At 40.8% G+C, this 72,089-nt stretch overlaps 1 pseudogene; it reads right to left on the minus strand.

The window, feature by feature from the left end:
* Positions 1-17,710: 17,710 nt before the first annotated feature.
* Positions 17,711-55,277, minus strand: LOC138986870 (small ribosomal subunit protein uS12-like; annotated as a pseudogene).
* Between the last annotated feature and the right edge of the window lie 16,812 nt (positions 55,278-72,089).

Here is a 72,089-nt window from a genome sequence, read left to right on the forward strand (position 1 = left end):
CAGTGATTTTGTAGCCTAAGAAAATAAACTCTGTCAGTGTTTCCTTTGTTTCCCCATCTATTTGCCATGAACTGATGGGATGGGATGCCATGATCTTCTTTTTTTGAATGTTGAACTTTAAGCCAGCTTTTTCACTCTCCCCTTTCACTTTCATCAAAATGCTCCTTAGTTTCTCTTAACTTTATGCCAAAAGGGTGATATCATCTGCATATTTGAGGTTATTGATATTTCTCCTGGCAATCTTAATTCCAGCTTGTGCTTCATCCATCCCAGCATTTCACATGATGTACTCTGCATATAAGTTAAACAAGCAGTGTGACAATATACAGCCTTGACAGACTCCTTTCCCAATTTGGAGCTAGTCCATTGTTCCATGTCCAGTTCTAACTCTTGCTTCTTGACCTGCATACAGACAAGAGGCAGGTCAGGTGGTCTGGTATTCCCATCTCTTAAAGAATTGTAAATAGTATCTTGTAATCCACAAAGTCAAAGGCTTTGGCATAGTCAAGAAAGCAGAAGTAGATGTTTTTCTGGTGTTCCCTTGATTTTTCTTTGATCCAACAGATGTTGGCAATTTAGTCAGTGGTTCCTCTGCCTTTTTAAAATCTAGCTTGAACCTCTGTACGTTCTCAGTTCATGTACTGTTGAAGCCTAGCTTGGAGAATTTTGAGAATTACTTTGCTGAGTGAGGCCCCAGAGAAGCCTTCTGATGGCTGCAGCTCCAGCGTGCATCTGATTGCAGCCCCATGAGGGACCCTGAGCCAGGTCACCCAGCCAAGTTGCTCCCAGATTACTGACCCTCAGAAATTCTGCAAGATTTGGAGTATCCAGGAGTCTCCACAGAGGTGTGAGTCGGCAGTGGCCTGCTGCTGAGTTAGGGGCATTGAATTCAACATTGTGTCCACAAATCCTTTTGAAGGAGGTCTCCATTATCTTCATTACCCCCACCATAGTTTGGCCTTAGGCCAAACAACAGAGAGAGAACACAGCCTCACCCATCAACAGAAAATTATATTAAAGATTTACTGAGCATTGCCACCCATCAGAATAATACTCAGTTTCCCTCGCAATCAATTTCTCTCATCAGGAAGCTTCCATAAGCCTCTTATCCTTATCCATCAGAGGCCAGACAGAAGGAAAACAACAATCACAGAAAACTAACCACACTGATCACATGGATCACAGCCTTGTCTAACTCAATGAAACTATGAGCCACGCCATGTAGGGCCACCCAAGATGGACAGGTCATGGTGGAGAGTTCTGACAAAACATGGTCCACTGGAGAAGCAAATGGCAAACCACTTCAGTATCCTTGCCTTGGGAACCCCATGAACAGTATGAATAGCTCATGTTCCACAACAAACAGTAGCCCCCACTCACCACAACTAGAGAAAACCCAGGCAGCAACAGCAAAAATGGTATTGAAAGCTTTGAAGAATGACCAAAATGGGAGAAGATCTTAAAAAATGCTGGATGCTGAGAGTGATGAAAGCAACAACGAAGTTGTGAGGTATTCTGGCAAAGAAGCTATTAGGCTCTGCCGGCCATTCCCATTCCTTCATTTCTCTTTCATGGCAAAACATGTTGTGTATCACCTGTCAGCTCAGAATCAGCCCATTGCGTATTGACTTATCTCTACTGCACTGACAGCTAATACCTTTTTCTGACTCAACTGTAGGTTCTTTCTGGATTCTTACTTTGTAGTAGGTTTTGCTGTATTCTGCCTGGTGATGGTATTTTACTATTGACCAGAGTCTACCACATAAATGAATCGAGATCAAAGTGATAGGTTTTTTTTTTGGGGGGGGCGGGCAGGAGAGGGGTTTGTTTGTTTTACTCTCTGCAGTGGGTTTCTCTGGATTCTGTGTGATGACAATATTTTATTTTACTATTGACAACAATCTACCAGATGAAGGATCCATGGTAAGGTGATAGCTTTAGAAAAGAAGCAACTGGGAAAGAGCAACTGGCTTTTGCTTCAAAGCTGTTAGTTTTGGTCTGAGAGCCTGAGGTGCTACCTCTTCAAATGAGCTGATCCGTAAGGATACATTTAACTCCATGTCATGTAGCCACACAAAGTTCAGAATCAAATTATGTGGTACATCTTGCTTGTATCCCATGAGAGACCCCACTCTGTCTAAACTGAGACCAAATTCTGGACTAAAAGTTTTGATACCTTTATGTGTATGTCACTTATTGTTCTGCAACAGCCAAGAGACTTAAGTTTCTATTCATTAATCAAAGCAGCCTAGAGGCTATTTCTAGCACACATCTAGATGTCCTGTTGGGTCATAACCTTTACTCTGCTAACTTCAAACCACTTTTCTTACTTCAAAACTTAGAATTTCACCCAGCAACTGATTACCAAGTATTGCCATCCATTTCTATCAGTCAACTTGTTCAGTTTCCATAAAACAATAACCTCTGTACCATAATGGCCCTTATTTGTAGATCCATTTAGGTTTTTTATTATATTTTCCTCCACTGTTAAAAAAAAATAGAAGATGGAAAGAATCGATATGCTAATATTAACAACAATTAATGTAAATATGGTCCAATGCTGTAAAGAGCAATATTGCATAGGAACCTGGAATGTCAGGTCCATGAATCAAGGCAAATTGGAAGTGGTCAAACAAGAGATGGCAAGAGTGAATGTCGACATTCTATGAATCAGCGAACTCAAATGGACTGGAATGGGTGAATTTAATTCAGATGACCATTATATCTACTTCTGCAGACAAAATCCCTCAGAAGAAATGGAGTAGCCATCATGGTCAACAAAAGAGTCCGTAATGCAGTACTTGGATGCAATCTCAAAAGTGACAGAATGATCTCTGTTCGTTTCCAAGGCAAAACATTCAATATCACAGTAATCCAAGTCTATGCCCCAACGAGTAATGCTGAAGAAGCTGAAGTTGAATGGTTCTATGAAGACCTACAAGACCTTTTAGAACTAACACTCAAAAAAGATGTCCTTCTCATTATAGGGGACTGGAATGCAAAAGTAGGAAGTCAAGAAACACCTGGAGTAACAGGAAAATTTGGCCTTGGTATACGGAATGAAGCAGGGCAAAGACTAATAGAGTTTTGCCAAGAAAATGCACTGGTCATAGCAAACACCCTCTTCCAACATAAGAGAAGACTCTACACATGGACATCACCAGATGGGCAACACTGAAATCAGACTGATTATATTCTTTGCAGCCAAAGATGGAAAAACTCTATAAAGACAACAAAAACAAAACCAGGAGCTGACTGTGGCTCAGATCATGAAGTCCTTATTGCCAAATTCAGACTTAAATTGAAGAAAGTAGGGAAAACCACTAGACCATTCAGGTATGACCTAAAACAAATCCCTTATGATTATACAGTGGAAGTGAGAAATAGATTTAAGGGCCTAGATCTGATAGACAGAGTGCCTGATGAACTATGGAATGAGGTTCATGACATTGTACAGGAGAAAGGGATCAAGACCATCCCCATGGAAAAGAAATGCAAAAAAGCAAAATGGCTGCCTGGGGAGTCCTTACAAATAGCTGTGAAAAGAAGAGAAGTGAAAAGCAAAGGAGAAAAGGAAAGATATAAGCATCTGAATGCAGAGTTCCAAAGACTAGCAAGAAAAGATAAGAAAGCCTTCCTCAGCAATCAATGCAAAGAAATAGAGGAAAACAACAGAATGGGAAAGACTAGAGATCTCTTCAAGAAAATTAGAGATACCAAGGGAACATTCTTGGAAAGATAGGCTCGATAAAGGACAGAAATGGTATGGACCTAACAGAAGCAGAAGATGTTAAGAAGAGGTGGCAAGTATACACAGAAGAACTGTACAAAAAAGATCTTCAAGACTCAGATAATCACGATGGTGTGATGACTGACCTAGAGCCAGACATCCTGGAGTGTGAAGTCAAGTGGGCCTTAGAAAGCATCACTACAAACAAAGCTAGTGGAGGTGATGGAATTCCAGTTGAGCTATTTTAAATCCTGAAAGATGATGCTGTGAAAGTACTGCACTCAATATGCCAGCAAATTTGGAAAACTCAGCAGTGGCCACAGGACTGGAAAAGGTCAGTTTTCATTCCAATCCCAAAGAAAGGCAATGCCAAAGAATGCTCAAACTACCACACAGTTGCACGCATCTCACACGCTAGTAAAGTAATGCTCAAAATTCTCCAAGCCAGGCTTCAGCAATATGTGAACCGTGAACTTCCTGATATTCAAGCTGGTTTTAGAAAAGGCAGAGGAACCAGAGATCAAATTGCCAACATCTGCTGGATCATGGAAAAAGCAAGAGAGTTCCAGAAAAACATCTATTTCTGCTTTATTGACTGTGCCAAAGCCTTTGACTGTGTGGGTCACAATAAACTGTGGAAAATTCTGAAAGAGATGGGAATACCAGACCACCTGACCTGCCTCTTGAGAAATCTGTATGCAGGTCAGGAAGCAACAGTTAGAACTGGACATGGAACAACAGACTGGTTCCAAATAGGAAAAGGAGTATGTCAAGGCTGTATATTGTCACCCTGCTTATGTAACTTATATGCAGAATACATCATGAGAAACGCTAGGCTGGAAGAAGCACAAGCAGGAATCAAGATTGCCAGGAGAAATATCAATAACCTCAGATATGCAGATGACACCACCCTTATGGCAGAAAGTGAAGAGGAACTCAAAAGCCTCTTGATGAAAGTGAAAGTGGAGAGTGAAAAAGTTGGCTTAAAGCATTCAGAAAACGAAGATCATGGCATCCGGTCCCATCACTTCATGGGAAATAGATGCGGAAACAGTGGAAACAGTGTTAGACTTTATTTTTTTGGGTTCCAAAATCACTGCAGATGGTGACTGCATGAAATTAAAAGACGCTTGCTCCTTGGAAGGAAAGTTATGACCAACCTAGATAGCATATTGAAAAGCAGAGACATTACTTTGCCAACAAAGGTCTGTCTAGTCAAGGCTATGGTTTTTCCTGTGGTCATGTATGGATGTGAGAGTTGGACTGTGAAGAAGGCTGAGCGCTGAAGAATTTATGCTTTTGAACTGCGGTGTTGGAGAAGACTCTTGAGAGTCCCTTGGACTTCAAGGATATCCAACCAGTCCACTCTTAAGGAGATCAGCTCTGGGATTTCTTTGGAAAGAATGATGCTAAAGCTGAAACTCCAGTACTTTGGCCACCTCATGTGAAGAGTTGACTCATTGGAAAAGACTCTGATGCCGGGAGGGATTGGGGGCAGGAGGAGAAGGGGACGACAGAGGATGAGATGGCTGGATGGCATCACTGACTGGATGGACGTGAGTCTGAGTGAACTCCGGGAGTTGGTGATGGACAGGGAGGCCTGGCGTGCTGCAATTCATGGGGTCTCAAAGAGTTGAACACTACTGAGTGACTGAACTGAACTGAATGTAAATATGGAGAAAGCATGAAATGAAAGAAAGGAGGTGACACTTCAGTCTGGAATGGATGCATATTTCAAGTAAGCTGGTTCATTATGTATTTAATTTTTAAGGAAGAGAAACCATTTTTTTTTAACCTATGAAGTATCTAGGGCAGCTTTATTCAAAGTACCAAAATTTGGAAGCAGTCACAACATCCCTCAACAAGTGAATGGACAAACTCGTTTATCCAGGCAATGAGGTACTGCTCAGCACTAAAAACAAATGAGCTACCAACACATGAAACAACATGGAGGAAACTTAAATGCTCATTACTAAGTGAAAGGAGTCAGTCTGAGAAGACTACATGCTGTATGATTCTAACTATATGACAACAAGGCAAACTATGGAGACAGTAAGGGATCAGTGTTGCCAGAGGGTAGAGGTGGGATGAGAGATGAGTAGATGGAGCACAGGGGATTTTTAGGGCAATGGAAATACTCTGTAATATACCACAATGATGGAAATGTTATCATACATTTGTCTAAACCCATGGAATGCATGACACCAAGAGTGAACCCTGATGTAAACTATGGATTTGGGGTGACTGATGTGTCTCTATAGATTCATCAGATGTAGCAAATCTTTCACTCTATGTTAATAGTGGGGAGGCTATGGGGTGTGGGTGCAGGGGAGAGAAGGAAATCTTTGTACCTTCCCCACTCCACCTCCCCCAGAAAGAAAAATCTATGAAATGCTTGTGAGACACTAATGATTATACATTCAAACTTCCGTGGTTATCCAGTGGTTAAGAATCCGCCTGCCCACGCAGGAGACGTGGGTTCTATCCATGCCCTTGGAAGATCCCACAGGCTGTGTAATCCACACTCTAGAGCCTGTGCTCTGCAACTACTGAGCTCACAAACCATAACTCCTGAAGCATGTGCGCCCTAGGGCCTGTGCTCCACAACAGGAGAAGCCACGGCAATGAGAAGCCCATGCACCACAATGAAGAGTAGCCCCTGCCCACCGCAGGTAGAGAAAGCCCATGCATAGCAACAAAGACCCAGCACGGCAAAAATTAAAATAAGCAAATAAATAACAATTTTAAAAAATGAAGTGTTATAATAGAGGAAATGAGATTTTTAAACTTATAGATTGAGATTCATATTAATAAAATTCCCCATTGATCCCTTATAGTATTTCTTAGACTTATACATCACTTGATAACTTTCTTCAATTTAATCAAGAAAATAAGAACAATTTACTTTTTCGCTTGTCAATTTTTAAAATAACTTATAAAACACTACCAGAGTTATAATCTCCTTCCCACCCCTTGCAAGTCAAGTCCATTTTCCTTCATTAAATTTTATGTTTATTAAATATAACTTCAGTGAAATTAAGAGAAATTGAGTTTGAGATAAGAAATACATCTACAAAATTAATATGTATTGCATATTATTATTTAATCTATATTTTAGATACTCTTATAAAATTTGAGGTTAAAAACCTGAAATATTCTTTCTAAACATAAAGAACTTTAGAATTCTTTCTTTGTTTTCTGAGAAGAGACTCCCCTTGCTTCCTTTCATCCAGTCTACTTTCAATTGCACTCTCAGGGAAGCTGTGGGTAGAAAAGTACCAAATTGCATTTGAATGAAATGTATTTCCTACCCTCACCAAGCATACAACTTATAATATGTGTACAATTCCCATTCTTAAGAGTCACACCTTTGCATGAAGGCTTTCATTATATGTGGACAACAGAAATGAAGTCCATCATGTGTCAATATTAAAACAAAAGTATTGACTTTTTATGGATGTTTTTTCTAACATGTATTGCTGATGTCCCTCCCTCGCAGTTTGCAGAACATAATGACAAACATTATTAACTATTTGATATCATTACCAGGAGTAGTAGTATGCCATTTGGTGCAATACACTTAGGGTCTAACAAACATAGGTACAGGGGTTTACAGATTCATTCATACACACTTACTAACAAAAAATTAACTTTTAAAAATTTCACATCTATTTTTTCTATATTTTTATTTCTTATATTTTCTAATAATACTTTACTTTTTACTACTTTTAAACTAGCTTGTAAAGTAAGACTTAATAGGCTTTAAAATAAGGACCTGAGGACCTCTGCTAGAAATATTATGAGTTTGCAGATCTAATTTTGGCAACTTAGATGCCTCTTGGTATCAGATGTCTTCTGTGAGACTGAAATTACCCAAGGATGACATCTGGAAAAGTGAATGTTATCAGAAGGTGCTTTGGTTTACCAATGGCTTTATGAAAGTGAAGGTGAAAGTGAAAGTTGCTCAGTTGTGTCGGATTCTTTGCAACCCCAGGGACTATACAGTCCATGGGATTCACCAGACCAGAATAATGGAGTGGGTGGCCTTTCCCTTCTCTAGCAAATCTTTCCAACCCAAGGACTGAACCTAGATCTCCAGCATTGCAGGCAGATTCTTTATTAGCTGAGCCACCAGGGAAGCCCATGGCTTTATAAGTGTTCCTAAATGATTAGTAAATTTCCTCTCTTCTTTTGACATGAAATAGTTTAAGAATGCTAAAAATATTCCCCAATTTTATTTTTTAAATGTAAATAATTCCCAAATGGATTACATATAAAGTATTCACACTTTTCAATAGTTATTTAAGGATTTTCATTAAAAAATAAGATATACAGAAACAAATCAAAGAGAAAGAGGGAGAGAGAAGCCCAAGGCTGAGACCTGAGACCGTCCAGCATTCACAGTTAGAGACTCACCCAAGGAGACTGAGGAGGGAGAGAATGTGCAGTCACCAGAGTGCAGGAGAACCTGGAGCCCATGCCTCTGAGAGGCTGGTAAGTTGAAGACAGAGAGTACCAAATGGATTTGGCAAAGACAGGGGTTTTGGTGACTTAGGAAAAACATTATTTTAAAGAGAAAGAGATTGAAATCTTTTAAAGATGTGCTGAGCAGAGAACGGTGTCTGAAAGTGTGGAAAAGTGGTTATGCACAACTCCTGTGAGAAATTTTGCTGTGAGGAGGAACAGAAAATGGAAAAAGTAACTGCGGACTATAACCCTTGAGGAGGCATTCATCCACACTGTGAACTGTTCAATAGCCAGTCTAAAATAGACTGTTTGAGTAACATGGGTAAGCCGATGTTGTCAGTATCTGCCCTGGTGCCTTCCATGTCACCCTAGCCTGACTTCCTGCTACTCTGCCTGAGGGTTTTGTCTTCCACCTGAGTCAGCTCTGCTAAAGCACAAGGCAGCCAGGAGTGCTGGGGAATTTAACGTCTTCCTCTGCTCTCCCCTGGCAGCCTTCAGTCAACAGACAGACAGGAGCTGGTGTGTAAATACCCCTAATCCCTCACTCAGGGAAGCTAACCCTGAGGCTTGTGCTTCACACTGTCTCCTACAATTTCCCAGCAGGATTGTGTTCCAGTAACCCAGCCTGGAACATACCTGATAACACATCCTGTGCGGCCCTCTCTCCCTTTCTTGTCACACTTTCCCACTCCATTACCAGTGTTTCCTGGGATCCCCCTCCCAAATAACCTATTGCATTCAACTTCTCATCCTAGACTTTAGCTTCAGCACACCCAAACTAAGACAACCAAAAATATTCATGTAATGACTTGAAACCATTATACCAATTTTGCACAAGAATGCATGAAACAAGAAACATTAAAAGAAAATATTTCAAAATGATAACAATGATCATTTCTTTATTGTGGAATTATGGGTCATTAAAAAAAAAAATCTCGTTTTTCCTCAAAAACATAAAATGGTTTTCTTTTGGTAAAGAAGTACTGTAATTACAACATACAGATTGATAGAGATTTTGTGAATTTCAGAAGGTGGTCTTAAAAGAACAAAGAAAGGGAAAGAAAGAAAGGGAAGCCCCTCAGTCACGTCCAACTCTTTGTGACCCAATGGACTGTAGCCCGCCAGGCTTCTCTGTCCATGGAATTTCCCAGGCAAGAAAACTGGAGTGGGTTGCCATTTCCTTCTCCAGGGGATCTTCCTGACCCAGGGATCAAACCCGGGTCTCCCGCATTGCAGGCAGACGCTTTACCAACTGAGCCACCAGGGAAGCCCTAAAAGAACAAAAAGTATTACCAAAGAAAATATGTCTGCTGCTAACTTTCTCAGCAACACATAGCAAATGAAGTACCAATATTCATATGAAAAACACACCAATGGCTTTTGTTATAGTTACCATTTATCGAATGTGTAACAATACCCTTTTATCATCTCACAAATCCTTGCAATACTATTGTAAGGCACGTATTATTCTTATCTTTTTACATAAAATATAGTTCAGACAACAGTGAATTCTCCAAAATGGGGGAAGATTTGAACCCAGATATTGGTCCCAAAGCCCATGAACTTCCTGCCACTTTGGGCTGCCTCTCTCTGTACCTTCAGGTATTATTTTAGAGTCACCAACAGAAAGTCAAAGAGTAATCACTGCATCAACATTTCTGATGTGCTTGATGCAATTTAGAACTAGGAGGAGAGATGTGTATAAAGACACTTTGCTGGGGCAAATGGCTTCTTCAGAGCAAGCTGAAGTGTGGTCACCATGGTCATGTTGGATAGAACAATTAGAACACTGTGCCGTCAAACCCTGGAAGCAAGAACAGTACATCACAAGGGTGGAAAAATCAAACTGTACCGCAGAGAGATGGATTTTTTAAACTACGAGGCCAAGAAAGCGCAAGCCTAAAGTATATCTGCCGGGGACCAGCCCCGGCTGATCCAGGGTATTCGAAGGAGAGACGGCATAGGCGAGGATCAGGATACAATAGTTTCAATTAGATATTAATTAGAGATATAAAGAGTAATAGAATAAGGATAGCTCAGTAGGAAAATTCAGTGGAGAAAAGAGGCTGAGTAGCTTGGTTTACGCGGGAGACCAATAAAACTTCAAGACAAGAAGTTTGCACCACTTACGTAGGCCGCAGGCGTCCTTCCGTTCTCCCGAAGGAGAGGAGACACTGAGGCCTCCCCGGTCGGATCTTAGAAGCCCAGGCATAATTAGTAAGCATGGTGGGTTCCGCGCTCCAGATGGAGACTCAGCCAGAGTGGGAGAGAGAGCGACATGGGGAGACCAGTATTTCGAGAAACTGATCCCAATTCTTTATTTTCCAGAGTCTGTTTTTATACACTGAGATGTTATACAAAAGTCACGTGGGGACAGCAGTCCTGACTTTTATTAAAGTCAGGTGCTTCACACAAATGTATACAGAGGTCTTAGGGTGTTACATCATCTTCTGGCCAGGGGGCCTGCTGACAATTTGACCCTCTCCTTGTGACAGCGGTCAGTCAATCAGGACACTTATTTCTCCAGGGCTGATTATTCTCAAAACAGATGCCACCCAAGTAAAGTTACATTCCTACAGGGTGAGGGTGTAGTGGGTTTTAGTTAAGGAAAGAATTTACTTAGCCTAAGGTCTAACGTGATTGATATCAAAGGTTAATTCTATATATTCATTAATGTGTGTAAGGGCAGGGGATATGGAGACTTAGCAACAAACATTGGCTCAACAAATGAAAAACCCTTCACCAACACAATTTCTAATTAGCCCACTATACTTATACTTATAGTTTTCTAACTTCTCTAAAGAACCTGTTTTTAGAGGGTTTAAAGCATCTTGTGCCTCTCACGGTTGGGAGGCTGTGAGCAATCACATGTGGCGGACGAGCCTGTCAGGCAGGCTAGAGAACCTTCAGAGGAGTTTGTAGGTTAAAACACTCTTGTCACACCCAAGAGTTTTTGACTGGAGCTCTAGGTTAACTCCTTCTCCGAAAGAGGTGGTGGGGGACAGCCCCCCGTAAAGTCAGAGGTGTAGGTAAGAGCACAAAGTAGTAAAGTAGGCAGGCTCTGGTTATGGGGGTAGATGCTCGAGGAGTTCCAGGGGGACTCCTGAGGCTCGATCCCGCCTTTGCGTATGTCGAGCCTCCTTCCTCATGACCTTTGTCACGGGCGGAGTACCTCACTCTGGCCCCCAACATATATCTGAGCTTAAAGGACCAAAAATGGCACAGAGTACATAATAACATACTGTGGAATAAATTTTTGGTCACAGTTAGGTTCTTTGGTCACACTTTACACAAGAACAGCTCTTACTTATCTCCTAACTGTATTTGCTTGACTATCTACTAGATGCCAGTCACTCATTACTTTATACAAGGTAAAATGCAGATTAATCTTTAAGAAACAATGGAGAAATAAGCCTGTTATTTCTATTTTTAGCTTATTAAAAACGAGCTAAGAATTATAATTGCTAGATATGCACTGGTTCACAATGCCTGGACCATAGGCTTCTTAAAGCAGGAGAAGGTCCTCTCCCTATGTTGACTCGAATAACCACTCAATGCCCTGTCCATAGGAAGTCTTAGAAAGCACATGCCCAGTGAATGACGAGGATACTCACATCCCACAGAAAGAGGAGGGCGCTGCAATCTCTAAAAACATTTACTGTAACTCAAAAAGTTTCTCTGTCTCTCAGGACCAAAGGGAGAACTATGCTTCCCCACTGCCTGAGATATACAGGGATAATGGCCAATACCGATCAGTGGAGGTGAGCATAAATGACAGGGACAAAGACAGCCAGACTACTTAGATGACAGCCCCAAACTCCCTAGTGTCTGTTCTACTCCTAGGTTGCTCCTGGAGGAATCCTGTTTTGATAAGAGAGGGAAAGAGGTAAGACCAAAGCACATTCTTCTAGGGGCATGAAGGCAGTTACCCAGCAACTGATGCATAGAGAAAAGTATATAAGCAAGAAGTAAAATTCTGGTTTCTTTATCTCTCAAATAAATAAATAAATTTAAGTGAACTAATAAGTGCACATCAGTATAAGAGGAAAATAAGTAACTTCAGAATATTTCCCATATATGAAAACCATCTGAATAAAAAAATAGAAATATTTTTTAAAATATAAATAAAATATATAATGCTGACTGTACTGTTTCTGTCTATAGTTTACAATGCTGACTGTATCCCTCTCTGTCTATAAAAAGGTCTTGTCCACTGATTGTCAAGGGAGGGGGAGTCAGCCTTTGGACAGGAGTCTACCCACCACCCAACACACACACCAGCATCCAAAATAAAACAAATGTTCCTTTCCATCAACCTGGCCTCTTTATTGGCTTTTGAGTGGTGAGCAGATGGAACCCCCCCCCCCTTCACTTTTTGGCTGTCTATGGTCAGCCTTGGAACTATCACAGCACCTGTCGTGGTGAGAGGGGAGTGAATTTTAGTGTTACAATGAAGGCATAATGAGCTAGAAGTCAGAGACCAGACCATCCTCAAAACCATCTTGATTTTAGCTGGTTCAAGTCAGTTTTTGTGGGATCCTGTTTATCTCAGTATCTGTACCCACCTACTTCCTTCCTGTCTCACAAGCATAGATGCACTGTTTCCATAGTGACGAGGACATCTTAGCCTGTCACCTGAGAGCCCAGACCTGGTTCTCTGTGGACCCTGATGCCTAGGTCATTTCCTTTCCTATTTAAATAATATCCAGTTTTCTTCCTTAAATGAAGGGTGCCAGGGGCACCCATTATTTCAGGAGCAACATCAAGCCCCAGACAATAGGGAGCTACCTTATGGGTTAAAAAAACAACAACAAAATAAAACTGATTATATCAATACCTTCCCTTTCAGACCTTCCAGAATAGAAGAGAAATTGGTCTCTTTTTCTTCATCAGGATTATCTCTACAGGTAACAAAGGAAACAGTCATTAAAGGTAAGTTGGGGCCCTTAATATTCCATGAGGCTGGGCTGTGATGAAACAGTCACCAACAAAGCCCATCAACAATTCCCTGGAAGTAATAGTAAAACCTTGGTAATAGAATAAAGTCTAACCTTTTGTTACTCCGTTTGAGCTGAGTCGAGTTTCACTTGCTCACAGGGTGCCTCATGAAGAGACCTCACACCCAGCCCATCAGACAAGACTCCCTGGTGTGAAACGGCTGCGTTGACACCTCAGCCCAGAGGGCCGAGTGCAGGATCATTGCCCCCAGCACTGCAATTCAAGATGGCATTGAGGTGTCGAATGCAGAGATGCTGAGCCTGGCATTACAATCTGGAGCCACCGGCAGCACAGCTGATCCGGTCCTATGAGAACACCCCCAGCCCCCAGTTGATAGGAATCACATTCAGCAGCCCCCTAGAAGGTTTTCAGAGGAAAGAGTCCTCTAGAGCAGATTCTACTGGCACGAGCCACACCCAGCATAGGGACTTCCCAGGTGGCTCAGCAGTAAATATCCCGCCTGCCAATGCAGGACACTCGTGTTGATCCCTGGGTCAGTAAGACCCCCTGGAGCAACCCATTCCAACATTCCTGCCTGGGAAATCCCATTGACAGAGGATCCTGGCAGGCTGTAGTCCATGGGGCCACAAAGAGTCAGACATGACTGAGTGACTGAGCATGCGTATGCACACACACACATACGCACACCCCTGGCAGAAGGACACCCACCTCCTGTTGAGGGTGGGGGGTCTCACTTGGGAGAATCGGTAACAAAATAAGGAATCAAACTGTTTCTGTTTTTCCTGGTAGCTCAGATGGTAAAGAATCTGCCTGCAGTGCAGGAGCCCGAGTTTGATCCCTGAGCTTCAAAGATTCCCTGGAGATGGGAATGGCTACCTACTCCAGTATTCTTGCCTGGAGAATTCCATGGAATTCTTGTGGGCTATAGTTCATGAACTCACAAAGAGTCAGACACAACTAAACGACTTACGCTTCATCACACTTTCTAGCAAGGAAAGCAGCTGCCATTTGGGAAGAAATGAGATCTTCTGCCTCCAATAGTGGTTCTCACTTGGCTGCAGGGTGAGGTTTTAAAAAGTGTTGATTTCTGCATCCCCTCCCCTGAGATTCTGATTTAACAGAGACAAGGCTTCAGCACTGGGATATACAGAGCTCCCCTGGTGATTCAAATTTGTAGCCAAGTTTACTGGTCATAACAAACAGCCTCTTCCAACAACACAAGAGAAGACTCTATACATGGACATCACCATATGGTCAACACCGAAATCAGATTGATAATATTCTTTGCAGCCAAAGATGGAGAAGCTCTAAACGGTCAGCAAAAACAAGACCAGGAGCTGACTGTGGCTCAGATCATGAAGTCCTTATTGCCAAATTCAGACTTAAATTGAAGAAGGTAGGGAAAACCACTAGACCATTCAGGTATGACCTAAATCAAATCCCTTATGATTATACACTGGAAATGAGAAATAGACTTAAGGGCCTAGATCTGATAGATAGAGTGCCTGATGAACTATGGAATGAGGTTCGTGACATTGTACAGGAGACAGGGATCAAGACCATCCCCATGGAAAAGAAATGCAAAAGAGCAAAATGGCTGTCTGGGGAGGCCTTAAAAATAGCTGTGAAAAGAAAAGAAGAATAGCAAGAAGAGATAAGAAAGCCTTCTTCAGCAATCAATGCAAAGAAATAGAGGAAAACAACAGAATGGGAAAGACTAGGGATCTCTTCAAGAAAATTAGAGATACCAAGGGAATATTTCATGCACAGATGGGCTCGATAAATGACAGAATTGTTATGGACCTAACAGAAGCAAAAGATATTAAGAAGAAATGGCAAGAATACACAGAAGAACTGTACAAAAAAGATCTTCACGACCCAGATAATCACGATGGTGTGATGACTGACCTAGAGCCAGACATCCTGGAATGTGAAGTCAAGTGGGCCTTAGAAAGCATCACTATGAACAAAGCTAGTGGAGGTGATGGAATTCCAGTTGAGCTATTTCAAATCCTGAAAGATGATGCTGTGAAAGTGCTGCACTCAATATGCCAGCAAATTTGGAAAACTCAGCAATGGCCACAGGACTGGAAAAGGTCAGTTTTCATTCCAATCCCAAAGAAAGACAATGCCAAAGAATGCTCAAACTACCGCACAATTGCACTCATCTCACACGCTAGTAAAGTAATGCTCAAAATTCTCCAAGCCAGGCTTCAGCAAAATGTGAACCGTGAACTTCCTGATGTTCAAGCTGGTTTTAGAAAAGGCAGAGGAACCAGAGATCAAATTGCCAACATCTGCTGGATCATGGAAAAAGCAAAAGAGTTCCAGAAAAACATCTATTTCTGTTTTATTGACTATTTCAAAGCCTTCGACTGTGTGGATCACAATAAACTGGAAAATTCTGAAAGAGATGAGACTACCAGATCACCTGATCTGCCTCTTGAGAAATCTGTATGCAGGTCAGGAAGCAACAGTTAGAACTGGACATGGAACAACAGACTGGTTCCAAATAGGAAAAGGAGTATGTCAAGGCTGTATATTGTCACCTTGTTTATTTAACTTATATGCAGAGTACATCACGAGAAACAGTGGACTGGAAGAAGCACAAGCTGGAATCAAGATTGCCAGGAGAAATATCAATAACCTCAGATATGCAGATGACATCACCCTTATGGTAGAAAGTGAAGAGGAACTAAAAAGCCTCTTGATGAAAGTGAAAGTGGAGAGTGAAAAAGTTGGCTTAAAGCTCAACATTCAGAAAACGAAGATCATGGCATCTGGTCCCATCACTTCATGGGAAATAGATGTGGAAACAGTGTCAGACTTTATTTTTTTGGGCTCCAAAATCACTGCAGATGGTGATTGTAGCCATGAAAGTAAAAGACTCTTACTCCTTGGAAGGAATGTTATGACCAACCTAGATAGCATATTCAAAAACAGAGTCATTACTTTGATAACAAAGAAAAGTTAGTCTAATCAAGGCTATGGTTTTTCCTGTGGTTATGTATGGATGTGAGAGTTGGACTGTGAAGAAGGCTGAGCACTGAAAAATTGATGCTTTTGAACTGTGATGTTGGAGAAGACTCTTGAGAGTCCCTTGGACTGCAAGGATATCCAACCAGTCCATTCTGAAGGAGATCAGCCCTGGGATGTCTTTGGAAGGAATGATGCTAAAGCTGAAACTCCAGTACTTTGGCCACCTCATGTGAAGAGTTGACTCATTGGAAAAGACTCTGATGCTGGGAGGGATTGGGGGCAGGAGGAGAAGGGGACGACAGAGGGTGAGATGGCTGGATGGCATCACTGACTCGATGGACATGAGTCTGAGTGAACTCCGGGAGTTGGTGATGGACAGGGAGGCTTGGCGTGCTACAATTCATGGGGTCGAAAAGAGTCAGACACGACTGAGCGACTGAACTGAACTGAACTGAACTTACAAACCACTGGCCTTTGCCATACTGAGGATATAAAGAACTCTACCTGGACAAGGAAGCAGAGTAAACAGACAGAGTGATTCTGCAGGAATAGGAGTGTATGTTTCTGTGTACAGGGTGTAGTTGGAGTGGGGGCCTGTATCCCCTTTTGCCCACTCTGAGGCCTTCCTGGCCTCTCATTGCACAGCCTTTCCACGTTTCTCACCTGGATGCCTAGATTCTTCTGTGCCTTGGTGGTGATTTTCAGTATGGTACAGTTGTCTCAGGAGATTTCACACAAGCCCCGCCTTAGTTCATCACAAACCTATGAGCAGGATTCCCAAGGTGTGGCTTGCTGGGAGGGAAATCCTGAGAACTATACAGGATGAGCAGCTCAGCAGTAGCTTCAAGAATTGCTCTCGCACAGGGAAGTTCAGGGAGCTACAGGCCAATGGCCAAGCACGGGTGTGGCACACAGCTGTGACTGGAACCTTCCTGTGCCTGGGATCTGAGATGTGTGTGTGTGCTGAGCTGTGATGACTCTTTGGGACCCCATGGACACAGGATGGGATTTCCCAGGCAGGAATACTGGAGTAGGTTGCCATTTCCTCCTCCAGGGGATCTTCCCAACCCAGGGATCAAACCTGTTACTCTTGGATCTCCTGCACTGGCAGGTGGATTCCTTACCACTAGCGCCCCCTGGGGGCTTGAGGGAACTGATCCTAAAGTCAGTGACAGGTAATTCCCAGATTCAGTGATAAAGAATGTGCCTGCCAATGCAGAAGACACAGGAGATGCACGTTCGATCCCTGGGTCAGGAAGAAGCCCTGGGGGAGGAAATGACAACCCTCTCCAGTATTCTATTCTTGCCTGGAAAATCTCATGAACAGAAGAACCTGGTGGGCTACAGTCACAGGGTCACAAAGAGTTGGACATGATTGAACACAGGCAGTGACAAGTGCCTATGATAGCATCAAGAAGTGCAGAGGTGTAATGTAATAAGTGTCCCAATAAACATCAGCTGCCCCTTATTCTGCTCTGTGTGACAAGGATGTGCTTTTGCTTAACTATCATATCACGTTTAATTTTTGTTTTGGTATATGAAAATTTATTACTATCATTCTTTCATCATCAAAATTTATGATCTTTATCTTTCCTTCTTGCCTTTATATAAGGCAAAAAAGAGACACTGGCTACTTTGACAGCCTTAAAGTGGACTCCAGGAATGTCACGAACAGCATGACCTTTGCAACCAAATCCAGCAACCAGAACTTCATCATTTTCCTCAATAAAATTCAAGCAACCATCTCTGGGTACAAAAGGCTATAACTTTTTGCCATTCTTGGTGAACTGAACCCTGACACATTTCCTGATGGCAGAATTTGGCTGTTTGGCTTCAACCCCTATTTTTTCAAGCACAATTCTCTTGGCACGAGAAGTGTATCTAAAAGGGTTGGCCTTCAGGGCTGTGCCCAAATGGGCTTTCTTGTACTGTTACCATGCCGCTTCAGGGCTTGTTGGTGGCTACAGAGCTTCCTGGCAAAGACCACGATGCTTGCTCATCCTACCAGCACCATGGGCCTGAAAGAAAGACCATCATGTTTAATTTTAACACACGCTCGGATTTTACAGAGCTTAGGGATCTTGCTAGAGGTCATAAGACTCCTAACTGACAGCTACAGCCTCTGAGCCCCAGTGGAACCACAGAGTCTGTCCCCACTCCACCCATGTCCCGTGGGGCTAGGAGGTCTCCCTGCCCAAAGACCTGCTCAGCTTGACTCCCTGGGTGGGTCCTGCAGCTCCTTTGCTCCTATTGCCCCTGAATCAGGTCCTTCCTTTTGCAGGGCAGCCCCCGAGAGCCCTATGGTCGACAGGAGGACACCCTTGCCCCATTCTAGCAGCTTCTCCCTGCATCCAACTACGGGGGTGGGGTCAGGCCAGGTTGTGAGGAGAATCATGAGAGAAGCAGGAAGGGTGTGAGCTTGTAGTCAGCACCTTCCTCTGACCTGGGACCGCCCTCTCTTCTCCTGACACTTCCCGCCACTCAGGGCAGCTCCTCTCAACGCCCCACTCCCCTCCATTACAAGTGTTCCTGTAGCTCTGCTGTGGATCAGAGTCACCACGGGAGGGGTCAGAATGCAGAGTCCTAGGCTCCAGCCCCAAAGATCTGATCCAACATCCCAATCCCATGCAGGGGGTCCTCTGAGCACATTCTGAGAAGCATTTAACAGACCTGCCACTCACATATGTGGGCCCTGGGTCAAGAATATAAACGAAGCCTATGCTATATGTTTAAATATTTAAAAGTTATAAATCAAGCTAACACACTGTCAAGTACAACCTCAAAACAGCATGGCAGACTGGGATTCCTGGACCCTGGAGTTTGGAGCTAGAAGGCAGGACCTCAGAGGGCTGGGCTGACCCAGCCTCTAGCCCTCCCTCTGCTCTTTCCATCTCTGGCTCTGACCCTCTTTGTGCCCTGAGGAATCTGCTGCTCAAGCAAGAGCATTACAGCCTTCAAGTCCAAGCTCAGGCCATCCTCTTCCGCTCCATAAACAGTTGTATCTCGACTACCTGTCAGGTTGGGACATGGGTCCCAGGAGGGAGGCCTGCACTGGAGCTGGGAGCAAGGGTTCTAGGGTCTAGATGCTCAGAGCATGGCCTGGAGGGGGCGGGGCTTCAGGTGGCCACACCCCCTGGTCCACTCTGGCTGCCTGCACCTGGGGGAAGGTGCAACTGCAGGATGAACTGAGCAGGGCCTCTAAACCAGCGCTTCTCAAACTGTACTGTGAGCAGGACTCACCTGGTATCTGGAGATTTTTTCAGTAGGTCTGGGATAGAGACCACAATCACATGTTCCTAACAGCCTCCCAAGCCAGCTGACACTGCTGGTACACAGGCCTCACTTAGAACAGGGAGGGAGGGAGCAGGGAGGGCAGAGATTTCCTGTAAAGGACCAGGAAGTACATTTCCAGGCTTTGGGGGCCTTATGGTCTATGCTCAGAAAAACATCTACTTCTGCTCCATTCACTACGCTAAAGCCTTTGACTGTTTGGATCACAACAAACTGTGGAAAATTCTTCAAGAGATGGGAATACCAGACCACCTTACCTACCTCCTAAGCAACCTGTATGGAGGTCAAGAAGCAACAGTTAGAACCCAACATGGATCGACTGTCTGGGTCAAAATTGGAAAAGGAGTATGACAAGGCTGTATATTGTCACCCTGTTTATTTAACTTACATGAAAAATAATGTGCATATATGTATAACTGAATCACTGTGGTATAGCAGAAATTAACACAACATTGCAAGTCAACTATACTTAAATACAATAAATTTTTCTAAAAACAAGAAAAAAAAAACAAGGGTGTCATTAAGTTCTTTATTAGTGATGTGTACTCTGGTTACTTGCATGGCCTGTGTTTGCTGGATTTTCCCACTTTAGGCAAACAATTCTTCCTTAAAGAATTAAGCTGAGAAGATACTTTGAGTCCATGAAATGTCATGTTCCTCTCAACACCACGCCCCAGCATTTACCATGTAGTCAGCCAATGATGAATTTTGGCTGAATAATTTGTGACAATGATTGCTGTCACATGGTACTTTTCTGTCAATCTGTCTACATTTGTGAGCTGGCGTTCTACTACAAAATAAGAGCTTTCCCTTCCTCATAGCAATTCTATGTCTTATCAGAATCAGTATAAACTCTTGGATTAAAAAAAAAAATTTATTGTTGTAAAATGTGGGGTATAAAACCCTCAATCCTCTGTTCACCATTACTTACCACATTTCTAATGTGATATAAACTCCATACCAGAGACTCATTTTTTGCTAGGTAGTCTGCAAAATTTAATTTTAAAAATATTTTTCATGTAATGTTCTCCAGAATTAAATATGATTAGCTTTTGGATCAAACATGGTTTGGAATACCCAAAACTTCCACCTATTGGGATGGATACTTGTGAGCATGTTTACTGAGTGGAAAAGAGAATTTAGTCAGAAACATCCAATGTATACTTTGTGCAGAACATTCTTAGTGTGTTTGAGTCTTAACCTTGGTTCTTGTTCATTTTAATTTTACTTATTTTAATTGGAAGAAAATTATTTTACAATATTGTGGTGGTTTTTGCCATACATCAACATGAATCACCCTTGGGTGTACATGTGTCCCACCATCCTGAACCCCTCACCCGTTCCCTCCTCACCCCATCCCTCTGGGTTGTCCCAGAGCACTGGCTTTGAGTGCCCTGCTTCATGCATCAAACTTGCACTGGCCATCTATTTTACGAATGGTAATATACATACATGTTTCAATGCTATCCTCTAATACCACCCCACCCTCGCCTTCTCCCACATAGGCCAATAGTCTGCTATTTACATCTGTGTCTTTTTTGCTGCCTTGCATATAGGATCATCATTACTGACTTTCTAAATTCCAAAAATATGCATTAATATACTATATTGATGTTTTTCTGGTTTACTTCACTCTGTATAATAGGCTCCAGTTTCATCCACCTCATTAGAACTGATTCAAATGTGTTATTTTTATAGCTGAGTAATATTCCATTGTGCATATGTACCATGACTGTCTTATCCATTCATCTGCCGATGGACATCTAGATTTCTTCCATGTTTTAGCTATTGTAAACAGTGCTGCAATGAACACTGGGGTACATGTGTCTCTTTCAATGGTTTCCTCAGTGTGTATGCCCAGCAGTGGGATTGCTGGGTCATATGGCAGTTCTCTTTCCAGTTTTTTAAGGAATCTCCACACTGTTCTTCATAGTGGCTATACCAATTTGCATTCCCACCAACAGTGTAAGAGAGTTCTCATTTCTCCACACCCTCTCCAGTATTTGTTGTTTGTAGGCTTTTTGATGGCTGCCATTCTGATCAGCATAAAATGATACCTCATTGTGGTTTTGATTTGCATTTCTCTGATAATGAGTGATGTTGAACCTCTATTCAGGTATTTGTTAGCCCTCTGTATGTCTTCTTTGGAGAAACGTCTGTTTAATTAGTTGGCCCACTTTTTGACTGGGTTGTTTGTTTTCTGGTACTTAACTGCAGAAGCTGCTAAGCTGCTTGTATATTTTGGAGATTAATTCTTTGTCAGTTGTTTTGTTTGCTATTACTTTCTCCCATTCAGAAGGCTGATATTTCACCTTGTGTATAGTTTCATTTGTTGTGCAAAAGCTTTTAAGTTTAATTAAGTCACAATATGCCAGATAATTTGGAAAATTCAGCAGTGGCCACAGGACTGGAAAAAGTCAGTTTTCATTCCAATCCCAAAGAAAGGCAATGCCAAAGAATGCTCAAACTACCACACAATTGCACTCATCTCCCACGCTAGTAAATTAATGCTCAAAATTCTCCAAGCCAGGCTTCAGCAATATGTGAACCATGAACTTTCAGATGTTCAAGCTGGTTTTAGAAAAGGTAGAAGAGCCAGAGATCAAATTGCCAACATCTGCTGGATCATGGAAAAAGCAAGAGAGTTCCAGAAAAACATCTATTTCTGCTTTATTGACTATGCCAAAGCCTTTGATTGTGTGGATCACAATAAACTGTGAAAAATTCTGAAAGAGATGGGAATACCAGACCACCTGACCTGCCTCTTGAGAAATCTGTATGCAGGTCAGGAAGCAACAGTTCAAACTGGACATGGAACAACAGACTGGTTCCAAATAGGAAAAGGAGTACGTCAAGGCTGCATATTGTCACTCTGCTTATGTAACTTATATGCAGAGTACATTATGAGAAATGCCGTGCTAGAAGAAGCAGAAGCTGGAATCAAGATTGCTGGAAGAAATATCAACAACCTCAGATATGCAGATGACACCACCCTTATGGCAGAAAGTGAAGAGGAACTAAAAAGCCTCTTGATGAAAGTGAAAGTAGAGAGTGAAAAAGTTGGCTTAAAGCTCAACATTCAGAAAATGAAGATCATGGCCTCTGGTCCCATCACTTCATGGCAAATAGATGGGGAAACAGTGTCAGACTTTATTTTTGGTGGCTCCAAAATCACTGTATATCGTGGTTGCAGCCATGAAATTAAAAGATGCTTACTCTTTGGAAGGAAAGTTATGACCAACCTAGATAGCATATTGAAAAGCAGAGACATTACTTTGCCAACAAAGGTCCATCTAGTCAAGGTTAAGGTTTTTCCAGTAGTCATGTATGGTTGTGAAATTTGTACTGTTAGGAAAGCTGAGTGCAGAAGAATTGATGCTTTGAAATGTGGTGTTGGAGAAGAATCTGGAGAGTCCCTTGGACTGCAAGGAGATCCATCCAGTCCATTCTGAAGATCAGTTTTGAGTGTTCTTTGGAAGGAATGATGCTAAAGCTGAAACTCCAGTACTTTGGCCACCTCATGTGAAGGGTTGACTCATTGGAAAAGACTGTGATGCTGGGACGGATTGGGGGCAGGAGCAGAAGGGGACGACAGAGGATGAGATAGCTGGATGGCATCACTGACTGGATGGACGTGAGTTTGGGTGAACTCCGGGAGTTGGTGATGGACAGGGAGGCCTGGCGTGCTGCAGTTCATGGGATCGTAAAGAGTCGTACACGACTGAGCTTCTGAACTGAACTGAAATGAGATCACATTTATTTTTGCTTTTATTCCCATTACTCAGGAGGTGGGTCATAGAGGATCCTGCTGTGATTTATGTCAGAGAGTGTTCAATGTTTTCCTCTAAGAGTTTTATAGTTTCTGTTCCTCCAATTAGATCTTTAATCCATTTTGAGTTTTTTTATGTTTATTGTGTTAGAAGTGTTCTAGGTTCATTCTGTTACAGGTAGTTGACCAGTTTTCCCAACACCACTTGTTAAAGAGATTGTCTTTTCTCTATTGCATATTTCTGCCTCCTTTGTCAAAGATAAGGTGTCCATCGGTGTGTGGATTTATCTCTGGGCTATTTTGTTCCGTTGATCTATATTGCTGTCTGTACCAGTGCCATACTGTCTTGATGACTGTAGCTTTGTAGTGTCTGAAGTCAGGCAGGTTGATTCCCCCAGTTCCATTCTTCTTTCTCAAGATTGCTTTGGCTATTTGAGGTTTTTTGCATTTCCATACAAATTGTGAAATTATTTGTTCTAGTTCTCTGAAAAATACCATTGGTAGCTTGATAGGGATTGCATTGAATCAATCAATTGCTTTGGGTAGTATACTCATTTTCACTATATTAATTCTTCCAATCCATGATCATGGTATATTTCTTCATCTATTTGTGTTATCTTTGATTCTTTTCATCAGTGTCATATTTTCTATATATAGATATTTTGTTTTTTAGGTAAATTTATTCCTAATATTTTACACTTTTCATTGCAACAATGAAAGGGATTGTTTCCTTAAGTTCTCTGTTTTCTCATTGTTAGTGTATAGGAATGCAAGGGATTTCTGAGTATTAATTTTATATCCTGCAACCCTACTGTATTCATTGATTAGCTCTAGTAAATTTTTTGTGGTATCTTTAGGGTTTTCTATGTAGAGGATCATGTCATCTGCAAACAGTGAGAGTCTTACTTCTTTTTATCCAATCTGGATTCCTTTTATTTCTTTTCTGATTACTGTGGCTGGGACTTCCAAAACTATGTTGAACAGTAGTGGGGAAAGTGGGCACCCATGTTTTGTTCCTGATTTTAGAGGAAATGCTTTCAGTTTTTCGCCACTGAGGATAATGTTTGCTGTGGGTTTGTAACTCAAAAAAATCACACAACCCCAATTTGACTCCTAAGGCAAGTCAGATGGTCCTGGAGGATAGGTGGAGATCTCATAGGACTGGGGAAAGTTATTCCTTCTAATAACATTATTTTTAAGTAATAAACTAAAATAAATATATGTTTCTCCCAATTTTCAGCACACATTGCTGTTTTAGGTTTTTGAAAAAAAATGTATTTTCCTTAGAATATTAGGTTTAAAAAACAAACCTTAGTTAATCCATATTCTTTCTGTTTTAAAAGGAAAATTAATAGCTTACACATAAAGCCCTGTGTTTCAAAAAACTCTGAAGGGTTTTAAAGTGGCCTTTTGTATTTCCAGGTATCTACTTCAACATTAGGACCATATTGCTGACTCAAGAAAAGAATCAGTTTAAATATATGCACAGTATTGTTTTTAGACTTGGAAAAAAAAAAAACCCTCTTCAACAGGAATTTATTTCTAACTTTTTAATCCTAATAAAAATAATGATAAATATAGGAGGGAATTTTGAAAGCCTATATGGTCTCATTTTAAACATAAACATGACAGTAACAATTAATAAAGAAGATAGTGCTGGAGAGGATAGTAATGATTGACAGCTAATCACATATCTGGCATTGTTCAAAAGTAGAGTTTCTCACCTGTTGGGATTAAGTATCAGTTTTATTTAATTTTATATTTTCAGCCCATTGCAGCCTAATCACTGACCCATTGTACATCACTAGTGCTCATCTCAACCATGTGTACCTCCCCCTGCAAGTGTAAAATCCGGGCTGTTCAAGATCCCACACATCCTAAGTGTGGATGTCATAGCAATAGCTGATGGCTCTGAGTTTCTAGCTTTCTTGAATTTCCTGTACTTACTTCTAACCTGGTTATAATCAGTTTGTGGACTGGCAGTGGTGCACAGACCACACTGTGAGACTCACTGCCATAGTTAATCTTTGCAACAGTCCTCTAAGAATCATACTAACTTTACCTCAACTTTCAGACAAAGACACTGAAGCACAATTGGCTTCCCAACCTTAATATCCCATAATTAATGGGAGCAGAATTTGTATCTAAACCCAGTCCATGTCCAGAGGAGCCAGTATTTGTCCCTGGAAGGCTGACTCCAAAGCTTGTGCTCTTCCCTGTGTGCTTGTGTCATTTTAATGACATGTGAAGGAGGAACAGTTTCATTTAGGCCATCAGATGAGGACCTCCTCAATTCCACCTTCTACAGTCTACAAACCTCCTTCATCCACGTCCATCTTCCTCTCCTCCCCTTGTAAGTAGGAATCACTAAGGTCAGTGATTCCATCTGTGTCTTTGGATGCTCTTGGTCCATCTATCATCCCAACCAAAGAACTCTGCAAGGGCAAGAACTATATCCATCTTCCAGATGAAGAAGCTGAGATTCAGAGATTAAAATAATTATACAAGCATGTAACTAACACTACACAGGTGTAGGGTGTCCATAGTCCATTTTGTCAAGGATGGCGCCAGTTTACTTCCCTGGCCCCTTGGCTGGTTACTGCTTTCCTTTCACTCTCAGGTGTCCTACTCTGGACAGCACATTCTTTAGGTACCCACACTGCTGGTGAGGAGCAGAGAAAGAACTGACAGGCACATCAGTGTGACTGATTGCAAAATCAGGGCTTTCTGTTATCCCAGGCTACTTTAGAATTTCAAAATTGTAAAGTTGAGAAGGAAGGTTTGTTCTCAGTTATCATTTATTCATACAGCAAACAGTTAATGAACACGCCCTGTATGACAGACACTTTGCTGGAAGATGTAATCAAAAAGCAAATAGGCACAGTTCCAAGTCTTTTTCTCACGTGGTTTAGTGAGGAAACAGACCATGTGTGAACATCCACAGTCAGGGCAGGCTACGTCATTTACAGAACCCAGTGCACAATGGAAAGAACAGGGCCCTTGTTTACAGATGAAGTATCTCAGGATGATGACAAAGGGACATTAGAAAAGTATGGCTCAGTTTAACACATGAGAGGTGCTCAGGGTATTACAGAAATACAAGTTATCTAGGATGATGACTGATCTTAAGGTGACTTCCTAGAAGAGGTGAAAACTGGAATGACCCTAGAGAACGAGGATATCTCCCCTACATGGACCTCCTCCTCTATTTTTTAGATCAGAGGGTATTAAGGAGAATCACTAAGTCAAAATTTTGACTTGCACATCAGTCATCAAGAGTTTTCCCCAGAGTACATCCTCATCCCCTACCTCTTGATCTGCGACACAAGCTGTGGGGACATGGAGACATGTTGTCCTGATCTCCCTTCAAGAACTCATTGTCCAGCTACAGTAAGTGGTGCAAGTAGGCAACCTTAAACCATCAGCCTTCTGAGGGCAGCTTCTATGCAATGACCCATCCATGGGGAGGCATAAAGGCCTGGCCAATGGATGTGTCAGGACAACCCTGAAGGGCTGTCTTCACTCCAGACCCCGCAGGGGGTCAGCTCAGGTCGTCTGGCCAGTGATGCAGCTTGATCCTTCCCTCTGCCCTACCCTGTTTCTTCCCTCCTTGGGTTGATCCAAAGGGCAACCCTGATAAACATCCCAGCACTAAGCTCCATCTGAGTCTGCATCCCAGAGAACCAGCCTGCAACATGTATCAGAAAACATTCCAGCACTCAAGGAGGATTTTTATTTGAAAATTACTGGCTACCCATGTCCTTATAACATTTTTTTTTAATTTTATTTTATTTTTAAACTTTACAATATTGTATTGGTTTTGCCAAATATCGAAATGAATCTGCCACAGGTATACACGTGTTCCCACCCTGAACCCTCCTCCCTCCCCATACCATCCCTCTGGGTCGTCCCAGTGCACCAGCCCCAAGCATCCAGTATCGTGCATCAAACCTGAACTGGCAACTCATTTCATATATGATATTATACGTATTTCAATGCCATTCTCCCAAATCATCCAACCCTCTCCCTCTCACACAGAGTCCAAAAGACTGTTCTATACATTAGTGTCTCTTTTGCTGTCTCGTATACAGGGTTATTGTTACCATCTTTCTAAATTCCATATATATGTGTTAGTATACTGTATTGGTGTTTTTCTTTCTGGCTTACTTCACTCTGTATAATAGGCTCCAGTTTCATCCACCTCATTAGAACTGATTCAAATGTATTCTTTTTAATGGCTGAGTAATACTCCATTGTGTATATGTACCACTGCTTTCTTATCCATTCATCTGTTGATGGACATCTAGGTTGCTTCCATGTCCTGGCTATTATAAACAGTGCTGTGATGAACATTGGAGTACACGTGTCTCTTTCCCTTCTGGTTTCCTCAGTGTGTATGCCCAGCAGTGGGATTGCTGGGTCATAAGGCAGTTCTATTTCCATTTTTTAAAGGAATCTCCACAATGTTCTCCATAGTGGCTGTACTAGTTTGCATTCCCACCAACAGTGTAAGAGGGTTCCCTTTTCTCCACACCCTCTCCAGCATTTATTGCTTGTAGACTTTTGGATCACAGCCATTCTGACTGGCATGAAATGGTACCTCATAGTGGTTTTGATTTGCATTTCTCTGATAATGAGTGATGTTGAGCATCTTTTCATGTGTTTGTTAGCCATCTGTATGTCTTCTTTGGAGAAATATCTATTTAGTTCTTTGGCCCATTTTTTGATTGGGTCATTTATTTTTCTGGAATTGAGCTGTAGGTGTTGCTTGTATATTTTAGAGATTAGTTGTCTGTCTGTTGCTTCATTTGCTATTATTTTCTCCCATTCTGAAGGCTGTCTTTTCACCTTGCTTATAGTTTCCTTTGTTGTGCAGAAGGTTTTAAGTTTAATTAGGTCCAGTTTGTTTATTTTTGCTTTTATTTCCAATATTCTGGGAGGTGGGTCATAGAGGATCCTGCTGTGATGTATGTCGGAGAGTGTTTTGCCTATATTCTCCTCTAGGAGTTTTATAGTTTCTGGTCTTACGTTGAGATCTTTAATCCATTTTGAATTTATTTTTGTGTATGGTGTTAGAAAATGCTCTAGTTTCATTCTTTTACAAGTGATTGTCCAGTTTTCCCAGCACCACTTGTTAAAGAGATTGTCTTTAATCCATTGTATATTCTTGCCTCCTTTGTCAAAGATAAGGTGTCCATATGTGCGTGGATTTATCTCTGGGCTTTCTATTTTGTTCCATTGATCTATATTTCTGTCTTTGTGCCAGTACCATACTGTCTTGATGACTGTGGCTCGGTAGTAGAGCCTGAGTCAGGCAGGTTGATTCCTCCAGTTCCATTCTTCTTTCTCAAGATCGCTTTGGCTATTCGAGGTTTTTTGTATTTCCACACAACTTGTGAAATTATTTATTCTAGCTCTGTGAAGAATACCATTGGTAGCTTGATAGGGATTGCATTGAATCTATAAATTGCTTTGGGTAGTATACTCATTTTCACTATATTGATTCTTCCAATCCATGAACATGGTATATTTCTCCATCTATTAGTGTCCTCTTTGATTTCTTTCACCAGTGTTTTATAGTTTTCTATATGTAGGTCTTTAGTTTCTTTAGGTGGATATATTCCTAAGTATTTTATTCTTTCTGTTGCAATGGTGAATGGAATTGTTTCCTTAATTTCTCTTTCTGTTTTCTCATTGTTAGTGTATAAAAATGCAAGGGATTTCTGGGTGTTGATTTTATATCCTGCAACTTTACTATAATCATTGATTAGTTCTAGTAATTTTCTGGTGGAGTCTTTAGGGTTTTCTACATAGAGGATCATGTCATCTGCAAACAGTGAGAGTTTTACTTCTTCTTTTCCAATTTGGATTCCTTTTATTTCTTTTTCTGCTCTGATTGCTGTGGCCAAAACTTCCAAAACTATGTTGAATAGTAATGGTGAAAGTGGGCACCCTTATGTTGTTCCTGGCTTTAGAGGAAATGCTTTCAATTTTTCACCATTGAGGATAATGTTTGCTGTGGGTTTGTCATATATAGCTTTTATTATGTTGAGGTATGTTCCTTCTATTCCTGCTTTCTGGAGAGTTTTAATCGTAAATGGATGTTGATTTTTATCTAAGGCTTTCTCTGCATCTATTGAGATAATCATATGGTTTTTATTTTTCAATTTGTTAACGTGGTGTATTACATTGACTGATTTGCAGATATTGAAGAATCCTTGCATCCCTGGGATAAAGCCCACTTGGTCATGGTGTATGATCTTTTTAATGTGTTGTTGGATTCTGTGTGCTAAAATCTTGTTAAGGATTTTTGCATCTATGTTCATCAGTGATATTGGCCTGTAGTTTTCTTTTTTTGTGGGATCTTTGTCAGGTTTTGGTATTAGGGTGATGGTGGCCTTTAGAATGAGTTTGGAAGTTTACCTTCCTCTGCAATTTTCTGGAAGAGTTTGAGTAGGATAGGTGTTAGCTCTACTCTAGATTTTTGGTAGAATTCAGCTGTGAAGCCGACTGGACCTGGGCTTTTGTTTGCTGGAAGATTTCTCATTGCAGTTTCAATTTCCTTGCTTGTGATGGGTCTGTTAAGATTTTCTATTTCTTCCTGGTCCAGTTTTGGAAAGTTGTACTTTTCTAAGAATTTGTCCATTTCTTCCATGTTGTCCATTTTATTGGCATATAATTGTTGATAGTAGTCTCTTATGATCCTTTGTTTTTCTGTGTTGTCTGTTGTGATCTCTCCATTTTCATTTCTAATTTTATTGATTTCATTTTTCTCCCTTTGTTTCTTGATGAGTCTGGCTAATGGTTTGTCAATTTTATTTATCCTTTCAAAGAACCAGCTTTTGGCTTTATTGATTTTTGCTATGGTCTCTTTTGTTTCTTCTGCATTTATTTCTGCCCTAATTTTTAAGATTTTTCCTTCTACTAACCCTGGGGTTCTCCATTTCTTCCTTTTCTAGTTGCTTTAGGTGTAGAGTTAGGTTATTTATTTGACTTTTTTCTTGTTTCTTGAGGTATGCCTGAATTGCTATGAACTTTCCCCTTAGGACTGCTTTTACAGTGTCTCACAGGTTTTGGGTTGTTGTGTTTTAATTTTCATTCATTTCTATGCAAATTTGATTTCTTTTTTGATTTCTTCTGTGATTTGTTGGTTATTCAGCAGCGTGTTGTTCAGCCTCCATATGTTGGAATTTTTAATAGTTTTTCTCCTGTAATTGAGATCTAATCTTACTGCATTATGGTCAGAAAAGATGCTTGGAATGATTTCAATTTTTTTGAATTTCCCAAGGCTAGATTTATGGCCCAGGATGTGATCTATCCTGGAGAAGGTTCCATGTGCGCTTAAGAAAAAGGTGAAATTCATTGTTTTGGGATGAAATGTCCTATAGATACCAATTAGGTCTAACTGATCTATTGTATTGTTTAAAGTTTGTGTTTCCTTGTTAATTTTCTGTTTAGTTGATCTATCCATAGGTGTGAGTGGGGTATTAAAGTCTCCCACTATTATTGTGTTATTGTTAATTTCTCCTTTCATACTTGTTAGCATTTGTCTTACATATTGCGGTGCTCCCGTGTTGGGTACATATATATTTATAATTGTTATCTCTTCTTCTTGGATTGATCCTTTGAGCATTATGTAGTGACCGTCTTTGTCTCTTTTCACAGCCTTTGTTTTAAAGTCTATTTTATCTGATATGAGTATTGCTACTCCTGCTTTCTTTTGGTCCCTATTTGCATGGAAAATCTTTTTCCAGCCCTTCACTTTCAGTCTGTATGTGTCCCCTGTTTTGAGGTGGGTCTCTGTAGACAGCATATGTAGGGGTCTTGTTTTTGTATCCATTCAGCCACTCTTTGTCTTTTGGTTGGGGCATTCAACCCATTTACGTTTAAGGTAATTATTGATAAGTATGGTCCCGTTGCCATTTACTTTATTGTTTTGGGTTCAAATTTATACACCGTTTTTGTGTTTCCTGTCTAGAGAATATCCTTTAGTATTTGTTGGAGAGCTGGTTTGGTGGTGCTGAAATCTCTCAGCTTTTGCTTGTCTGTAAAGCTTTTGATTTCTCCTTCATACTTGAATGAGATCCTTGCTGGGTACAATAATCTGGGCTGTAGGTTATTTTCTTTCATCATTTTAAGTATGTCTTGCCATTCCCTCCTGGCTTGAAGAGTTTCTATTGAAAGATCAGCTGTTATCCTTATGGGAATTCCTTTGTGTGTTTTTTATTGTTTTTCTCTTGCTGCTTTTAATATTTGTTCTTTCTGTTTGATCTTTGTTAATTTGATTAATATGTGTCTTGGGGTGTTTCACCTTGAGTTTATCCTGTTTGGGACTCTCTGGGTTTCTTGGACTTGAGTGATTATTTCCTTCCCCATTTTTGGGAAGTTTTCAACTATTATCTCCTGAAGTATTTTCTCATGGTCTTTCTTTTTGTCTTCTTCTGGAATCCCTATGATTCAAATGTTGTAGCGTTTAATATTGTCCTGGAGGTCTCTGAGATTGTCCTTATTTCTTTTAATTCATTTTTCTTTTTTCCTCTCTGATTCATTTATTTCTGCCATTCTATCTTCTAATTCACTAATCCTATCTTCTGCGTCTGTTATTCTACTATTTGTTGCCTCCAGAGTGTTTTTGATTTCATTTATTGCATTATTCATTATATATTGACTCTTTTTATTTCTTCTAGGTCCTTGTTAAACCTTTCTTGCAAGGACAAGATCTTCTCAGTCCTTGTCTCCAGGCTATTTATCTGTGATTCCATTTTGATTTCAAGATTTTGGATCAATTTCACTATCATTATTTGGAATTCTTTATCAGGTAGATTCCCTACTCTTCCTCTTTTGTTTGGTTTGGTGGGCCTTTATCCTGTTTCTTCATCTGCTGGGAATTTCTCTGTCTCTTCATCTTGTTTAAATTGCTGAGTTTTGGGTGTCCTTTCTGTATTCTGGCAGTTTGTGGAGTTCTCTTTATTGTGGCGTTTCCTGTCTGTGTGTGGGTTTGTACAGGTGGCTTGTCAAGGTTTCTTGGTTAGGAAAGCTTGTGTCGGTGTTCTGGTGAGTGGAGCTGTATTTCTTCTCTCTTCAGTACAATGAAGTGTCCAGTAATGAGTTATGAGATGTCTATGGTTTTGGGGTGACTTTGGGCAGCCTGTTTCTTGGAGCTCAGGGCTGTGTTCCTGTGTTGCTGTAGAGTTTGCTTGGTATGTCTTGCCCTGGAACTTGTTGGCCCTTGTGTGGTGCTTGGTTTCAGTGTAGGTATGGAGGAGTTTGATGAGCTCCTGTCAATTAATGTTCCCTGGAGTCAGGAGTTCCCTGGAGTCAGGGTTTGGACTTAAGCCTCTTGCTTCCAGTTATCAGTCTTATTTTTACAGTAGTTTCAAAACCTCTCCTTCTATACAGCACCATTGATAAAACATCTATGTTAAAGATGAAAAGTTTCTCCATCATGAGGGTCACCCAAAGAGGTTCACAGCGTTACATGGATAAGAGAAGAGGGAGGAGGGAGTTAGAGGTGACCTGAATGAGATGAGGTGGAATAAATAGAGGAGAGAGTGGGCTAGCCAGTAATCACTTCCTTATGTGCACTCCACAACTGGACCGCTCAGAGATGTTCACAGAGTTATACAGAGAAGAGAAGAAGGAGGAAGGAGACAGAGGTGGCCAAGAGGATAAAAGGGGGGAATGAAAAGGAGGAAGACAGATCCAGCCAGTAATCAATTCCCTAAGTGTTCTCCACCGTCTGGAACACTCAGAAATTCACAGAGTTGGGTAGAGTAGAGAGGGGTTAGGGAGGAGACACAGGCTACCTAGTGGAGAAAAAGGAGAGTCCAAAGGGAGAGAGAGCAGTCAAGCCAGTAATCTTGCTTCCTAGTGAAAAATGGATACTTAAGATTGGGTTCTTAAAGGTACAAAATTGGTAACAAATACATAAAAGCAAAAAGTAAAATTCTAGAGTAGAGTTTGGAATTTCAAAAATACAGTGTTAAAGAAAATAAAAGGAAAAGAAAGAGAGAAAAAACAAACAAACAAAAACAAAGTCGCGAAAAGTATAAAGAAAATATAGGTACAAAATTGATAACAAATACCAAAAAGCAAAAGTTAAAAATCTAGAGTAGAGTTTGGAATTTCAAAAACACAATGTTAAAAAAAAGAAGAAGAAAAAGAAAGAGAGAAAAAACAAACAAAAACAAAAAAAGTCACAAAGAGTATAAATAAGATATAGGTACAAAATTGATAACAAATACCAAAAGCTAAAATTAAAAATCTAGAGTAGAGTTTGGAATTTCAAAATACAATGTTAAAGAAAAGAAAAAAAAAAAAAACAAGGTCACAAAATTATAAAAAATATATATATATGAAGTTTGCTTTAAAAAAATAGGGTCTTTTTTTTTTTTTTTTTTTGCAAAAGTAATAGTAGGTAATAAAAGTGAAAATTAAAGAAATAATAGAGGACTTAATTATTTAAAAATTAAAAAAAAAAGAAAGAAGGAGTGATTGTAAAAATAGTAAAAATATATCTAGGACTTTGTTTGGTTTTGTTGTGGGTATTGTGGGGTCAGTTCATTTTCAGCTAGTTCCTTGGTCCGACTTATATTTCTCAAGATCTATAGGCCCCTTCCTATGTAGTCGGTACTAACCACAGGGTTTTAATCTATTGCCTGTAGCTTCCAAGGCGGTTCCCTCTGTTATAGCTTCTTCTGTTTGCTGGTCTCTTCAGTGTTTGATTTCCACCCAGACACAAAGGGGATGGTGGTGGACACTTTTTTTTTTTTTTTTTTAAGGCTCACTTGTTCAGTCGCGCTGTGGGGAGGGAGGGACGCAGCAAAGATATAACACTGGCGTGTGCTCGCAGTGCCTCAGCCACACTGGGTCTGCCCATGCTCATGGCGAGTGTAGCCGCCCTGCCCTGCCCACACTGCTCAGGCGCTAGTTTGCTCCACTGGGAAACATCTGAGGCCGGCTGTGGGCTGCTTGCACCTCCCAGGTCCAAGACGCTCAGGTTCAGGCACTCAGGTAGTCCTCAGAGGCGCAGACTCGGTTGGGTCTGCGTTTTGTGCCCTTCCCAGGTCCCAGCAGCTCAGGTGATGAGGTGTTTGGCTAGCGCAATTGTTGAGCCTTATCGCCTCCCCACCGCTCCGTTATCTAGATGTACAACCAGCACACCTTCTTAGGCGGATGTTGACCATCCATACCCCCAAGAAGTTTTAGTTAGCAAAGAAGCCTGCTTACAGTTTTATAGATAATGTCTCTCTGGGGCTGCGATTGGCCCCTTCCGGCTCTGGCTGCCTGTCACCGGAGGGGGATGGTCTGCAGCCAGCTATCTCTGTTCAGTCCTTTGTTCCATGTGCGGTCCTGGTGATGTCTTAGGTTAGGGCTGGCTTTTTGCATGGTAGATATCCACAGTCTGGTTTGCTAGCCCAAATTATTTTGCTCAGATAGCACTCAGGGTATTCAGGCCAGATCCTTACTCTAAGTGAAGCAGCCCACAGCGTGCCTATCTGCCCAGCCCCCGCTTGCTAGTGGCGTGTGCAGGCATCTGCACTGTTTCTCCGGTGGGAGAGTTACTGTAGGGCTCATAATCTGTGGGTTTTAATTGTTTATTTATTTTTCCTCCCTGTTATGTTGCCTTCTGTGCTTCCAAGGCTCTGCACAGATTCAGCAGTGAGAAGTTTTCCTGGTGTTTGGAAACTTCTCTCTTTTTAAGACTCCCTTCCTGGGACAGAACTCCGTCCTTCCCTCTTTTGTCTTTTCTTTTGTCTTTTATATTTTTTCCTCCCTCCTTTCTAAGACTTGGGTTTCTTTTCTGGGTGCCTAATGTCCTCTGCCGGCATTCAGAAGTTGTTTTGTGGAATTTACTCAGCATTTAAATGTTCTTTTGATGAATTTGTGGGGGAGAAAGTGTTCTCCCTGTCCTACTCCTCTGCCATCTTAGCTCCTCCCCATCTCTTTATAATGTTTTAAAACCCCCAAATAAAATACAAATTTGTAGAAACGAGGACTTTTGTGCGAATGTGGTTACCCTTGGTTTAAAATCTATAATCTAATGCTGTCTGGCCAAAATCACATTAAGTTATATGTTAAGCACAAAAGAAAAGTATTATGTTAAGCCATATGGAAGTGCTATTTTATAGCTTATAAAAGGTTGAATGTTAGCAGTTCCCCATGGTTCAATCTCATAGAAAAAATCCATTAGCATGTGAAATTTAGAGAACATTATGCTTATGAATTACTCATGGGTAAAGATATACTTAATGAATTGAAATAGAACATACATAATACTATGGCTGTTGATTGGTGGTAAGTACCAAAACTTGTAGGTTGCAGCCAAAGGGGGCCTTAGAAAAAAATTTAGGCTTAATATACTTATATTAGAAAACTAATGACATTATTAACCTGTTTCCAATTTAAGAATTTAGAGGAAATATCTTCAACGGAAAACTTGAAGGAAAGAATGAATGATATGATGAACTAGAAAAAAAAAATACAGGGCATAAATCAAGCAAAAAGTTAATTCTTTGAAAATAGGAAAAAGTTATGCAAGATTATTCATAAAAAAGAGAAGACTCAAAGAAAATTTAAAAAGCCAAGAGCGCAGTTAGAGATGCTGTAGAGATTCAACATATAAGATACTGTGAATAAATTTGTGCCAATCTAGCGCAAAACTTATAGGAAACAGATCTACTTCTAGAAAAGTGAAACTTACCAAAATGACTCTGCAGAAATAACACACTGAATAGGAACCACGTAATTACCAAAAGTTACCCAGACAATGACGGCTGCACAACATGGTGAATGTGATTAATGCCACTGAATTGTGTGATCAAAAATGGTCAAATGACAATTTTTATGTTATATATACTTTACCACAATTTTTTTTAATGTAAAAACATAAAGTCCTTTACCTAGAAGACAGTCTAGCACATGTCTGTCCTTCATTAGCAAATCCCCTAGAAGGGTTCTTTTTTTGAGAAAGCATATTTTTTCTTCCTTCTCTTTTAGAGGGCTTCCCCAACTGCTCAGCTTTAAAGAATTTGCCTGCAATACAGGGGATACAGGAGATGAAAATATAATATTGTCCTTCTGCATTTTTAACATGTTGTTTTTTTGAGTGGGACATCTCTCTGTCCTATAATGTCACTTAAACTAAATGTATGTTTTCCTATTAGTTTTTCTCTGTAGTATTTTAACTAGGTATCTTTGAGTGGAAAAATGGACCGTAATTCTATTAAAGGAAGTGGTGATACAAAAGAGCAACTTGATACAGTCTTCAAGTAAACAGAATCCTAATATAATTGGAAAGTAATATGTAATTCTGAGAACAGTAAAAAAAAAAAAAAAAAAAAAAAAAAAACTGTGACAATTTTGTCTCATATCTTAGAAAATGAGTTTGACTCTGGAGTCTCTCAAGATACAAAACCTGGAAGACAGCTATCATTAGTGTCCTGCACCTCTGATTTGGATAAGAAGGAAAATAGTACAACATATAAATAAACATAAGAAATCCTTTTGCAAGAACTTGAAATCACTGAGTGAAGTTGGAGAAAAAAAAAAAATTACAGAGTAACATCTTGCAATGTGTAAATAATTGTTTCATTTTTGTGCCCTTTCCGGTCCCAGCAGCTCAGGTGATGAGGTGTTTGGCTAGTGCAATTGCTGAGACTTATCGCCTCCCCATTGCTCAGTTATCTAGGTATACAACTGGTGTACCTTCTCAGGCAGATGTTGACCATCCATACCCCCCAAGTTTTAGTTAGCATAGAAGCCTGCTTACAGTTTTGTAGATAATGTCTCTCTGGGGCTGCGATTGGCCCCCCTTCCGGCTCTGGCTGCCTGTCACGGAGGGGATGGTCTGCAGCCAGCTATCTCTGTTCAGTCCTTTGTTCCATGCGGTCCTGGTGAGTGTCTTAGGTTAGGGCTGGCTTTTTGCGTGGTAGATATCCACAGTCTGGTTTGCTAGCCCAAATTATTTTGCTCAGATAGCACTCAGGGTATTCAGGCCAGATCCTTACTCTAAGCAATGCAGCCCACAGCGTGCCTATCTGCCCAGCCCCGCTTGCTAGTGGCGTGTGCAGGCATCTGCACTGTTTCTCCGGTGGGAGAGTTACTGTAGGGCTCATAATCTGTGGGTTTTAATTGTTTATTTATTTTTCCTCCCTGTTATGTTGCCATCTGTGCTTCCAAGGCTCTGCACAGATTCAGCAGTGAGAAGTTTTCCTGGTGTTTGGAAACTTCTCTCTTTTTAAGACTCCCTTCCTGGGACAGAACTCCGTCCTTCCCTCTTTTGTCTTTTCTTTTGTCTTTTATATTTTTTCCTCCCTCCTTTCTAAGACTTGGGTTTCTTTTCTGGGTGCCTAATGTCCTCTGCCGGCATTCAGAAGTTGTTTTGTGGAATTTACTCAGCATTTAAATGTTCTTTTGATGAATTTGTGGGGGAGAAAGTGTTCTCCCTGTCCTACTCCTCTGCCATCTTAGCTCCTCCCCATCTCTTTATAATGTTTTAAAACCCCAAATAAAAATACAAATAGAAACAACTTTTGTGGAAACAAGTTACTTGGTTTAAAATCTATAATCTAATGCTGTCTGGCCAAAATCACATTAAGTTATATGTTAAGCACAAAAGAAAAGTATTATGTTAAGCCATATGGAAGTGCTATTTTATAGCTTATAAAAGGTTGAATGTTAGCAGTTCCCCATGGTTCAATCTCATAGAAAAAATCCATTAGCATGTGAAATTTAGAGAACATTATGCTTATGAATTACTCATGGTAAAGATATACTTAATGAATTGAAATAGAACATACATAATACTATGGCTGTTGATTGGTGGTAAGTACCAAAACTTGTAGGTTGCAGCCAAAGGGGGCCTTAGAAAAAATTTAGGCTTAATATACTTATATTAGAAAACTAATGACATTATTAACCTGTTTCCAATTTAAGAATTTAGAGGAAATATCTTCAACGGAAAACTTGAAGGAAAGAATGAATGATATGATGAACTAGAAAAAAAAATACAGGGCATAAATCAAGCAAAAAGTTAATTCTTTGAAAATAGGAAAAGTTATGCAAGATTATTCATAAAAAGAGAAGACTCAAAGAAAATTTAAAAAGCCAAGAGCACAGTTAGAGATGCTGTAGAGATTCAACATATAAGATACTGTGAATAAATTTGTGCCAATCTAGCTCAAAACTTATAGGAAACAGATCTACTTCTAGAAAAGTGAAACTTACCAAAATGACTCTGCAGAAATAACACACTGAATAGGAACCACGTAATTACCAAAAGTTACCCAGACAATGATGGCTGCACAACATGGTGAATGTGATTAATGCCACTGAATTGTGTGTGATCAAAAATGGTCAAATGACAATTTTATGTTATATATACTTTACCACAATTTTTTTTAATGTAAAAACATAAAGTCCTTTACCTAGAAGACAGTCTAGCACATGTCTGTCCTTCATTAGCAAATCCCTAGAAGGGTTCTTTTTGAGAAAGCATATTTTTTCTTCCTTCTCTTTTAGAGGGCTTCCCAACTGCTCAGCTTTAAAGAATTTGCCTGCAATACAGGGGATACAGGAGATGAAAATATAATATTGTCCTTCTGCATTTTTAACATGTTGTTTTTTTGAGTGGGACATCTCTCTGTCCTATAATGTCACTTAAACTAAATGTATGTTTTCCTATTAGTTTTCTCTGTAGTATTTTAACTAGGTATCTTTGAGTGGAAAAATGGACCGTAATTCTATTAAAGGAAGTGGTGATACAAAAGAGCAACTTGATACAGTCTTCAAGTAAACAGAATCCCTAATATAATTGGAAAGTAATATGTAATTCTGAGAACAGTAAAAAAAAAAAAAAAAAAACTGTGACAATTTTGTCTCATATCTTAGAAAATGAGTTTGACTCTGGAGTCTCTCAAGATACAAAACCTGGAAGACAGCTATCATTAGTGTCCTGCACCTCTGATTTGGATAAGAAGGAAAATAGTACAACATATAAATAAACATAAGAAATCCTTTTGCAAGAACTTGAAATCACTGAGTGAAGTTGGAGAAAAAAAAATTACAGAGTAACATCTTGCAATGTGTAAATAATTGTTTCATTTTGTGCCCTTTCCAGGTCCCAGCAGCTCAGGTGATGAGGTGTTTGGCTAGTGCAATTGCTGAGACTTATCGCCTCCCCATTGCTCAGTTATCTAGGTATACAACTGGTGTACCTTCTCAGGCAGATGTTGACCATCCATACCCACAAGAAGTTTTAGTTAGCATAGAAGCCTGCTTACAGTTTTGTAGATAATGTCTCTCTGGGGCTGCGATTGGCCCCTTCCGGCTCTGGCTGCCTGTCACCGGAGGGGGATGGTCTGCAGCCAGCTATCTCTGTTCAGTCCTTTGTTCCATGCACGGGCCTGGCAGTGTCTTAGGTTAGGGATGGCTTTTAGCGTGGTAGATATCCCACAGTCTGGTTTGCTAGCCCAAATTATTTCGCCCAGATAGCGCTTGGGGTATTCAGGCCAGATCCTTACTCTAAGCAATGCAGCCCGAGCCTTGCCTCGCTGCCCAGGCCCCGCTTGCTAGTGGCGTGTGCAGGCATCTGCACTGCTTCTCCGCTGGGAGAGTTACCGTAGGGCTCGTGATCTGCGGGTTTTAATTGTTTATTTATTTTTCCTCCCTGTTATGTTGCCATCTCTGCTTCCAAGGCTCCGCACAGATTCGGCAGTGAGAAGGTTTCCTGGTGTTTGGAAACTTCTCTCTTTTTAAGACTCCCTTCCCGGGACGGAACTCTGTCCCTCCCTCTTTTGTCTCTTTTTTTGTCTTTTATATTTTTTCCTCCCTCCTTTCCAAGACTTGGCTTGCTTTTCTTGGTGCCTGATGTCCTCTGCTGGAATTCAAAAGTTGTTTTGTGGAATTTACTCAGCGTTTAAATGTTCTTTTGATGAATTTGTGGGGGAGAAAGTGTTCTCCCTGTCCTACTCCTCTGCCATCTTAACTCCTCCCCATCTCTTTATAACGTTTTAAAACCCCCAAATAAAATACAAATTTGTGGAAACAAGGACTTTTAAAATCTATAATCTAATGCTGTCTGGCCAAAATCACATTAAGTTATATGTTAAGCACAAAAGAAAAGTATTATGTTAAGCCATATGGAAGTGCCATTTTATAGCTTATAAAAGGTTGAATGTTAGCAGTTCCCCATGGTTCAATCTCATAGAAAAAATCCATTAGCATGTGAAATTTAGAGAACATTATGCTTACGAATTACTCATGGGTAAAGATATACTTAATGAATTGAAATAGAACATACATAATACTATGGCTGTTGATTGGTGGTAAGTACCAAAACTTGTAGGTTGCAGCCAAAGGGGGCCTTAGAAAAAAATTTAGGCTTAATATACTTATATTAGAAAACTAATGACATTATTAACCTGTTTCCAATTTAAGAATTTAGAGGAAATATCTTCAACGGAAAACTTGAAGGAAAGAATGAATGATATGATGAACTAGAAAAAAAAATAGCATAAATCAAGCAAAAATTTGATTCTTTGAAAATAGGAAAAAGTTATGCAAGATTATTCATAAAAAAGAGAAGACTCAAAGAAAATTTAAAAAGCCAAGAGCGCAGTTAGAGATGCTGTAGAGATTCAACATATAAGATACTGTGAATATATGTGTGCCAATCTAGCTCAAAACTTACAGGAAACAGATCTACTTCTAGAAAAGTGAAACTTACCAAAATGACTCTGCAGAAATAACACACTGAATAGGAACCACGTAATTACCAAAAGTTACCCAGACAATGATGGCTCCACAACATGGTGAATGTGATTAATGCCACTGAATTGTGTGATCAAAAATGGTCAAATGACAAATTTTATGTTATATATACTTTACCACAATTTTTTTTAATGTAAAAACATAAAGTCCTTTACCTAGAAGACAGTCTAGCACATGTCTGTCCTTCATTAGCAAATCCCCTAGAAGGGTTCTTTTTTTGAGAAAGCATATTTTTTCTTCCTTCTCTTTTAGAGGGCTTCCCCAACTGCTCAGCTTTAAAGAATCTGCCTGCAATACAGGGGATACAGGAGATGAAAATATAATATTGTCCTTCTGCATTTTTAACATGTTGTTTTTTTGAGTGGGACATCTCTCTGTCCTATAATGTCACTTAAACTAAATGTATGTTTTCCTATTAGTTTTCTCTGTAGTATTTTAACTAGGTATCTTTGAGTGGAAAAATGGACCGTAATTCTATTAAAGGAAGTGGTGATACAAAAGAGCAACTTGACACAGTCTTCAAGTAAACAGAATCCCTAATATAATTGGAAAGTAATATGTAATTCTGAGAACAGTAAAAAAAAAAAAAAAAAAAAACTGTGACAATTTTGTCTCATATCTTAGAAAATGAGTTTGACTCTGGAGTCTCTCAAGATACAAAACCTGGAAGACAGCTATCATTAGTGTCCTGCACCTCTGATTTGGATAAGAAGGAAAATAGTACAACATATAAATAAACATAAGAAATCCTTTTGCAAGAACTTGAAATCACTGAGTGAAGTTGGAGAAAAAAAAATTACAGAGTAACATCTTGCAATTTGTAAATATTTCTTGCTGGTGTAAAAAAATGTATAGTAAAATTTATACATTGCAAAAACCTATTGGAAAAATGCCTTTTTAATAGACATGCACTCATGGTAGAATCACAGAGTTGACACAAAAATTGTGAAGGCTGAGGGCTGTCCACTGGAAACATTCATAACCACACAGTCACTGTGAGTAATATCTGGCTATTTCTTTTTGAAGTGCACCTGAATTGGGGGGTGGGGGGAGCTTCCTAAGTGATGATAGTGGTAAAGAACCCATCTGCCAAGGCAGGAGATGTAGGAGACGCAGATTGGATCCCTGGTTCAGAAAGATCCCTTGGAGAAGGGCATGGAAACCCACTCCAGTATTCTTGCCTGGAGAATCCTACGGATAGAGAAGCCTGGTGGGCTACAGTCCAGAGGGTCTCAAAGAGTCGGACACGACTGAGCGACTTAACACACACACACACACGGAGGGCGGGGACAACATGTTTAAGAGTTTTAAAGTCCTTCTCCTAAGGCAACACCTTTCTAGGTCCACTTCTTCACGTGAAACAATCATATTACTGCTGCTGCTGCTGCTAAGCCACTTCAGTCGTGTCCGACTTTGTGCAACCCCATAGATGGCAGCCCACCAGGCTCCCCCATCACTGGGATTTTCCAGGCAAGGTCACTGGAGTGGGTTGCAATTTCCTTCTCCAATACATGAAAGTGAAGAGTGAAAGTGAAGTCGTTCAGTCCAGGATCCTCCCTCCCTGGTATTTTCCAGGCAAGAATACTGGAGTGTGTGGCCATTGCCTTCTCCAATCATATCACTAGTGGAGACACAAAAAAAAAAAAAAAAACAGGGATGTATTAGGAGAAGGTACTGGCACCCCACTCCAGTACTCTTGCCTGGAGGATCCCATGGACAAAGGAGCCTGGTAGGCTGCAGTCCATGGGGTCCCAAAGAGTCAGACACGACTGAGCGACTTCACTTTCACTTTTCACTTTCATGCATTGGGGAAAGAAATGACAACCCACACCAGTGTTCTTGCCTGGAGAATCCCTGGATCCGGTGAGCCTGTGGGGCTGAGCTTAATGTCAAACAACCTGTAGATCCAGGAGAGCTCTGATCATCCTGACTCACAGATGTGTTTTATCACTAAAGCAAATTGATAAGTAAAATCATTTTACTAACTAAAAACCTCGAGATACATTAAAAACAGGGTGACAAAGAGGCTAGGAAATCTATTAATAGCATCTGCCCATGGGTTTCTCATTTTGTCCATATGTGTTCATTTTATGAACATATGAACCTATGTGTTCATATGTGTTCATATGTTCACATTTTATGAACATATGTGTTTGTCCATATGTGTTCATTTTGTCCATAAAATGTCCACATAAAATGAACACAGGAAATTTAAATGTTAATATCTGGTTGTAATCCCTATATTTTATAAACTCTGATTGACAAGCATTGAAAATAAGAAATAGGAAATGGAGAAAGCATAATACTATGTAGCCTCTAAAAAGAATGAGAACTATATGCATTGATATAATCTGAGATACAATATTAAATGAAAAAAGGAAAGAACAGCTATCATTTGTGCTTAAAAACAGAAAGATCACATATTCACAAGTTCTTCTCAATGCACAGACAGTCAGTAGTGGTGCTGGGGCTCCACCTGGGGAGGGGTTGTGTGATAACAGGGAGGAAAGTGATTTACTTTTTGTTGATGAATTTTTTAAGAGATTTTTAAATAGTTTTTAAATTTTGCAGCAGTAGATGTATCAATTCTTTTAAAACTCATTATTAAAACTATATTTTAGTTATTTAGAGCAGCAGTACCCAAAAATTTTGGCACCAGGAACCCAGTTTCATGGAGGACAAATTTTCCCAGATAGGGGTATGGGGAGGTTCGGGTGTAATGTGAGTGATGGGGAGTGATGGGGAGCAGCAGATGGAACTTTGCACACCCGCCCACCACTCACCTCCTGCTGTGTGGCCAAGTTCCAAACAACCCGTGGATGGTACCAGTCTGGGGCCCAGAGGTTGGGGACTCCTGATTTAAGAGTCTCTAAAGCTATCTAGAAGAACTATGGACATATTTTTTGTTACTGGAAGGCAAGGTTTCTGACTACTGACTTTTAAAAAATGATCCCACTTTCATACTATAAAATGCTCTATATTCACAGAACGCTTAGGCATCTGCTCCCTCATTTGATCCCTGTAATAAGTGTGAAGAATCTGCCAGGGCTGTAACCCTGCTCTATACACAGGTGAGGACCTGAGGCTCAGATACCCTGGGGAACACAAGACCACGTGGATGCTAAGTGGTTCCTCCATCTATCCAACTGGACCAGGATCCTAGAGCTAGGATATGTGAATTTTATAACTTCTGGGCTATATTAGGAAATTCATTAGTAGGCCAAATGACACCTCTGTTACACACTGGGAACAAAGAAACTTCAACTAGATCTGCTGCTTCACAAAACAGAATGGATTACAGGCATTTACTCTTTGAGCTGAACTGTGTCCCCTCCAATTTTACATGTTGAAGCCCTAAACCCCCAGTACCTCAGAATGTGACTGTATTTGGACACAGGGTCTTTAAAGAGGGGATAAAGTTAAAATGAAGTCATACAGGTGGATCCTAATTAATAGATTGGAGTTCTTACAAGAAGAGGAGAACAGGACACAGGCTCACACAGAGGGAAGACCATGTGAGACACAGAGAAAAGACAGCGTCTCCAAGCTAAGGGGAGAGACCTCAGAGGAAACCAACCCTACCGACATCTTGACCTCAGACTTCCAACCTCCAGGGCTGTGAGTAAATGAGTTTCTGTTGTTTAAGTTGCCTACTCTGTGGTCTTTGTATGGCAGCCCTAGCAAACTACTGCCCCCTTCAGCTTTATGTATCTAAAAGGTACCTTCTCTACTACTTCATGGATCAGGGTCAAACAGACAGTGATTAGCTCACCTGAGCTACCAGTTCAAGAAAATATGATGTATTTTAAAAAGGAAGTACCTTTTTCCAGGTGTTGGGTTTTCTTTTCAGATGAATGACCCCTGCTTTATTAGAGTGATAAGCTTGTGATTTTCGCTAATCATCCTGGTGTTATAGCTCTGAACAATGCATTGATATCTCATGCTTGCAAATTCAAAAACCTGATAATCTGAGAGTTTATCTTCCTAAAATGATGCAGAGTATGCCGAAATAATGTCAAGATGGGATGAAGATCAAGAAATGCATCTCTTTCTGCAGCGGTGACATGAGCCAGTGGCAGAACTGAAATTCAACAGTGAGGTTCTTGGACCTCTAGTTCCACTCTGTGAACTTGGGTAATGGCCTACCTAGGCTAGCACGTGAAAGAAGCAGTATTCTCAGACTCAACACAGAATACAGTACCTAGGACAGCATTCAGCCTCCCTCAGCAATTCCCCCTCTGTGCTCCCTGGACCAGCTCTGTGACCTTAAGTGAGCTCTGGACCCAGTCTCCTCATCCAGACATGGGATAAAAAATATCAGTTAAATCATACATGTGAAAGCCATGTAAAATAAATTATAAAGAATTACACAAATGTAACTTACCATTAATAATGTTAGATTAGGTGCAGAATTACTAGACCAGGAATCAAAAGATTTCTAATTCTATGATGTATGCCAGCTTCTGAACATATCATATGTGACACATGATTTAAAATATTTACTTAAAGCAAAGATTTCTAATTCTGTGTCTGCCGCAAACTAGCTTAACACCAGTTATATACATAGGACCATATTCCTTCTGAGAGGACTTAGTTTCCTTACCTGTAAAGTGAGGATATTGAACCCTATTATCTTATCTGGACATATCTAAAATTCTGAGATCAATTTCTCATTACTCAATGTCTTGATCATACATAAGGATAATATAGTTTTTAAATGAACACTGACACATAGGTAGGGACACCTCTCTTTGATGTGTAATGCCTAAGTTCAAAAGAACAAAAGGGTTTGTAAGAGTCCTGACTGCTATGTGACTAGGTTATATGGAAATCATAAACGATTGTCAGATGTCTCAGGAGGGAAACTCTGACTGGAAGACATCTAGTAGATGAAAGCACTCTGTGAATTTTAGGCACAAAAAATACAGAGCTCCAGGTTCAGTTTCTCAACATTTGCATACAGTACAGTACTTACAAAAAGCTATCTCCTACCCTATGAACAGTGGAAGGTACTGCTGTGCATTTCCTCATTTCTAAGGAGGATTGAGATGAAACAGTGATAGAGGGAATTTAGGCCACATTTTAGATAAATCTTTCATATAGAAACACTGTTAGATACTGGGGCATGCTTTCTTTAACAGATATTTTAAATATTACATGAATAATTTTATTCTACTCAACAAGTGATAATCTGGGAAAGGCAGAAAAGTATGAAGAAGGTAAAATGCATACATCATTTTATACTCAGAGATAAATTTTCAATGGGAAACCTCACTGCAGGAAGCTGGAAACCTCACACTACCCTGAACCACACATCTCAAGTGGCAAGAAAACCACTCCTTCCCTCCCTCCCTCTATCTTCCCATCAGTGTCAATCCCACCTTGTTCCAGAATGAATTACTGGTGGCTGCATGACAATGGCTAAGTCCCTCAAACTAGACCTCAGTTGTCACATCTGTCCAAGATACTACCACCTCACCTTTGTTAGAAAGACACCACGTGACTGAAGGTCACTCATCGAGGGCCTTCCTCAAACCATGTTCAGTGCTTAGTGCTTTCACACACTATTCAGAGTAATGTTAAGGTATTGTGAATTCCTGATTTATCCTGATGACAATCTACCTTCTTTTGGAAGGAAGAGGGAGCATGGTTGGGGAGGGGGTAACTGAATAAAATTCTAAACAACAAAGAATTAGGGATTAAGTGACAGCATCATGTAGGAGTTTACAGGTTAGAAACAGAAGCAACTTATACCTTTCCCTGGTAAATCTTCCTAGACTCAAAATATTCTAATTTGTTTTCCTTAAACTCTTAAATTTTGTGGATATTCCTTGACAGCACTCGCATCGCAAATGTGCTGAGCCCCAGTCAGAAAGAAACGTAAAGGGTCTGAAAAATGAGAGTGTTCCATGCTCTAAGGGAATCTGAACCTAGGGTCCAAGTATGTGGTGAGTCCTATCCGAAATCTGTCTCTTAGGCACAGGTGTGCATGCACAGAAGTGCACACTCACCCTACACCCAACCCCCACCACTGCTGCAGATCCTCAGCAGGCCTGCCTTCAACCTGCCACATGCTGTTAAGACCCAGTAATGAAGCTTAGTCTCTGGAGGTTTAAGATTGAAAAGGGCACAGAGACCCCTGGTGGAGATTCTGAAGAGTGAACCTGGAGACAAACTAATTACAACACCCTGCAGCAGGCTCACCTGTTTTGCCCTTTCAGGGAGGGCAGAGGCCTCTGCCTCACCGTTTTTGCACCATCTTGCAAAACAGGATATCTGCATTTTGCAGCAAATCATATGGCTGGTTATATAGTTTCCATCTCTCTGAATTCAAAACCTATCAGTCAGCATAAAGAAACCAATAAGCTGAATGTTTCACAATAACATATTATGTGTGCGTGTGTGTTAAGTCATTTCAGTCATGTCCAACTCTTTGTAACCCTATGGACTGTAGTCCACCTGGGTCCTCTGTCCATGGGATTCTCCAGGCAAGAACACTGAGTGGATTGCCATTTCCTTCTCCAAGGGATCCTTCCAACCCAGGGATTGAACTCATGTTTCTTATAAGTCTCCTGCATTGGCAGGTGAGTTCTTCACCATGTAACATATTAAACTTGGACAATATTTTAGAAAACAGCAGGACATGGAGAATAGGGAGAATCTGTTTGTGTGGTAGGTCTGGCTGGTGTTTAAACAGTTTGATTCCCCTGTTTTACTAGGCAGACAAAGGCCTAACCTGAACTTTTATTATAAGGTTATAGGAAAGGAAGAAAAAAGAAGTTTTAGAGTACGATTACTGACACTCAGCAGTAGGTAGCATCTTATATTCTGCCCAGGGTATTTGGGGTTGTTATCATTAGTTAGTGCTTTTAGCTCTCAGACTCTGAGCTTTGAAAGATATTTATACAGATAAACAATGTTGGCAAATATCTTGATTCAAGAAAATCAATGTCAATTATTCTAAAAAGCAGGTTGATATCATACAAACCAGATGGCAGTGACCTGGCAGCAAATTGTCAAGTTGGTTTGATAGAATCTGACCAATATTTGAATGCAGAGTTCCAAAGAATAGCACGGAGAGATAGAAAAGCCTTCCTCAGCAATCAATGCAGAGAAATAGAAGAAAACAATAGAATGGTAAAGTCTAGAGATCTCGTCAGGAAAATTAGAGATACCAAGGGAATATTTCATGCAAAGATGGGCACAATAAAGGACAGAAATGGTATAGACCTAACAGAAACAGAAGATATTAAGAAGAGGTGGCAAGAATACACAGATTAAATATACAAAAAAGATCTTCATGACCCAGATAATCATGAAGGTGTGATCACCAACCTAGAGCCAGATATCCTGGAATGCAAAATCAAGGGGGCCTTAGGAAGCATCTCTATGAACAAAGCTAGTGGAGGTGATGGAATTTCAGTTGAGCTATTTCACATCCTAAAAGATGATACTGTGAAAGTGCTGTACTCACTATGTCAGTAAATTTGAAAAACTGAGCAGTGGCCACAGGACTGGAAAAAGTCAGTTTTCATTCCAATCCCAAAGAAAGGCAATGCCAAAGAATGCTCAAACTACTGCACAATTGCCCTCATCTCATATGCTAGTAAAGTAATGCTCAAAATTCTCCAAGCCAGGCTTCAACAGTACATGAACTGTGACTTCCAGAGGTTCAAGCTGGATTTAGAAAAGACAGAGGAACCAGAAATCAAATTGCAACATCTGTTGGATCATAGAAAAAGCAAGAAAGTTCCAGAAAAATATCTACTTCTGCTTTATTGACTACGCCAAAGCCTTTGACTGTGTGGACCATAACACACTCTGGAAAATTCTTAAAGAGATGGGAATACCAGGCCACCTGACCTGCCTCTTGAAAATCTGTATCCAGGTCAGGAAGCAACAGTTAGAACAGGACATGAAACAACAGACTTGTTCGGAATAGGGAAAGGAATATGTCAAGGCTGCATATTGTCGTTCTGCTTATTTAACTTATATGCAGAGTACATCATGAGAAACACTTGGCTGGATGCAGCACAAAGTGGAATCAAGATTGCTGGGAGAAATACCAATAACCTCAGACATGCGGATGAAACCATCCTTATGGCAGAAAGTGAAGAAGAGCTAAAGAGCCTCTTGATGAAAATGAAAGAGGAGAGGGAAAAAGTTGCTTAAAACTCAACATTCAGAAAACTAAGATCATAACATCTGGTCCCATCACTTCATGCAAAATAGTTGGGGAAACAATGGAAACTGTGACAGGCTTTCTTTTTTGGGCTCCATAATCACTGAAGATGGTGACTGCAGACATGAAATTAAAAAACACTTACTCCTTGGAAGAAAAGCTATGACCAACCTAGACGGCATATTAAAAAGCAAAGACATTAGTTTGCCAACAAAGGTCGATCTAGTCAAAGATATCATTTTCCAGTAGTCATGTATGTATGTGAGAGTTGGACCATAAAGAAAACTGAGTGCTGAAGAATTGATGCTTTTGAACTGTGGTGTTGGAGAAGACTCTTTAGAGTCCCTTGGACTGCAAGGAGATCCAACTACTCAACCCTAAAGGAAATTAGTCCTAAATATTCATTGGAAGCACTGATGCTGAAGCTGAACTCTAATACTTTGGCCACCTGATGTGAAGAACTGACTCACTGGAAAAGACCCTGATGCTCTGAATGACTGAAAGCAGGAGGAGAATGGGGTGTCAGAAGATAAGATTGTTGGATGGCATCACTGACTCGATGGACATGAGTTTGAGCAAGATTTGGAAGTTGGTGACAGACAGGGAAGCCCAGAGTGCTGCAGTCCATGGGGTCACAAAGAGTTGAACAAGACCTAGCAACTGAACTGAACTGACTCATATTTATATCCACATTAAAGCTTTCAGAACAGACAATCAGCTGCTTTCCAGAAAGGGAAGAGGTACAGGGGTCCCTTGGAGATATTGGGTGTTCAATTCCAGAACACTGGAATGTAGTGAATTTTACAACAATGTCAATTATACAAAATATCTGGTTTCCCAGGGTGTACAAAAGTTATGTTTAGACTACACTGTAGCCTAGCAAGTGTGCAGTAGCATTATGCCTGTGAAGACAATGTACAGACCTTAATTTAAAAAATAATTTATTGTTCATGGCTGTACCTAAGTCTGATTCTTGTTGATGTTTCACAGAAAACAAAATTCTGTAAAGTAGTTGTCCTTCAATTAAAAAATAAATTAATTAATAATAAGAATTTATTGCTAAAAAATAACCAATGTCGGAGATATCAGCAAGTAACACAGAAGATCACTGTGGATCACAGATCACCACAAGAAATGTAATTATAGTGAAGGACTGATGCTGAAGCTGAAACTCCAATACTTTGGCCACCTGATGCAAAGAACTGACTCATTGGAAAAGACCCTGATGCTGGGAAAGATTGAAAGCAGGAGGAGAAGGGGAAGACAGAGGATAAGATGATTGGATGGCATAATGGACTCAATAGACATGAGTTTGAGCAAGCTCTGAGAGTTGGTGATGGACAGGGAGGCCTTGGCATGCTGCACCCCTTGGGATTGCAAAGAGTTGAATATGACTGAGCGACTGAACTGAACTGAATTGCCATTAGATGCAAAACTAGTTAAGAGCTTCACCTCTCTGAAGCTCATATGTGTTTCCTCCCAGCTCAGGGACACTTCAGTGTCTTCAGAACCATAGGTGGCCCCATTCTTTAAATAAAAAAAATAAGTATTTTTTTTTTTTTTTTTTTTTTAAATTTAACGCCTTTTATTGCCATACCTCATTTTACTGTGCTTTGCTTTAGTGAACTTTATAGATACATGTTTTTTTTTTTTTCCTTGTTAATTTTCTGTTTAGTTGATCTATCCATAAGTGTGAGTGGGGTATTAAAGTCTCCCACTATTATTGTGTTATTGTTAATTTCTCCTTTCATACTTGTTAGGATTTGTCTTACATACTGCGGTGCTCCCATGTTGGGTGGATATATATTTATAATTGTTATATCTTCTTCTTGGATTGATCCTTTGATCATTATGTAGTGACCTTCTTTGTCTCTTTTCACAGCCTTTGTTTTAAAGTCTAATTTATCTGATACGAGTATTGTGACTCCTGCTTTCTTTTGGTCCCAATTTGCATGGAAAATCTTTTTCCAGCCCTTCACTTTCAGTCTGTATGTGTCCCCTGTTTTGAGGTGGGTCTCTTGTAGACAACATATGTAGGGGTCTTGTTTTTGTATCCATTCAGGCAGTCTTTGTCTTTTGGTTGGGGCATTCAACCCATTTATGTTTTAAGGTAATTACTGATAAGTATGATCCCGTTGCCATTTACTTTATTGTTTTGGGTTCGAGTTTATACACCATTTTTGTGTTTCCTGTCTAGAGAATATCCTTTAGTATTTGTTGGAGAGCTGGTTTGGTGGTGCAGAATTCTCTCAGCTTTTGCTTGTCTGAAAAGCTTTTGATTTCTCCTTCATACTTGAATGAGATCCTTGCTGGGTACAATAATCTGGGCTGTAGGTTATTTTCTTTCATCATTTTAAGTATGTCTTGCCATTCCCTCCTGGCTTGAAGAGTTTCTATTGAAAGATCAGCTGTTATCCTTATGGGAATTCCCTTGTGTGTTATTTGTTGTTTTTCCCTTGCTGCTTTTAATATTTGTTCTTTATGTTTGATCTTTATTAATTTGATTAATATGTGTCTTGGGGTGTTTCTCCTTGGGTTTATCCTGTTTGGGACTCTCTGGGTTTCTTGGACTTGAGTGATTATTTCCTTCCCCATTTTAGGGAAGTTTTCAACTATTATCTCCTCAAGTATTTTCTCATGGTCTTTCTTTTTGTCTTCTTCTTCTGGAACCCCTATGATTCGAATGTTGTAGCATTTAATATTGTCCTGGAGGTCTCTGAGATTGTCCTCATTTCTTTTAATTTGTTTTTCTTTTATCCTCTCTGATTCATTTATTTCTACCATTCTATCTTCTAATTCACTAATCCTATCTTCTGCCTCTGTTATTCTACTATTTGTTGCCTCCAGAGTGTTTTTAATTTCATTTATTGCATTATTCATTATATATTATTTCTTCTAGGTCCTTGTTAAACCTTTCTTGCATCTTCTCAATCCTTGTCTCCAGGCTATTTATCTGTGATTCCATTTTAATTTCAAGATTTTGGATTAATTTCACTATCATTATTTGGAATTCTTTATCAGGTAGATTCCCTATCTCTTCCTCTTTTGTTTGGTTTGGTGGGCATTTATCCTGTTCCTTTATCTGCTGGGTATTCCTCTGTCTCTTCATCTTGTTTAAATTGCTGAGTTTGGGAGTCCTTTCTGTATTCTGGCAGTTTGTGGAGTTCTCTTTATTGTGGCGTTTCCTCGCTGTGTGTGGGTATGTAGAGGTGGCTTGTCAAGGTTTCCTGGTTAGGGAAGCTTGTGTCGGTGTTCTGGTGGATGGAGCTGTATTTCTTCTCTTTGTTCAGTCGCGCTATGGGGAGGGAGGTAGGGATGCTGCAAACAAATGACACTGGCATGCGCTCGCAGTGCCTCAGCCACACTGGGTCTGCCCCCGCTCACGGCGCGTGTAGCCTCCCTGCCCACAGTGCTCAGGCTCTAGGTTGTTCCGCCGGGAACAATCCGAGGCTGGCCCTGGGTTGCATGCACCTCCCAGGTCCAAGCCGCTCAGGTTCAGGCACTCAGGTAGTCCTCAGAGGCGCAGACTCAGTTGGGGCTGCGTTTTGTGCTCTTCCCAGGTCCGAGCAGCTCAGGTGATGAGGTGTTTGGCGGCCAATGCTGCGACTTATCGCCTCCCGCCACTTGGTTATCTGGGTGTAAAACTGGCGCACCTTCTCAGGCAGATGTTGACCCGCCCAGACCCCAATAAGTTTTAGTTAGCAAAGAAGCCAGTTTTATAGATAATGTCTCTCTGGGGCTGCCATTGCCCCCTTCCGGCTCTGGCTGCCTGTCACCCGGGGGAAGGTTTGCAGCCAGCTACCTCTGTTCAGTCCTTTGTTCCGCAAGGCGCGGGCTGGCGGTGTCTTAGGTTAGGGCTGGCTTTTCGCATGGTAGATACCCCACAGTCTGGTTTGCTAGCCCAAATTATTTCGCTCAGATAGTGCTCAGGGTATTCAGGCCAGATTCTTACTCTCAGCGATGCAGCCAGCGCCCAGCGCCTCCCTGCCCAGCCCCGCTTGCTAATGGCGGATGCAGGCGTCTGCGCTGCTTCTCCGGTGGAGGAGTTACCGTAGGGCTCGCAATCTGCGAGTTTTAATTGTTTATTTATTTTTTTCTCCCTGTTATGTTGTCCTCTGTGCTTCCAAAGCTCGGCACGGATTCGGCAGTGAGAAGGTTTCCTGGTGTATGGAAACTTCTCTCTTTTTAAGACTCCCTTCCGGGACGGAACTCCGTCCCTCCCTCTTTGACTCTTTTATTGTCTTTAATATTTTTTTCCTACCTCCTTCGAGGAGTTGGGTTGCTTTTCTGGGTGCCTGATGTCCTCTGCTGGCATTCAGAAGTTGTTTTGTGGAATTTACTCGACGTTTAAATGCTCTTTTGATGAATTTGTGGGGGAGAAAGTGTTTTCCCCGTCCTACTCCTCCGCCATCTTGGCGCCTTCCCTCAAGTATTCTTTACTGATGTGAAATTTGTCATGACCAGGTACCAGGTTAAACAATGAGAGGCACACAGGGAGAAAGGGAGGGAGAGAGAGACATCATAAACAGAGGGACAGAGGGAGTTATGTGGAATGGCAGTAACCTAGGTGTCCATCAACAGAGTAATGGGTAAAGAAGCTGGGGTACATATACACAATGGACTATTACTGTCATAAAAAGAAACAAATTTGAATCAGCTGAATTGAAGTGGATGAACCTAGAGCTTGTTATACAGAGTGAAGTAAATCCAAAAGAGAAAAATAAATATTGTATACAATGCATGTATATGGAATCTGGATAAATGGTACTGATGAACCCATTTGCAGGGAGGAATAGACACACAGACAGAGAACAGACTTGTGGACAGCTGGGGAAGGAGAGGGTGGGATGAACTGAGAAAGTAGCACTGAAACATATACATTATCATATGCAAAATAGATGGCTGGAGGGAAGTTGCTACTTAGCACAGGGAGCTCAGCCTGGTGCTCTATGACAACCCGGGATGGGGGGGATGGGAGGAGGAGAGGGAGGGAGGTTCAAGAAGGAGGGGACATGTGTATACTTATGGCTGATTCACTATGGTGGTATGCTAGAAACCAACACAACATTGTAAAGCCATTATCGTCCAATTAAAAATAAATTTTAAAGAAAGGGGAAAAGATGGCATTGTTCCAGGGCACTAGTTAGATAAAGAAGTTGTTAATAAGATGCTTGTTTCCAGGGGAAAAGGTACAGATTTAGTTCAAAACTGCGAATTCCTGAGCAATATGGAGGCTGCCAGATAAGGGTTACGTGGTGGTGGGGGGGGGGTGCGGAGAGCTGGTTCTCCCTCTGGGTGGGGATTCCTCCAGGGCAGCCTCTGTTCTCAGCCACCCCACACCTTGCTCCTGTTGCTCCCACTAGTCCTCCTTTTCCTAGGCACTTAAGGCTGGCGGGAGGGCAAGTAGCAATGTAGGGAGACCCTGGATCCCTGCTACTAGACCCCCACCGGGTCCCGTCCCCTGCCATGCCCTCTCAAGCCCCCAGACCCAGGGCAGGCAGGAACCACTGGGCAAGCAGAAAGCACTTCCTTTCAGTGGACTGAGCCCTTGGCCGAGGAAAGGTGCCCGCGACTCTAGGCAAGGGCCTGGCAGGGGAATGTCACAGCTCAGGCGGAGCCATTACCAGAACAGGCGCAAGCAGAAGCTCGCCACCTGCAGCGGGTTGGTTTTCACCTTCGATGATACTGGCTGCATCTTGCCAGCCAGGGTGAGCTCTGGAAGCGCCAGAGGGGCGGCTGGAGTCCCGGCCGCCACATAGGTCAGCTCCGTAGAAGCCAGAGAGCCACCTGCGTCCAGGAGTGGGGGCGCCGGCTAAGGGCCATGGCCTGAGCCGTGGGAGACAGAAGCTGCACTCCAGGTGCTGGGCTGCTTGATTAGGAAAGTAAAAACATCATTGGCTCTGTTGTCTGACTCTTTGCTACCCTACACACTATAACCGACCAGGGTCCTCTGTCCATGGAATTCTGCAGGAAAGTATACTAGAGTAGGTTGCCATGCATGATGAAGATGGGGCAAGCAAAGCTACCAGGAGCCACAGGCAGGTGTAAGGCAAGGCCTCCAGTGCAGTTGATGGAGGCAAGTAGGCAGACTGCCCAGCACACTGGGTCCAGCGCCCAATCGCACACATACTGGCACCTGGTTGCAAATTCTGCCAAGTGCTTCCTCTGAGCCCAGACATCCACCCAGAAGATGGGGAGGGAACTGAGACATCAACTGCCACTGCTACTCAGAAATGCCCTCAGGCCTGCAAGGAAGACTAGGAAAAAGCTGGTGGAAGGCAACCTGCCCTCTGTTCACCCTGCCCTTATCAGCATCAAACAGGGGTACTATGAGAGGTTCCTCAACTGTGACCGGAAGGACCCTACGGAGCCTTCAGAGAACGGATTCTGCAATACACTCCCCTCCGCTCCCCCCAACCTCACCTTCTCCCACATTAGCACTCTTTATCTAATGTCTTCTGCCTTTTGTTTGTATTGATGAAAAAGTGTTAGTCTCCCAGGGCACAAAGGCTAGCTTAGGAATTAATGATTCAAATAATGTGAACATGCAGTAACAAAAAATTACAGATAACAGTGTCTAATCCACATTTCTGAGTTTTTTTGCACGTACTGAACACCCCACTAAATGAAATAAGTTCACTGCATGTTGTCCATGAACACATGGCTCCCAGACCCTCTGGAACCTAAGGATTGATTACCTTAACTCCTACAGCCCCTTTGTTACCTCAACAACAACCGCTCAGAGAATTGTACAGGAGTTAATCATGGACACTAAAACCTTGTCCCTCTTCTTGCCTTTAAACACCCTCCCCTGAATTTTATCAAGGGGTTGAAGTTCTTGGAGCATGAGCTGTCTGTACTCCTTATTTGGACCTTGTAATAAATCTTTCTCTGCCTCAGTCTCCAAAGTTTCAGTTTGTGAGGCCTCACTGTGTACAGGTCAGGCTCAAAAACTTCAGTTGGACAACACACTCTGTGGTAAGCATTTGATCCTGTACAACAGCAGGATTCAGCACAGATAATGTTTGTAGTGTTTAAGATATCATGTGTGCTAAGTCACTTCAATTGTATCCAACCTTTTGCAGCCCTATGGACTGTAGCCTGCGGGCTCCTCTGTCCCTGGGATTCTCCAGGTGAGAATACTGGAGTGGGTTGCCATTTCATTCTCCAGGGCATCTTCCCAGTCCTGGGATGAAACCTGTCTGTTATGTCTCCTGCATTGGCACGAAGGTTCTTTATCAGAACCTGGCTTTACTAGAGCCACCTGGGAAGCCCATTTAAGACAAAAAAAAAAAGGTGATAAAAAATTAGAGCTCAATTAGTTTTGGAAGATGAATAGATACTGTCACTGGTAACAGGTTTTTGGCATCTCATATGCTAACCGAACCTCTGTGAGCCTTTTACTGCCCTCTTAGACTGGGAAAGGGGGATATGGGGAAAGAGAAACTGCCTTTGATTTCTTTCATCATATGCTCAGAACCTAGATAAATAACAGTGACATATGTTGCAGAACACAGGTTGCACATATTTCTTCAGAACTTTCTTTTCTTTTAACAAAACCCTATTCAAGAAGGTATTATCCTATTTTATGGATGAGAAAAATGAGGCTCAAGGACAGCACTTCTCCAAGGTCTCTGAATCAGTAAATGATGAATCCTGATTTGTACTCAAGTCCAAGTCCAATTCCAGCATGATCTGTCTCACTGGTAGATAGACATTGTGTTTGAAAACTGCTTTGAATACACTGCTTGAATGAATGAATGGCTGTAAGACTGAATGAACAAAATCTTGAACTACTGCTCATCTTTAGTTAGTTGTGTGGCCATCTTACCCACTCAATAGCTTCTCTTTCCTTACTCACTAGTTGAAGAAAGATCAACAGCTCATGGTGCTTGTAACAGGAACACTTTATTACTCTGATAATTTCTCATGTAACTTGGCTAAAATGGTATTAATAATGGCTTTAGCTTCAGCTATTCAAGATGAATAACTGTTGCACTGGTGTACAGCAATGTGGCTGCAGTTGACAATATTGTACTGCTAAGTCGCTTCAGTCGTGTCCGATTCTGTGCGACCCCATAGACAGCAGCCCACCAGGCTCCCCCGTCCTTGGGATTCTCCAGGCAAGAACACTGGAGTGGGTTGCCATTTCCTCCTCCCATGCATGAAAGTGAAAAGTGAAAGTGAAGTCGCTCAGTCGTGTCCAACCCTCAGCGACCCGGTGGATTGTGACTTCATCCATGGGATTTTCCAGGGGTGCCATTGCCTTCTCCGACAATATTGTACTATGTACTTTTAATTTGCTAGAAACATAAATCTTGGGTATTCTCAATATAAAGAAGAAAGAAAAAATGGCTAAGGTGGAAAATGATGTCTGTGTTTATTGGCTTGGCTGTGGTGAATGATTCACAGGGTCTATCAAGTAATCTGGTTGTACATCTTAAACCATAAATTTTTGTTTGCCAATTATACCACAGTAAGGTTGGGGGAAATGGATTTTAAAGAAATCCATAATATATTCAAATATTTTTTATAAATCAAACCTATACAAATGGCAAAATTTAATAATTTTCAATTGATGGCCATGATGAGGGGTTTAATATGCCATTTTATTGATATTCCATGCATGTTTGAATTTTCTGTGGCAAAAAAAAGACAATTAGAACTGAAATTGTTTTTTCTTTTTTTCTTTGTTTTAGTTATGTGCCTTTCTGGTATTAGATCTTTCTCAGATAATGCAGTGTACAAACTACATAATCAGTCCTCGCCTGATTTACAGTTTTCTTTAAAATTCTGTACATTTTCTAGGCCTGTAAATTCTCAGCTACTAGCTCTACTTCAAAGATGAAGAAATTTCTTGCTGAAGTTGGAAGTCTACTGACTTTCCTTGTCAGGCTACCCCAGACTGTACTCTCCAGTCCCCATGACTATCTCAAGACCATAATTAGCCATCTCCAAACTGCCAAATATGTTCTTTCCCTTCAACTTCATCTCTCTTCTTTTTTTCTAACTAAGATGTTTTCAAACTTAGCATTTTTTATTCACATTAGCTAATATGATATTTCAAAGAGATATTGAGAACCAGTATTGAATTGTACAGAGAAGACTAAATATGAAGTTGGGGAACCAGAGACCTAGATGCTTTGCTCATTAGCGAACCTATCTCAAATCAACAACAAGAAATCCCCACTCTTTCTACTTCCTGCAGGGTTACTGTGAACCACAAAACTTGTGAATGCATTTTGTGAAAACTAAAACCTAAGGCAACATATTAATACAAATAAAAGTTTTTTTTTTTTTTTTCCATTCATTGAACAGATGCTTAGTGAATGTCTTCTAAGTGCATGACTACTAGGCCATGCAGAGAGCTTACAAACATGAGGGAAGTGTCATAAAAGCTTTATCTGCACATGTTTACTGATCTTAAATGGTTGAGTACTATAACTAAAAAGACAATAGCAAGTGCTGGATAAGATGTAGAAAAATTAGAATCCTCATACTAGCTGGTGGGACTGGTATGTGGTACAGTTCCAAAGTTCCAATATAATCCAACTATTCTACTCCTAAGTAGATAAATGGAACACATGTCTACATGAAAACTTACACACAAATGTCATGGTAGCACTATTTGCAAAAGTCAAAATGTGTTTGGGTGAGGGGAAACAAGTTACATCAACTGATGAATGAATAAATAAAAAGTGGTGTTTTGTGCAATGGAATATTACTTTTCAAGATAGATATACTGGCTTACTTCACTCTGTATAATAGGCTCCAGGCAAAACCAATACAATATTGTTAAGTTAAAGAATAAAATAAAATAAAATTTAAAAAAATAAAAAAAAAGATAGATATATTGATTCCTACTAAAACATGGAAGAACACTGAATACATTATGCTGAACTAATGAATCCAGTCATTGACTCTAGTGAGGGTGATGAGACAACATCTAAGCAGAGATTCAGTCTTGTTGGACTTGATGATTCATTCCCAGACAAATCTCAGGGACACATGATGCAAATTTGTAACTGTGCAAACTATTCAGTATGTCAAAATTTTGTTCATATTTTTCCCCATGAGATGGCTGTAATAGTGCTTAATTGTCTTTAATTCCATTCAAAACAATTTTCTTAAATTGTATTATTTCTGCTTTATTGACTATGCCAAAGCCTTTGACTGTGTGGATCACAATAAACTGTGGAAAATTCTGAAAGAGATGGGGATACCAGACCACCTGACCTGCCTCTTGAGAAATCTGTATGCAGGTCAGGAAGCAACAGTTAGAAATGGACATGGAATAACAGACTTGTTCCAAATAGGAAAAGGAGTACATCAAGGCTGTACATGGTCACCCTGCTTATTTAACTTTTATGCAGAGTACATCATGAGAAACACTGGACTGGAAGAAACACAAGCTGGAATCAAGATTGCCAGGAGAAATATCAGTAACCTCATATATGCAGATGACACCACCCTTATGGCAGAAAGTGAAGAGGAATTAAAAAGCCTCTTGATGAAAGTGAAAGTGGAGAGTGAAAAAGTTGGCTTAAAGCTCAACATTCAGAAAACAAAGATCATGGCATCTGGTCCCATCACTTCATGGGAAATAGATGGGGAAACAGTGGAAACAGTGTCAGACTTTATTTCTGAGGGCTCCAAAATCACTTCAGATGGTAACTGCAGCCATGAAAATAAAAGACACTTACTCCTTGGAAGGAAAGTTATGTCCAACCTAGATAGCATATTAAAAAGCAGAGACATTACTTTGCCAACAAAGGTTCGTCTAGTCAAGGCTATGGTTTTTCCTGTGGTCATGTATGGATGTGAGAGTTGGACTGTGAAGAAGGCTGAGCGTGGAAGAATTGATGCTTTTGAACTGTGATGTTGGAGAAGACTCTTGAGAGTCCCTTGGACTGCAAGGAGATCCAACCAGTCCATTCTGAAGGAGATCAGCCCTGGGATTTCTTTGGAAGGAATGATGCTAAAGCTGAAACTCCAGTACTTTGGCCACCTCATGTGAAGAGTTGACTCATTGGAAAAGACTCTGATGCTGGGAGGGATTGCGGGTAGGAGGAGAAGGGGACGACAGAGGATGAGATGGCTGGATGGCATCACTGACTCAATGGGCGTGAGTCTGAGTGAACTCCGGGAGTTGGTGATGGACAGGGAGGCCTGGCATGCTGCGATTCATGGGGTTGCAAAGAGTTGGACACGACTGGGAGACTGAACTGAACTGAACTGAATATCATCATGCATTTAAAAATCCTTATCAAAATTGCTGAATTTCTGTGTAGCCATTTTAATATTGAAAGTGGATTAAAAAGCAACATTTTCAGTACGTTATGCTTTACCATTTCAGGAAAGATAAAAACATAACTGAAATTCAATAAAAAATTTTGTGCAGTGTATGGAGAAGGTCCTGTGACTAACCCAACATGTCAAAAGTGATTTGAAAAGTGTCATGCAAAGATTTCTCACTGGACTATGCTCCACAGTGGGTAGACCAGTTCAAATTGATAGAAATCAAATCAAGATATTAAGAACAATCAATGTTATACTACACAGGAGATAGCTAATATGCTTAAAATATCTAAATCAAGAATTGAAAATCATTTGCACCAGCTTTGTTATATTCATCTCTTTGATGTTTGGATTCCACATAAGTGAAAAAATTTCTTGACTTTGTTTCTGCATGCAATTCTCTACTTAAACATAATGAAAATGTTCCATTTTTTAAAACAAATTTTGACAAATGATGAAAAGTGGATTCTGTATAAAAATGTGAAATGAAAGAAATCATGGGGCAAGTGAAATGAACCAATACCTACAACACCAAAGGCCAGTCTTCATCCAAAGAATGTGATGTTGTGTATATGGTGGGATTGGAGGGCAGTCCTCTAGTATGGGTTCCTTCTGAAAAACTAAATGATTATTTCCAACAAGCACTGCTCCCAGTTAGACTACTTGAAAGCAGCACTCGACAATAAGTGTCCAGAATTAGTCAAAAGAAAATGCGTGATCTTCCATCAGGGTACCACTAGACTGCATGTTTCTTTGATGACCAGGCAAAAGCTGTTAGAGCTTGGCTAGGAAGTTCTGATTCATTTGCTGTATTTACCAGGAATTGCATCTTTGGATTTCCATTTATTTTGTTCTTTACAAAATTCTCTTAATGGAAAAAATTTCAAATCCATGGAAGACTGCAAAAGGCACCTAGAACAGATCTTTGCTCAAAAAGGTACATTTTGGGAGGATGGAATTATGAAGTTGCCTTAAAAATGGCAGAAAGTAATAAGCATCATGCACTGTCATCCATCTCTGCCTCTCACTCAACTGAAATGCCTATGGTTTCATTTCCATAAAAAAATAACATCTTTTTATTGTAATGGTACTTGTTTGTTTTCCATTTTCCTGCATTACTTAAAATAAATAGAAGAAAGAAAAATTAATATGTTAATATTTAAAAAGCAATTAATGCAAAGATGGAGTGAGCATGAAATAAACCAAAGGAGAAACCTCTTTAGTACATATATTCCAAACAGATTATATAAAGTGCTGACATTTTGAATAGTTATGTAAGAATTTTCATTAGAGAAGTAAGATATATAGAAACAAACCAAAAGGAGAGAGGGAGAGAGAAGCCAAAGACTGAGCCCTGGGACCCTCCATCATTTGCAGGTAGAGACCCACTCGAGGAGACTGAAATGGGAGAGAAGGGCTTCCCAGGTGGCTCAATGGTAAAGAACCCATCTGCCAATGCTGAAGACATGGGTTCAGTCCCTGAGTTGGGAGGATCCCATGGAAACAGGAATGGCTAACCATTCCAGTTGTCTTGCCTGGAGAATTCTCATGGACAGAGGAGCCTGGCAGGCTGCAGTCCACGGGGCCACAAAGAGTCAGACACAACCGAGTGACTGAACATGCATGCACATGCAGTCACAGAATTGCAGAAAAAGCTGGAGCCTAGGCTTCTGTGATACTGTTAAGACAGAAAAGTAACAATTGGATTTGGCAAAGTGGAGGGTTTGGGGACTGATTTTTTTTTTTTTTTTTTTAAACTGGAGGCTAATTACTTTACAATATTGTAGTGGTTTTTGCCATACATTGACATAAATCAGCCATGGATGTACAGGTGTTCCCCATCCTGAGCCCCCTCCCACCTCCCTCCTCATCCCATCCCTCAGGGTCATCCCAGTGCACCAGCCCTGAGCGCCCTGTCTCATGCATCCAACCTGGACTGGCAATCCATTTCACATATGGTAATATACATGTTTCAATGCTATTCTCTTCAATCATCCATCCTCACCTTCTCCCATAGAGTCCAAAAGCCTGCTCTTTACATCTGTGTCTCTTATTAAAAGCAGCATTTTAAAGAGAGAGAGAAACCCTGTAAAACATGTTGAGCAGAGAACCGTGTATGAAGGCTTGAAGACATTGGTTGAACACAACTCCTGTGAGAAATTTTGCTGTGAGGAGGAACGGATACTAGAAAAAGAAGTAACTGCAGAAGTGTAACCCTTGGAGAGGCACTCATTACACTGTAGACTGTTCTATAGCCAACTTTTAATAACATGGGTGAGTTGCTGTTGTCAATGTCTTCCCATAAGCCCTGCTCTCTTCCATTTCACACTAGACTGACATCATGCAACTCTGCCTGAGTGCTTTGTCTGCCACCAGAGTCAATTTTGCTGAAGTACAAGACAGCCCAGGAGTGCCAGGAAATTTAATGTCTACCTCTGGTTTCCTCCCTCAACAGCCTTTAGTCAACAGACAGGCAGGAGCTGATGTATGCCAACCCACTCATCCAGGGAAGTTAATCTTGAGATTTGTGCTCCACAGTCTCCTAAGTATCCCTACAGGATTATGCTCCAGCAGCCCATCCTGGCAACATGCTTGATAATACACCCCTTACTGCCTTCATTAGCTTTCTTGTCTCAACTCCATTCGGACTGTTTCCTGAGACCACCTCTCAAATAATCTATTGCATTCAAATTCTTAAAGTTTAGTTTTAGGAGACCCAAACTAAGACAACAGAAAATATTCATATAATGACATGAAACCATTATTCCAATTTTGTACAAGAATACATGGAAAAAGAAATATTGGAAGAATGTATTCCAAAATGATAACAATGATTATTTCAGCATTGTGAGATTATGGGTGATTAAAAATCAAAACAAATTTTACTTTTCTCCAAGAAAAGAAGGACTTTGGGTTTGTTTTCTAGTTTTTGTAAAGAAGTACCATAAGTACAACATGCAGATTAATAGAGGTTTTGTGAATTTCAAAAGGTGACCTTACAAGAACAAAAACTGTTATTAAAAACTAAATAAAATCATGGCTGCTGCTAGTTTTCTCAGCTGCTGCTATTTTCTCAGAAGCACATATCAAATGAAGTGTTTATGTTCATATGAAAAACACACTAAAAATCCAACTTTCCAAGGAATTTAGAATTAGTCTAGAAGTATGCTTCAGACTGAAGGTCATGTCACATAAGGTAATCATTTGACAAAACAATATTTTTCAATCAATAACAATAGCTACCATTTATTGAATGTGTAACCATAACCTTTTATCATCTCACTAAATCCTTGCCAGACTATTGTACAGTATGTGTTATTATTACCTTTTTACAGATAATAAAGTTTGGAGAAAATAAAGTGAATTCTCCAAAATAAGGAAAAGGCCCACAAGACTTGAACCCAGATATTGGTCCCATGAATCAAGGCAAATTGGAAGTGGTCAAACAGGAGATGGCAAGAGTGAACATCAACATTCTAGGAATCAGAGAACTAAAATGGACTGGAATGGGTGAATTTAACTCAGATGACCATTATATCTACTACTGCAGGCAGGAATCCCTTAGAAGAAATGGAGTAACCATCATGGTCAACAAAAGAGTCTGAAATGCAGTACTTGGATGCAATCTCAAAAATGACAGAATGATCTCTGTTCGTTTCCAAGGAAAACCATTCAATATCACAGTAATCCAAGTCTATGTCCCAACCAGTAATGCTGAAGAAGCTGAAGTTGAATGGTTCTATAAAGACCTACAAGACTTTTAAGAGCTAACACCCCAAAGATATCCTTTTCATTATAGGGGACTGGAATGAAAGTAGGAAGTCAAGAAACACCTGGAGTAACCGACAAATTTGGCTTGGAATATGGAATGAAGCACGACAAAGACAATAGAGTTTTGCCAGAAAAATGCACTGGTCAAAGCAAACACCCTCTTCCAACAACACAATAGAAGACTCTACACATGGACATCACCAGATAGGCAACATCAAAATCAGATTGATTATACTCTTTGCAGCCAAAAATTGAGACGCTATAGACAGTCAACAAAAACAAGACCAGGAGCTGACTGTTGCTCAGATCATGAACTCATTATTGCCAAATTCAGACTTAAATCGAAGAAAGTAGGGAAAACCACTAGACTATTCAGGTATGACTTACATCCAATCCCTTATGATTATACAGTGGATGTGAGAAACAGATTTAAGGGACTAGATCTGATAGAATGCCTGATGAACTATGGACGGAGATTCATGACATTGTACAGGAGACAGGGATCAAGACCATCCCCATGGAAAAGAAATGCAAAAAAGCAAAATGGCTGCCTGGGGAGGCCTTACAAATAGCTATGAAAAGAAGAGAAGCGAAAAGCAAAGGAGAAAAGGAAAGATATAAGCATCTGAATGCAGAGTTCCAAAGAATAGCAAGAAGAGATAAGAAAGCCTTCCTCAGCTATCAATGCAAAGAAATAGAGGAAAACAACGGAATGGGAAAGACTAGAGATCTCTTCAAGAAAATTAGAGATACCAAGGGAACATTTCATGTAAAGATGGGCTCGATAAAGGATAGAAATGGTATGGACCTAACAGAAGCAGAAGATATTAAGAAGAGGTGGCGAGAATACACAGAAGAACTTTACAAAGAAGATCTTCACGACCAAGATAATAATGATGGTGTGATCACTCATCTAGAGCTAGACATCTTGGAATGTGAAGTTAAGTGGGCCTTAGGAAGCATCACTACAAACAAAGCTAGTGGAGGTGATGGAATTCCAGTGGAGCTATTTCAAATCCTGAAAGATGATGTTGTGAAAGTGCTACACTCAATATGCCAGCAAATTTGGAAAACTCAGCAATGGCCATAGGAAAAGGTCAGTTTTAATTCCAATTCCAAAGAAAGGCAATACCAAAGAATGCTCAAACTATCACACAATTACACTCATCTCACACGCTAGTACAGTAATGCTCAAAATTCTCCAAGCCAGGCTTCAGCAATATGTGAAGCGTGAACTTACTGATGTTCAAGCTGATTTTAGAAAAGGCAGACAAACCAGAGATCAAATTGCTAACATCTGCCAGATCATGGAAAAAGCAAGAGAGTTCCAGAAAAACATCTATTTTTGTTTTATTGACTATGCCAAAACCTTTTGAGTGTGTGGATCACAATAAACTGTGGAAAATTCTTACAGAGATGGGAATACCAGACCACCTGACATGCCTCTTGAGAAACCTATATGCAGGTCAGGAATCAACAGTTAGAACTGGACATGGAACAAGAGACTGGTTCCAAATAGGAAAAGGAGTACGTCAAGGCTGTATATTGTCACCCTGCTTATTTAACTTCTATGAAGAGTACATCATGAGAAATGCTGGGCTGGAAGAAACACAAGCTGGAATCAAGATTGCCGGGAGAAATATCAATAACCTCAGATATGCAGATGACACCACCCTTATGGCAGACAGTAAAGAGGAACAAAAAAGCCTCTTGATGAAGGTGAAAGAGGAGAGTGAAAAAGTTGGCTTAAAGCTCAAGAAAACAAAGATCATGCCAGCTGGTCCCATCACTTCATGGCAAATAGATGGGGAAACAGTGGAAACAATGTCAGACTTTATTTTGGGGGGCTCCAAAATCACTGTAGATGATGATTGCAGCCATGAAATTAAAAGACACTTACTCCTTGGAAGGAAAGTTATGACCAACCTAGATAGCATATTGAAAAGCAGAGACATTACTTTGCCAACAAAGGTCCATCTAGTCAAGGCTATGATTTTTCCAGTAGTCATATATGGTTATGAGAGTTGGACTGTGAAGAAAGCTGAGTGCTCAAGAATTGATGCTTTTGAACTGTGGTGTTGGAGAAGACTCTTGAGAGTCCCTTTGACTGCAAGGAGATCCAACCAGGCCATTCTAAAGGAGATCAGTCTTGGATATTCTTTTGAAGGACTGATTCTAAAGCTGAAACTCCAGTACTTTGGCCACCTCATGCGAAGAGTTGAGTCATTGGAAAAGACTCTGATGCTGGGAGGGATTGGGGGAAGGAGGAGAAGGGGATGACAGAGGATGAGATGGCTGGATGGCATCACCGACTCAATGGACGTGAGTTTGAGTGAACTCGGGAGTTGGTGATGGACAGGGAGGCCTGGAGTGCTGCAGTTCATGCGGTCGCAAAGGGTTGGACACAACTGAGCGACTGAACTGAACTGAACTGATTGGTCTCAAAGCCCATAATCTTTCTGATGCTTAGTGCTGTCGACTTCAGTTATTATTTTAGAGCCACCAACAGTAAGTAAAGAAGTAATCATTGTATCAATATGTGTGATGTACTTGGTGCAATTTAGAATCAGGAGCACAGATGTATATAAAGACACTTTGATGGGGCAAATGGTTGCACCAGAGCAAGTTGAAGTGGCGTCACCAGAGTCATGTTGGGTAGAATAATTGGAACTCTGTGCTCTCCAAACCATCGAACCACGGTCAGTATGATCACAATAGCAGAAAATTCAGCATTTACAGCAGAGACATGGATTTTTTTAAATTGTCCAGGTCAAGAAAACACAATGTAAAGTATATTAAAGCTTAAAGGGCTAAAAATGGCACAGATTACATAATAACATGCTGTAGAATAAATTTTTGATCAGAGTTATATCCTTCAATCACATTTTACATGAGAACAGCTCTTACTTACCCACCTACCAGCAGTATTTGCTGAGTACCTACTAGATGTCAGTCACTCACTACCTTATTTACAGGTAAAATGTAAACTAACTATTAGCAGAAACATAAGAAAGAATCCTGTTAGTTCTATTTTCAGCTTTCAAAAAAAAAAATGAGCTAAGAGTTGTAACTGTCTGTTCTGCACTGGTTCACCACACCTGGACCACAGGCTTTTTAAAGAGGTGGAGAAGGACCATTTCCTGGGACTCAAGTGTCTATTCAACAGCCTGCCCACAGGAGTCATCAAAAGCACATGCCTGGTTAATGATGAGGGTATCACACCTCACCAGAAATAAGAGGGTGCTAGAACCTTTGAAAACATTTAATGTGACTTTAAAAATTTATCTTTCTGGACCAAAGCAGAGAATGCTTCTTCCATTGCCTGAGATACCTGGAGCTAGTTGTGCACACTGGTCGATGGCTGCTGCTACTGCTAAGTCGCTTCAATCGTGTCCGATTCTGTGCGACCCCATAGACAGCAGCCCACTAGGCTCCTTTGTCCCTGGGATTCTCCAGGCAAGAATACTGGATTGGGTTGCCATTTCCTTCTCCAATACATGAAAGTGAAAGTGAAGTCGTTCAGTCGTGTCCGACTCTTAGCGACCCCATGGACTGGAGCCTAAGAGGCTCCTCTGTCCATGGGATTTTCCAGGCAAGAGTACTGGAGTGGGGTGCCATTGGTCAGTGGAGGTGAGCACAAATGACAAAGACAAAGACAGCCAGGCAATTTAGATCAGGGTCCCCAAACTCTTGGTCTGGAACTGGTGCCGTCTGTCAGATCAGTTGTAGCATTAGATTAGAAATAAAGTGCACAATAAATGTAATGTGCTGGAATGATCCCCAAACAATCCTCCCACCGACCCTCAGTGTGTGGAAAAGCTGTCTTCTATGAAATTGGCCCCTGGTGCCAAAAATGTTGAGGACTTCTAATTTAGATGACAACCCTAGACTCCCTAGTGTCTGTTCTATTGCTAGGTTGGTCCTGGAGGAATCCTGTTGTGATAAGAGAGGGAAAGAGGAAAGATCACAGTACATTCTTTTCCTTGCATGAAGGCAGTTGCTTAGCAACTGATGCACAGAGAAAACTGCCCAAGTAAGAAGTAAAATTTTAGTTCAGTTATTCCTCAAATAAATTTAAATATGCTAATAAGTGAATATCAGTACAAGAGGGAAATAAGTACCTTCAGCCTCTTTTTTCTCATATATGATAACCATCTGAACATATATGAAGAAAATAAATGCATCAAAAGTGTTATTTCTGTAATGAATAAACAAAATGTGGTATAAATATGTAATAGAGTATCTTTCCACCTTAAAAAGGAAAGAAATTCTGACACATGCTGCAGCATGAATGAACTATGAAGGCTGTGATATTGTGATTATAAATAGAAATATATCTGGCCTTTTGGGATTTCCCTGCTTGTCCAATGGCTAAGGCTCTGTGTTCCCAATACAGGGGATGCAGGTTCAGTCCCTGATCAGGGACACAGAACCCACAAGCTGCAATTAAGAGTTTACATGCCACAAGTAAAGACCCTGCATCACACAAAAAAGATCTAAGATCCCACATGACACAACTAGGACCCAGTGCAGCCAAATAAATAAGCAAACTTTTTTTTTTTTAAGAAATATATTTGGTCTTCATGATGTTCTAGCACAGAGCTTCTAAAACCCTTAGGAGTCCTGAGAGTGACAAGTTATCTTTTGTTAGTTATAACAAGCCCCTTTCAACCACACCTGAGATTTTGTGAATGACTCTGCTTGTCAGGGAAAACAAACACTTGATTAAAGGATGGAACTTTCAACCCCACCCTACTCTACACATACAGAGAGGAGAGGGACTGGAAACAGTTCAGTCACCAATGGTCAATGGCCTTTAATTATCCTTGTTTAAGTATGCTTCTACAAAGCCTCAATTAAGAAATAAAAACAAAAAGCCACTAGGATGGGGTTCAGAGAAATTCTAGGTTGGTGGGTATATGAAGGTGCTGGGAGGGTGACTCAACTGGAGAGAGCTTGGAAGCCCCGTACCCTTTCCCCGATACTTTGCTCTCTCCATCTCTTCCATCTGGCTTTTCCTAAGTTGAATCCTTTTATAACAGAAAAAAGAGAGAGAGAGAGAGAGTGTGTGTGTGTGTGTGTGTGTGTGTGTGTGTGTTTGCCTGTGTGTGTTTTCCGTCATGTTTAACTCTTTTGACCCTATAGACTGTAGCCCTCTAGGCTCTTCTGTCCATGGAATTTTTCCAGGCAAGAATGCTGGATTGGATTGCTACTTCCTACTCCAGGGGATCTTCCCAACCCAGGAATCAAACCCGTGTCTTTTGCAGCTCGTGCATGGCAAGCAGGTTCTTTACCCCTGCACCACCTGGGAAGACCTTATAGTAAACTAATATCCTACTAAGCAAACTGTTTTCCTGAGTTATAAGTGCATAAATGGTGAGAGACAGGTTCTATCCCTGGGTTGGGAAGATCCCCTGGAGAAGGGAAATGCTACCCACACCAGTATTCTGGCCTGGAGAATTCCATGGACTGTATAGTCTATGAGGTCACAGAGTCAGACACAACTGGGTGACTTTCACTATTTTTTCTGTGAATCTAGAGAATTACCAAGCCCAAGGAGGGGTTTTTATGACCAGTTGGTAAGAAGCACAGGTAGCCACTTGGACTCACAGTTGCTTCTGAAGTTGGGAAAGAGGGGCAGTATTCTGGGACTGAATCCTTAACCTACAAGGTCTGACATTAACTCCAAATATGTTGTGCTAGAATTGACTTAAATGGTAGGATACAGTTATATCTGGAGAATCAGAGAACTGGTTATTATGGGGGGGAAGCCCACACATTTGGTGTCCAGAAGTATTGAGTCACTGAAAGACAAATATTGTGGGAGCCCAAGGCAGGTGGGCACAGCCCTCTCTCACCCCCAGGAGCACAGGCCTTGAGTAAATTTTCTGGCTGGCTCTGGGCTCCACACCACTCCATTGTCCATGTCAGCCTCCCTCTTCCCCACCACTAAGCCCTCAGGTTGAGAGATCCTTGAATCTTCCTAGACCAAAGGCTGGTACACAACAAACCCCTCAACAGGTTGGTTCAAGATGGCAGAGTTGAAGGACGTGTACTCTGCTCATCTTCTGTGAGAGCACCAAAGTCACAACTAGCTATTTGAACAATCATCTACAGGAGGACATTGGGACACACCAAAAAAAAAAAAAAAAAAAGATATCCCACATCCAAGGACAAAGAGAAGCTGCAGCAAGCTGGTAGGAGGGGAGCAATCACAATAAAATAAAATCTTATACCTCTTGGGTAATCCACAAACTGGAGAAAAATGATACCAAAAAGAAGTTCTTGCACTATTGTGAAGGTTCTAGGTCTCACATTAGGTTCCCCAACCTGAGGTTCTGACCAAGGGACTCACAGTCCTCAGGGAATCTGTCCGTGAAGACCAGTAGGATTTGATTACAGAACTTCCACAGGACTGGGGGAAACAGAATCTTGGAAGGCACAAACAAAACCTTGTGTGCACCAGGATCCAGGGGAAAGGATCAGTGACCCCAAAGGAGACTGAGTAAGACCTACCTGTGAGTGTTTGATGGTCTCCTACAGAGGCATGGGTCAGCAGTGGTCCACTGTGGAGATGGAGGCACTGTCAGCAGGAGTCCTGAAAAATGTGTCTTGGCCTAAGTCTTCTTGGATGTCACCATTAGCCCCACTATAGAGCTTCCCTGGTAGGTCAGATGGTAAAGAATATGCCTGCAATGCAGGAGACCCGGGTTCAATCCCTGGGTTGAGAAGATCCTCTGGAGAAGGGAATGGCTAGCCACACCAGTACTTGCCTGGAGAATTCCATGGACAGGGGAGCCTGGTAGGCTACAGTCCATGGGGCCACAAAGAGTTAGACATGACTAAATGAGTAACACTTCACTTTTGGAGCTTGTAGACTCCAGGACTGGGTCACCTCAGGCCAAACAACTAACAGGGAGGGAGTGCAGTCCCACATATCAGCAGACAGTTGGATTAAAATTTTACTAAGCATGGCCTGAAACACCAGAGCAAGATTTCGTTTTCCCCCACAATCAGTCCTTTCCATGAGGAAGCTTGCACAACAGCCTCTTTTCCTCATCCACCAGAGGGCAGACAGAAGAAACAAGAGCTGCAATTCCACAGCCTTCAGAAGGAATATCACAATCACAGAAAGCTAACCCAAATGAAAAGAAATAGAATTATGTCCCAGATGAAGGAAAAAGAAAAATCCCCAGAAAACAAAACGAAACTAAATGAAGTAGAAATAGGCAACCTTCTGGGAAAAGAATTCAGAATAATGATAGTGACGATGATCCAGGATCTCAGGAAAGGAATGCAGAAGAGGCAAGAAATGTTTACCAAAGACATAGAAGAACAAAAAAAACAAACAGATGAACAATACACTATAATGAATCAATAGCAAATAATTTAGGCAGAAGAACAGATAAGTGACCTGAAAGACAGAATGGTGGAAGACAAATACTGTGATTCCAGTTCTATGAGGTGCCTAGAGTAGTCAAATTCATAGAGACACTAAGTAGAATGGTATTTGTTAAAGGGAAAGAGAGTGAGGAGTTGTTTAACAGATGTGTATGAATCTAAGTCACTTCAGTCGTGTCCAATTCTATGCAACCCCATGGACTGTAACCCACCAGGCTACAGTGCATACCAAGTTTCAGGTGGAAGATGAAAAAGTTCTGGAGATGGATGGTGGTGATGGTTGCACAACAAGGTGAATATAATTAACACCACAGAAGAGGACATTTAAAAATGGTTAAAATCATTCACTTCATGTTAAGCATATACTACCATGTAGGAGAGGGGGCATCACCGACTCAATGGATGTGAGTTAAGTGAACTCCAGGAGTTGGTGATGGACAGGGAGGCCTGGCGTGCTGCAATTCATGGGG

The sequence above is a fragment of the Bos mutus genome, unplaced genomic scaffold (genome assembly GCF_027580195.1).
Source record: "Bos mutus isolate GX-2022 unplaced genomic scaffold, NWIPB_WYAK_1.1 CTG222, whole genome shotgun sequence".
NCBI lineage: Eukaryota > Metazoa > Chordata > Mammalia > Artiodactyla > Bovidae > Bos > Bos mutus.